This window comes from Lontra canadensis, unplaced genomic scaffold, assembly GCF_010015895.1.
Source record: "Lontra canadensis isolate GAN:19392208 unplaced genomic scaffold, GSC_riverotter_1.0 scaffold88, whole genome shotgun sequence".
NCBI lineage: Eukaryota > Metazoa > Chordata > Mammalia > Carnivora > Mustelidae > Lontra > Lontra canadensis.
This window is the reverse complement of record NW_022631082.1, coordinates 252,523-313,470: the sequence shown is the minus strand read 5'-3', so window position 1 is coordinate 313,470 and position 60,948 is coordinate 252,523. Positions and strand designations below refer to the sequence as shown.

Here is a 60,948-nt window from a genome sequence, read left to right as displayed (position 1 = left end):
AAGACTAAAAGATGCGGCTGTGGCCCAGTGGCCCACCGGGGATTAAGTGGCTCCTGGGTGAGTGGTTGGTGTCAGCATACACGTGGCTGTCCCCACCATTCAGAGCCCCGCCCAGCCAGACCCTGCTCAGGGGGCTAGTGTCTCCAGTCCCAGGTCTAATTTTTTTTTTTTTAAGAACTTCAAGGCCCCCTCATGAGCTGCACGCAGTGTCATTTTTTCAGCCACAGTCATGTCACCTCTCCAGTGTCACCTCCTTCAGGCCTCACCTCTTCGGGACACTGCTGGGTCCTCAGCTACTTCAGGTCCAATGGGGGACTCCGTCCCGCGTCACTAGCATGGGTGGGGGTGCAGAGAACGCGGTGGCTCCATCGGTAGCCCAGCAGCCCCGCCCCAGAAAACGCAGGCAGGTTCTCACACAAACACACCTGAGTAAAGTGGCGCGATTCGCAATGGCCAAAAGGTAGCGACATCCGAAATGTGTGGGGATGGATGAATGCTTACACAAAATGTGGTCCATGCCCCCCGCGCACGTCCCGCGGCCACGAACGGGGGTGAGGCCCCCACGCGATGCCCGGGGTTGCACCCCGAGCCCACGACGCGCAGGGAAGGAACCAGACACAGGAGGTCATGCGGGGTGTGAGTCCACGCGTGTGACACGTCCAGACCAGGCTCCTCCACGGACAGGAAGGGGCTCGTGGGGGCTGGGTGGGGGGAGGGGGAAGGTGACTGCTCATGGGGACGGGGTTGCTTTTGCGGGTCTGAATGTCCTGGAATTAAGCACACGTGGTGTCTGCACAACCTTGTAAATGTATTTAATGCCTCTGGATTGTACCTTTTAAAATGGTGATAATGGGGAATTTCGTGTTCCGTGAATTCTACCTCAAATTAACGAAAATGCATCTTTTAGTGTCTCTCTCCTCTGGGGGCCACCTCCGTGAGGACAGAGACGAGGGCCACCGGGGATGGGCACACAGGAGGTGGTGGGTGGGTGTCTGTGGAATGAACCTAGCGCCACAGGCACCTGCTCTCCTGGAGAAGGACAAGTCCCCTCGCCTCTGCTTCTGGACGACTCAGAGGGAGTCTCGGTGTAGAAATATTCCCAGAATATCTCCTCCTGCATCCCCTAACCTGAAATCTGGGTTTTTCTTTTGCCCAGGCAACTCAGTGGGGCCAGACGCGCTATATCGACAAGAGGTGGTGAATAAGGGAGGACCCAGTCCTTTAGCAAGTAAAACTTTTATTAAATAAACTTTCAGTTTCTCCAGACCAAAGAGAGGCATTTGGACATTGAAATGATGGTTGCAGCTTCTCACCTGAACAAGCCACAGTGACAAGGACCACTCCAGCCAGAAATCCAAACCAAGTCAACCCAAAGTTCCCTCTAAGTCCCTTTCTTGTCTTCCTTTTCTGTGTGTGTGTGTGTATGTGTATGTATGTGTGTGTGTGTGTGGCGGTTTGTCTCCAAAAGTCGGTTTGCAAGTTGAAACTTCATGAAATTACTCGTAGCAGAAATAAAGTACATCGTACAAATCACGCAGGTCTTCGATGTGGAGTATAAAAATGGTATTTACAGCCAGTAAACATGGGCCAGGGGGACACACGCCACTGCACACCCACACGCACTCCCAAGCAGGCCCGGCGGAGGGCTTGGCGGGTGCCGGGGACACGCACGAGGCCACCTCGTGGCCCCTGGGCACGCACACGCAGACGCACGGGACACAGGCACGCTAGAGTGTCTTGGAACAATTATCAAACTCTGGAATATCGAAACAAGTTGGTCATTAAGACCTTTTTTTTTTTTTTTTTGCAATGTGTTCTTTTTTGTTTTTTTTTTTGGTTTTTTGTTTTTTTTTTTTCTGGGTCAGTCAACACATTTTGGTAGAAACAAAAGGGAATGCTGTTTTTTTTTTTCTTTACAAATTTTTTTTTTTCTTGAGCTTATTAAGTTCTTCGGCGCCTCACTTGGCAAGAGGGCCCAATGACGTCCAACGAACTTGACTCTGTGCTTCAAAGTGGGTTTTCACGGTTTAAGTAGCTATACAGAGATGCCCCAAAAGGACTTCCCTCCCCGCCCCGACTAGGAAACAAAAATCCAGTCATCTGATTTTTTTCCCCATTTTGTTCTCTTTTCTTCTTTGTATCTTCTCAGAAAGACCAAAATAAAAAAAAAAATTATCTGTAGAGGTATTTCTGGTAAAGGGGTGCTGGGACGGTGCAGGTTGGCTTGTCCAACGCGCTTGGCAATCTTGGTCATGAGATCGTGAACTCCAGGCTGGTGATCCGAAGGCAGGGAGGGTGGCTGCCTGCCCTTGGGAGGGGGCAGGAGGGGTGGGGGCTCCCCAGCCCCTGTCTGCCCCTGACAGAAAGCTAAGGGCTATTGGTCACATGAGTAAGGCTATGACGGGGGGGGAGAAGGTGGGGGTCTCTTTTGTGCCTACGTCGGGGAAGGCAGGGCCCTGGGGTGAGGGAGGGGTTGGGGGTCCGGAAGCTGCAGCTAAGACCAGGGACACTCGAGCTGGCTGAGCCCAAAGGCCTGCGAGAGCCGTCGGCAGTGGGGCCCAGAGTCCTGGAGGTGTATCGCGTTGACAGCTGATTCCCAGTGCTTCTCGGCGCCCTGGTCTGACATGACAGCGGGAGATGGGGAGACACTGGGCGGCCCGGTCATCCTCAGCCCTTCTTATGTCCCTGCTGAGTGACCGGGCCAGGGTCACCTTCTCTTGGATGGAAGGAAGTCGGAAAAGTTTGGTCCCATGATCTATACTCAAAAAATATATATACTGTCTATAGCTCTATATATATATGCATATATATATATAGGAAAAGTCGTGATTTACTTTGGGGAGACACCAAGGAGGGGGCAGTGAACCTCCTGGCCCCCAACTCAGAAGCCCCCTCCCCCCAGCACTGGGGCAGATCACAAAGCTCCCTCCCCGCTCCATGTGGCCTTTGTAGTGTTTCACATTAAGGGGGGTGGGCAAGGGGAGACGGGAGAGGAGAGGGAGGGCTGGTGTCCAAACTCAGTTGTAATTTACGGAAAAGTCCGGGATCGGTTGGAAGCGGGAAGCCCTCCTGGGGTGGGAAGGCCCCTCACCTGGCGGAGAAGGGAGGGGCGTTAGGGTGCGGTGATGGGGGGCCTATGACATCACCTCCCACCTACACCCCCTTGCCCTGGCCAGGCTGGGTTCTGGGAACCCAAGGGCCCCTGTCCTTTCACAGAGAGTCCATTTCCAGATCCGGAGGCCAACAGACCGCCTGGGAAGGGACTTGGGGCCGCTGAGCCCATTTCCTCCCGCAACCTGGGGCCAAGAGTTGTGTTTATTCTTGTCTCCCCTTCCCCCTCGCTGCCACTGAAGCTCCACGGGGGCAGCTCTGCCTCCCAAGCCCCGCCCCGTGTCCGGTCATTCACCACTGGGGAGTGGCCCCAAGCGCGGGGAAGAGCGCCTAGCGCTTAGTAGATGCTCAGTAAGGACTTGCTGTCCCAGAGCATTCAGGTGCTTGGGGCATTAGTCGTCTGATCCCGGGACCAGATACCCACGAATCTGGGGGTGCTGATTTGACAGTCGGAAAAGCATGCCCAGCCCCTAACTGAGCACCTACTTGGCGCCAGACCCCAGGCACGGGGCTTTGATGACCACAGCGCTTGTGATGGAGAAAAGAAAACCAAAATAAATGATCAAGAGCTTTCCAGGTGGCGGGTCCTGGGCTTGGTGGGGAAAACACTGCATCCCCAAGCGGATCCTCCCTGTCTCGGGAGGCGACTTTCATGAACCCATTCCACAGATGAGGCTTGTCAAGGCTTGTGGTCAGTTACGTTTCCCCACTGGCCCCTTAGGCTCACTGTTCCTTCCCCAGAGAAGGTGTTCAGTTGTTGATAAAGTTGTTCTCTCTGATGGCAAAATCCACTCTTGGGGGTGTGTCTGGGGGTACCTTTTTTGGGGGGGGCAGACTGGTGAGCAGGGCAAACATTCCGCTTTCTCACCAGCCCACAGAGCAGGAATTACACCAGAGAAGAATTAGGACCCCGGCCCAGCTGGGAGATTCACAGGACAGGACAGAAGCCCCTCCCCACAGCCCACCCCACCCCAGACCAAACCTGGCCTCTCAGGCGAACTTCTATTCATCCTTCAAAGCCTTCTTCTGGAAGGATTCCCCAACCACCCCCGGACCCTATTTCCACCTTCCGTCCCAGCCCCAACCAAAGGGGGGATGGGGGTGCTCTAGTCTAGCTCTGTCCACAGCGACCCAAGCTGGGGACCCCTCATGGCCTCCAGCAGCATCCCCGGGGGGCTGGGGAGGGTTCGGAGAATGAGGGGGTGTTTGGCCAAAACGGGGTGGGGGGGTGGGTGGGGCCGCCTGGCGGCTCACCTGGGCCAGGCCCGCAGCCTCCGGGCGGCTGTGGGCGCGGTCAGTAGGGGTGTCCCGGGTCTTTGGGCCGCTTCAGCTGCACCTTGAGCCTCTTCATGCCGATCTGAAAGCCGTTCATGGCCTGGATGGCGGTCTGCGCGCTGGCCGGGTTGTCAAAGCTCACGAAGCCTGCGGAGACCGGGGCGGACCCGCCATGGTGGGCAACGCGGGTGTCCTCTGCTTCCTGCAGTGCTGCAGCCCCAGCATCCCGGCTTGCGGGGTCCTGGGGGCGGGGGGGTGCGCTCACAGAGGCAAGTGGGCCCGGGGAGGTAGGAGGGCGCGCCACAGCACGCACAGCAGCCCGGCGCCTGGCTCTGACACCCTCTGGACTTGCATGCCTCCGGGGACGGGGTGCTTGCTTCCTTACCTGGGGTCTGCTCTGCTGAAGACTTCCCACGGGTGGAGGGAACAGGTGAGGCCCACGGGGGTCCCATGAGGGCTACATTCTCCCTCCCTCCCCATCCTGGCTGCCTGCCTCCTTCCAGGCCTGGAGGCTAACCCTTTGCCCTTCCGACACTGCTGTCCATCTGGGTTCTTGACTATGGATAAGAGACTGTGTCTGCGTGAATGTGTCCTTGTGCTGCTTCTCTCTGTCCTTCTCGCCCTCTTCCTGTCTCTGCCTTTTTTTTTTTAAGATTTTATTTATTTATCTGACAGACAGAGAGCACAAGCAGGCATAGGGGCAGGCAGAGAGAGAGGGGGAAGCAGGCTCCCCGCTGAGCAGAGAGCCCGATGCGGGGCTCGATCCCAGGATCTTGAAATCGTGACCTGAGCTGAAGGCAGAGGCTTCACCCACTGAGCCCCCCAGGCGCCCCCTCTCTGCCTTTTATCTCTTTCTCTGTCTCCCTACCCCATATCCCCGCGACCCTGCCCCGCTTCCCCCAGGCCATCAGAAACATCCTACTCTGCCACTCCTCAACCTTCCACCAGCCCCGACTCCCTCCACCTGCCACCCCAGGCCACCCTGCCCTACTCCTGCCCTCACCTCTCGGTCTTTGCAGGCTTCCCGGGAGGGTGTGGAGGCCACAGGGGCCAGGAGCCCCCTGGGGTAAAGGACTGCATGCCCAAGCATTTGAGGTGGGGATCCCCGAGCTCTGGGTGAGAGGCTGGGTGGGGGGTCAGGTGGAGAGATAGTGGGGGCAGGGTTGAGCGGTCCTGCAGAGGCCCACTGGGGAGCCATGGGGGAATGTGGACCTGGGGGGATAAGGTCTTCACGTCTATCAGCTGCCCTAACACCTGCGCCCCCGCTACACTGATCTGGAAACCAAGGCTCAGGGAAGGCACAGGACTCCTCACTGTTAGGGATTGAGTGGGTTTTCCCCCACACGCCGCCTTCTTTGTCCCGCAAGTGGGATGCTGAGGAGGGGCCTGGGCACTGGCAGAGGACCCTGATCCGAGTGACCTCGAGTGCTGTTTGACCGCCCACCCGTAAGCTGGCCAGGGGTGGTCATTTAGATCTGGATTCCTTAAAACTAAAACTTTTATCTCTTTCTCTATCTCTGTCTCTCTACCCCATCTCCCCCTGCCCCATCCTGTCCCGCTCCCCCCCCAGGCCATCAGAAACATCCCGCCGGTTGAACTGCCCCTCTGGAGGTGCCTGGAGCCACACGGTGCTCATAGCTCAGACAGCAGAGGCGAGAACATCTCCGCCAGTGGAGAAAATTCTGTTGGGCAGTGCGGCAAGACTGCAAGCTTAATAAGTGCTTAATAAGTGCTCACTCTAACTTCTCAATGTGATTCTCTTGGACCACACCTGTCTCCTAGCTGACCACGCCAACCACGCCCTCCCACGTCCGTGTTCCTGGCAGCACGCGGGGTCAGGGGGACAGGGCTGGCCAGCAGGAAGGGCTGCCCGAAGCAGGTACTCACCAAAACATTTGCTCTGGTTGGTGGCCCGATCCATAAACACCTTGGAGGAGATGATATTGCCAAAGGGCAGGAACATCTGCGTCAGCTCCGTGTCTCCAAACTCCTGGGGGAGGTGGTAGATAAACAGGTTACAGCCTTCGGGACCTGCAGGTGGGGGAGAGAAAGACATAAAGCCCCCAAGGAGAGGAGGCGGACCCCCCCCCGGGGGGAGGGGTGCGGGGACCGGAGCCCACCTCTGGCATCTCCAGCTGTTGGGGGAGGGTGCCCCTGACACCAGGAAGCAGGGCGTGGAGATGGCGCGGGGGAGGGGAGGCGGGGCGTGCTTACCCTCGCCTTTCTAATCCCACACTTGGGTACCCTGAACCTCTGATTATCCTCAGGCCCCAGATAATTTACAAAACTCAGATGGTCCCTCCCCGCAAAACTGACAAAAATCCTTCAATACCAGACCCTGGGTAGTCCCCAAATCCCAGACAACAGGAAACCCCAGAAAAAATCCCTAAACCCGGAAAAGCCAGACCATTTACGACAGTAGGTGAATTGTACGTGGGGTATGCGGACACTCTGTATATCTCTGCACTAATTCTGTAAATCTACAACTGGTTTTAAAATAAGATGTTCATGTCTTACAAGTCCGATGATCACAGAATAAGACAAGTCATTCCCCGGTCCCAAACCCCAAATATTGAGATAGTCTTCAAAACCGCGGATAATCCTCCAAGCCTTGAATAATTTTCAAGACTCAGATGACACACACATAAAAAAAAAACCTCAATTAAGATAAAAAAAATTCTGTAGACCCCAAGCCACCTGGTAATTTTATTACATTTTAATTTATTTTTAAGTAGGCTCCACGCCCAGTGTAGGGCTTCAACTCAGGACTCCGAGATAGAGAGTTGTGTCCTCCACCGACTGAGCCGGCCAGGCACCCCTCCCTGCCTCCCCTCTATGTCCCCACCTGGGAATTTTTAAGTGATATACTATACCAACCAAGAATAACTTCTTAAAATCACGGCTAACTCTCAAAACCATCCCCTCCCCAAAGAATCCCCAATGGAGAGGTCATAACGGCTACAAATAACAACGAAATTTTAAAACCTTCATTATCTGAAGCCATGAACAGTCACCAAGCCTGCCCCTCATCCCAAACCAACAGATGACCTTCTCTCATGCCCCCCAAAACACGAACCCCCAAACCACCAAAAATCCCCCTAGGTCTGGAAGTCAGTATTCTCCATCCCAGGAAATAAAGATCCGGGATTACCCACTGACATCCAACCCTTATCTTCCTGGTTAGGACCACAGTTCTAAGAAAGCTTGTTTTTAAAATACAAGCGAGTTGCAACGTGATCGTTGCGATTGATGTGGATGGCGTGATCTTGACCGCGGCACAAACGTTACAGCCGCCAGAGCGCGATCCCATCTCCGAGAAACATGGGGTGAAGGCGGAAAGCCGCACCCAGCTGAGGGGACCCCATGAGAAGACATCGCATGCGCACACACTCCCCACAGCACACACACAGCGGGACCCGGCTGGCTCCCCGCGTGTGTCGTGAGCCACGCGCATCCCCGTCTGGGGTTACAACTCCCCCTCTGACTTCAGACACGTCTCTCTCCGCCGTGTGACAGCAGCCACACCCGCAACCCTTCCCATCAGTGCCACGTCCACGTGCAAGCTTGAGGTCTTTGCCAGGATAAAGGGCCACCCTGACCGTATTTTTTTAACCTGCTCGTGGGCATGACGCGGTCTACCATTTTTATCAGGGCTCTATCTTTTCTTTGGCTTTGACGTGTCGCGGACAAAGGTCTGGAATGGTGCAAGTGGGAGTCTTGTAGATTGTCCCTCGAGGTGGGGACTCTCCAAAATGCTCATGGCGAGTGACAGCAGGGATATCACCACTGCACTAGCTCTGACCGCCTCAGCCCTGGTGGAGGGAAGTTGGAGCAGGGACGGGGGAGGGAGACACCCAGGTCAGAGCCATCCACAAGATAGTGACCTGAGGCAGCAGGGCCCTCTCGGAAGCTCGTGCTGGCCCGCCCTGGGTGAGGGGTGCAGGGGGTGTTGGGAGGTCGCTGAAAGTCGCACAGGAGCTGCCAGCACCGTCAAATCCTCATGCCTGCCGTCTGTGACTTCACCCACTGAGCCCCCAGAGAAATAAAATCTGACGGAGGACGGAGTAGAGGCTGGTTGGCCCAGCTGGACACCCTTCAGCCTAGAGTTCGTCTCCAAAGCTCAGCTCGTTTCCTGGCAGTGGCCCCCTGCCAAGGGCCAAGGGCAAGGGCCAAGTGGGGCAGAGCCTCAAAGAACTCAGTCTGTAGGCCAGGACATCCACAGAGCTCCCCGGCCATGGGGCCAGTGGGTCACCTCTCCCCAACCCCCGCTAGCTGGATGGACAAGGGAAAGGGCCTCCCTGGTGCTGAGCCACACTGTGGGTCAGGAACGGCCTTGCCTCCTTCCCAGTAACGCCTCTTGACCCAGATGGTCGCTCCTGTTGCAGAGGAGGAAACTGAGGCACGGGCAGTGAGTGCTTTCCTTACCGTGCACAGCCAGAACTGGGTGGATCTGAATCCTGGTCTGTCCGACCCCAGAATCTAACTCCTTCCTCCTTCCACTTTACTGGGGAGCCTCAGTTTACCCGAGATATCCCACCACCACCCGCCGCCCGCGCCCGACCTCAAGATGAGCGTCCTTTCAAAAATTCAGAGGCTCGTCCGGTCCTGGGGAGGGCGGCTGGTGGTGGCAGGGTCACCCCTAGTCTCGCTAGTCCTATGGTTCCAACTTTCCAGAGGAGCCAGCCGAGGCTCCGAGAGGGTGATGCTGTTCCCCCAGAGCACCCAGGGGCCGCGTCAGAACTCGAACCCAGGTCTGTCTGGCCCGCAGGCCGTGCTCTTGGCTGCGGTTCCCCGAGGTCCCGCGCCAGGCCAGGCCAGGCCAGGGGTCCTGGAGGTCGAGGGGGCGGTAAGAGGGCGGGGCTGGCGCCCAGGGGAGGTCGCGGCCCCCTCACCTTCTCGCTGCTGCTGCTGCAGGAGGGGCGGCGGCTGGGGGACGCTGTGCGCGATGGGCGTGATGGCCGCGGTGGGGTACATGGCTGCGGAGACCGGGAGCGAGACAGGGCGGAGGCGGGTGTGAGGCCCGGGGACGGGGAGCGGGGCCACGGCGGTCTAGGGAGGGAGGCGGGGCGTGCCCGCGGCGGAGGGCGGGCCTAGGGGAGGGGCCAAGGCACAGGGAAGAGTGGGGCGGAGCCATGACTCGAGGGGGTGGGGCCAACGTCTGGAATCAAGGAGGGGGAGTGACCACAACCGAGGGCGGGCCTGAAGGAGGGGCCAAGGCCGCACAAGATCAGAGTGGGTGGGGCCAGAGTGTGAGGGGCAGGGCCAAGGCTGAGGGCAGGGCCCTGGAGGACTCGGGACAGGATAGGGGCGGGACCAGACGCTGCGAAGGCAGAAGAGGGGCGGGGCCAAAACCTGGGAAAGGGCAGGGCCAGAAGTAGAAGGCGTGGCTAAGTACAAGAGAGAAGGCCAAACGAAAGGGTGGCCCCTGGGAGGCGGGGCCAGAATAGGGGTGTTGCCAAGGGTGCGTGGCCAGACAGGAAGGAAGGCGGGGCCGAGGGGCGGGGCCACGCCCGAGAGTGGGCCGGACTGCCCGCGTACCTGTGTACTGCTGGACTCCGGAGAAGGCGGGATGGAGGGTCTCGGCTACGGTCGGGCTCTGAGCTGCGGGGCAGACGGAAGGGCTGAGTGGGACGGGGGCGGCAGATCTTCCATCCACCCCTGATCCTTAGCGCCCGGAAGGAGAGCAACAAACATCCGCCCAGCTTCACCTCTGCATAAACGTTTTACACGTATGGTCCCCATTTTACAGGTAGGAAAACTGAGGTTCACAGAGGTGAGGCAACCGGCTCAGGGCCACTCAGATAGGAAATGGTAGAAGTCGAACAGGGCTCCAGAGAGGTTTAACCTTCACCCCCATCTCTCTGTCCCCATCCGGACCCCCTCGCTCTTCCCCTTTATTCTCCAGGACTTCAGGCCTCTGCTCCTGACCACCCCCCACCCCCATCCATTTCCCTCTCTCCCACCCCAAGCCTCACTCATCAGACACCCCGTGGATCCTCCATGTGGCTCTGACCTCCTGACTGCTCTCAGGGCAGGAAGTAAGGGGAGGAGAGAGGTTGTCCAGACCACTAGAGCTGCTGCATCAGGGGGAAATTTCAGCCAAAAGATTCGGCTCGAACGGAGAGAGGTTACTACAGGATGGGTGTGTGTGTGTGTGTGGGGGGTGACCATAAAGGGGTCACATGAATGAATCACCCCACGGAGATGGAGCATTGTGGTGGTGGTTATGCAAATCTCTGCCTGTGATAACACGGCACAGACCCCCCACACACACGCACGAGTGCACACACAACGTGGTACAGTGTCCATAAGGTGTCCAGCTCCTGTCGAGGTCATTATACTGTACCAGGATCAGCCTCCTGGTTTCAATAATGTGCTTGGTTATGTAAGCTGTTAGCATGGGTGGCGGGCCGGGCTGGAGGGACCAGGACCTCTCCGTATTACTTTTGAAACTCTTTGTGAGTTCCAGTCATTTCAAAATAAAAACAAATTCTCCTCAATGGTGGATATGCAGATGACTTACTTCACCCAAGCAAGATGTTGGAGGAGGCTTGCCTGGGGATTGTGGTACAGGGTGGGGAGAGGTGGAACCTCGGCTCTGCAAAGGCAGGGCCCAGCCTAATTCGGTGCATGGCTAATACTGCATGGCTGGATGTAGGAGTGGATATGGGTCCTGATATCTTCCTCAATAGTGACGGTTAATAATTAAGATTGATGGTGCTGTTCTTGGTACAGACAGTGTGATAAGCATTCAACATGCTAATTTCATCAGTGCAACCTCATGAGATGACTGATGGCATCAGCCCCATTTCCCAGGTGAGGAAACTGAGGTCCAGGGACTCACAGAGACTACCCGGGACAACCAAACTGAAGCTTGACCCCAGATATATCTGGATATAAAGTTCCCGTGTTTTAACCACCCTGCTATAGTCTCTTTCTCTGTGCCCACAGCTCATGTCTGTTGAGCTGACACTCCCTCTGGATCCCAGGGACCATGGCATGGGAACGCCTGCTTGTCCCAGAGATACCCTCCCCACCTTCCCACCCCCGTAGGTCCCAGGGGACCACTCCAGTTACCTGGGTAGGGCACAAGGCCATTGGCATACACGGTCTCTAGGGCAGGGTGCCCCCCAGGGAAGGGCACAACCCCTGCGAAGCCATTGGTGATGGGAGCCACGAGCCCGGGCACGGCAGTGGTGCCAAGCAGCGGGGGTGAGTGCAGTCCTGCAGAACGGAGGAGCACCATGGGGAGCCTGAGCCTGGCCCTGGCCCTGGCCCTGCCCTGCCCACCCATCCTTAGGCCCCTGGCGGACTCTCACCAGAGGCAGGGGCGATGGGCGTGGCAGGCAGCCCGTTAAGGCTGACGGCGCCAATCTGCTGGATGTGGCAGGGTGAGAAGGCCACGCCAGGGCTCAGGTAGCTGCCCGACGTGGACAGGACCGTTGTCTGCTGCTGCATGAGCTGGGGGTGGAAAGGGAGTCAGTGTGCACAATGGGGGTGGCACCTGAGGCCTGGTCCTCAAGTGACTTGAGTAGGGGAGGGGGCCAGCCTGGCTCTCTTGGCTCAGGCTGGGGTCAGGGCTTAGCTAGGAATTGGGGCTCAGTGTGGGATCAAGGCTCTGTCTAGGATCAGGGCTGAGTCAGGAATTTGGACTCGGTCTGGGATTGGGGATCAGCCAACACTGAGCTCAGCCAGGGCTGGGTCTCAGTGTGAAGTCAGCCTCGATTTAGAGGCTCCTTTTGGCTTGAAGGCCCGCCTAGATTTAGGGCCTAAGCATGGAGTTGTGTCAGTCCAGAGTTGGGGTTCAGCCCAGGCCTCAGTTCATGGCTGGGGGCTCAGCTGGGGTGGGGGGGTGCTCAGGAATCAGCCTGGATCTGGGGACTCAACCATGACCAGGATAGGACCGAGAGTCAGAGAGTAGAAGAGACAGAAAGATGAGCAGAGAGGCAGAACCCCCAACAGAGCATGCATGGAGAGAGAGAGAGACTGAGCCAGACCCCCCCGGGTGGTGTGGGGAGCCCCGCTGGAGACGGAAGTGCAGCAGCTGGGGTCACTCACAGCCTGGGCGTAGGCACTGTAGGGGCTGAAGGGCAGGGTGAGGGACGGCGTCAGGATGCCCAGCTGCCCCACCATCTGCTGCATTCGCCGCAGGGTCCGCTCCTTGTCCGTGTCAGCGAACTTGACAACCAGGCTGGAGGAGGCACCCTGCAGGGGCAGCGGCAAGCAAGGAGGGAAAGAAGGAGGGAGGTAGCCAGGACTTTGGGGTTCGTGGAACCATGCCAGCTCTGGCCCTTGGGGGAGCACAGTGGCCAGTCCTGCCCGTGGGCCCCGAACTGCAGGACGGGGACGTCACAGCGAGAACAGCTCGGAGATCAGCATCCTGGGTCTCCCACTTGACTGTGTACAGCTGCCTGTGGGCACAGGTGGGGCCTCCCCACCCAGGGGGGCCGTGTCTAGGGCCCAGTAGAGGACCCTGACTATCAGCCATACTCTCAAAAATGGAGAGTCCAACTGGTGGGACCCGGGTGGAGGACCCTAGAGCTGTCACTCACACCTGAGGACAGGTGAGACCCCAACCAGAGAGGGGACATGCTCCCTTTGCTGGAGAGCTCGCTCCCCGATGCGCCCCATCACTGGGAGAAAGCCTGACTTCCTGGTGAGCCCGAATCCTGCCTCCAGGGTCTACGACTGAGGCCCGAGTGCCGAGCGTGTGAGGCCTGGAGGCTCTGACGCTGCCCTGCTCCTCACACCCATTTGAGAGCAGCTGAGAGGGGAGATGGTTCTCTAAGGCCTGTGCCCCTTGCGGCAGATTCCGCCTCTTCTGTACCGCGACTGTGGCTCCTGGCCCCTCCCCCAGGAGGCGGGGCTGCTCCCAGTGCTGAGCCTGTCCTCCGCCTCTCCCCACCTCTCCCCGCTGCAGGCCTGCCCCCTACCCATCCCCACTCTGGCCCAGGGGACATTTCCAACCGACCTGGCCCCTTCCCTGCGCTGTCAAAACCTTCCAGGGCTCCTCATGACCCCGAGAACCCCGTGCTCCTCGGCCGAGGGCTGCAGCCCCCTCCCGCCCTCTCCCCTGCTCCTCTGCACGCCCCACCCCCATCCTTGTCACGGCCCCCGCCCCACGTTCCCCTGCTGGCCTTCACAAAGCCACACACACCCCTCAGGTCCCGCCCCTCCAGGACACCCTCTTGTGCACTCATACACACATGCACACACACTCACACAAACTCACTCAGACACGAATAGTCAGATATGTGTGCACACATTTGCACGCACCATGCACGTCACACAGAGTTGCACACATGCATACACACGGTACGTTCAGAGGCCCATATCACACGTGTACACATGCAATCACATACACGCATATTCACACACACCCTCGCCCATCCACACACACTCACATACGTGCCCTCACAGATGCCCACAGAAGCGTGCTGCACTCATTAACCCCACATCAGCCAGGCAGACCCACACACTCACGTGCACTCAGTACACACATGCATAAATACACATGTGCACACACCTACATGCACGCTGCACAAGCCACTCAAACTTACCCGTTCGACACACTTACACGTGCAGCAGCACACACGTATCCATATTCTCACATACACCTCATTTGCACATTAAGTCACCTACTAACAACCACATACACTCACATATCCTCTCTTACACACACACACGCAGCCACACACTGGCAGTACCTCCAGCACACTCCCACACGTACTTGCATGCTCACACACGCGTACGCTCCACACATGCACAATCGCACACTCACCTGCATACCTGTGCCCACACCACCATCAGGGACTCCGCCTCTCTCTCCGCCTGTGCCTTACTGATGAACAGCAAGTGGCTACGGGATGGCGGGAATGGTAGGGAGAGGTTTTGTCCCTGTCCCCTCCCCCCTTCCGCACGCCCAGCTCCGTGGCCCAGGGCGGTCCCTACTCACCGGCATGGTCTGGCTGCCGTGCAGGGCATGGATGGCTGCCTGGGCCTCGGTGTGGGAGGAGAACTTCACAAAGGCACAGCCTGCCCCAAGAGAAGGAGAACTCGTGAGGGGTAATAGGGTCTTTCTGGGTGGGGAGGGGCCACAGGTTAGGGGACTGGGAGCCCCGGGTGGCGGGTCAGACGGTCAGAACAGACAGCCAGCCAGTCATGTGTTCAGACAGACAGCTGGACAATAAAGGATCAGGCAATAAGAAGAGCAAACAGAGTATGATGTCAGCCCGGTGGCCTCTCATTTGCTCAGAAAGCCACCAGCTACACAGGTGTTGGTGGCTCGCATGGTCAGACAGGCACCGTGAAGCAGTGTGCAGTCCGGGGGAGGGGCAGGTCCTGCCCACTGGAACAAGTGAAGGGCACGGGCTTAGGGAACACCCACCAGCCACCAGCCGCTGACACCGTGAGATCGAGTTGTAATCAGATATGCAGAGAGAAGGTGACAAACGTTCAGACAGAGGCACTGAGATACAGTCCTGTGGGCACACTCAGGCACAGATACATTCAGACCTAGACACATAGGCCCATGTGACCAGAGTTGGAAAGATGGGGACAGAAAATAAATAAATAAATACCAGACAGGTCAGACCCAGCCAGCTGGCCACACAGGAAGAAATCAGAAATCAGGCAGCCAAGGCAGCCAGGGACCACGAGACACAAGCAAATTCGGACACAGAGTCATAGAGAAACTACTAGACGTAGTTCCAGACGGGCATATTGTGGAAGAGCCAGGCAGACTGGGGGTGTGGTAGGACAATGGAATGTTCTAGAATTAGAGAGTGGCAATGGTTGCACAATTTCTTGAACATACTGGAAAGCACTTAACTGTACACTTTCAAAAGGTGGGTTTTACAGTATGTAAATATCAATTAAAAAAGAAAAGAGGGGTTCCTGGTTGGCTCAGTCAGTAGAGTATGCTACTCTTGATCTTGGAGTCATGAGTTTGAGCCCCACATTTGGTGTAGAGATGATTAAATAAACTTTAAAAAACATTTAGAAATAAAAATAATTAAAGAGAGAGAGAGAGACAAGCAACTAGGGAACAAGGGATACATTCTGTCCTAGAAGATTAAAAAGTTTCCAGGGCCAGAGACAGGCAGGGCAACAGTGGGTGCCTGACAGGTGAACCCCAAAAGGTAGAACAGGTAGACAGACAAAGACCTCCAGACACACGAAGAGCTAGGCAGAAATAGTCATTGAGACGCTAAGGCAGAAAAAGTCAGAGACTAAAGACGCAGGTGGAGTGATGCCCTTCGCAGGCACAGTCACGTGGGCAGACAGGGAAACAGGTCTCTGCGGACCATGAAAGTCTTTGCCAGATGCTCAGCCAGGAGCATGCAGACGGTCCACAGGAAACTGTCCCACAGTTAGGTGGGCACAGGCGGCGCGAGGGTAGGACCAGGCGGGAAAGGACAGTCTCCGCCCACACAGCCCACGCCTCCAGGAGCCAACCCCGCCTTCTCAAGTGCCCCGGCCCGCCCCCAGAAGCCAAACCCCGCCCCCTACATGCCCCGCCCCTCCCCAGAAGCTAGTCCCGCCTTTCAAGCGCCTGGCCCCGCCCCCATTCCTGCCCCGTCCCAGAAGCAAACCCCACCTCTCAAGGGCCCTGCCGGGTCCCCAGGAGCCAAACCCGCTTGCTTGCTAGCTTGCTTTTTAAAAAAAAATTTTTTTTATTTATTTATTGAGAGAGAGAGACAGAGTGAGAAAGACCATGAGAGGGGAGGTCAGAGGGAGAAGCAGACTCCCCATGGAGCTGGAAGCCCGATGCGGGACTAGATTCCAGGACTCCGGCATCATGACCTGAGCCAAGGCAGGCGGCCAACCGAGCCACCCAGGTGCCCCCCAAACCCACTTTCTAAAGTGCTCGGCCCCACGCCCAGGAGCCAAACCCACCTTCCCACGTACCCTGCCCCGCCCCAGAAGCCAGCTTCACCTTCTAAAGTGTCTGGCCCCACCCCCAGGAGCCAGCCCCGCCCACACACGTGCCAGGCCCCTCCCCCAGGAGCCAAGCCCGCCCGCCCACGTGCCCCGCCCCGCCCCAGAAGCCCACCTGGTTTTCTCAAGAGCCAAACCCGCCCTCCCACATCCCCAGGCCGCCCCAGAAGCCAACCCCACCTTCTCGAGGGCCCGGCCCCGCCCCCAGAAGCTGAACCCCCCACCCCCGTCCCACGTGCCCCGCTCCGCCCCGGAAAGCAACCCGGCCTTCTCAAGGGTCTGGCCCCACCCCAGGAGGCAATCCCGCCTTCTCAAGCGCCGGGCCTCGCCCCGGGAACCAAGCCCGCCCCGCCCCGTGCCAGGCCTCCCCCCGAGGAGCCAAACCCCTCCCCCCGCGCGCCGAGCCCCGCCCCCGGGCCAGCCCCGCCCCCGGCCGGTCACCTTTGCTGCTGCCGTCAGGCCCGCGCAGCACGGTGCACTCGTCGATGACCCCAAAGGGCTGGAACAGCCGCAGCACGTCCTCCTCCGACTGCTGCTTGTTCAGCATCCCCACGAACAGCTTCCGGTCTCCTGTGGGCGGAGACACCCCCTCAGCCGCGTCCTGGCCTCCGGGAATTTCTCGGTCCCTCCAGCAGAATGGAGGCAGCAGGGCGTGGGGGAGCACGGCTGGCCCCTGCACTGCCTGCGTGTGGGAGGACACAGGCGCGCGCTTCCCTGCTCTGGGCCTCTCCATCCTCCCACGTGCCATGCTCGGCTCATCTCCAAGCCTTGGCTCACGCGGCACCCCCCTCCTGGACGCCCTCCCTTCAACCCGCCAGGGCCTCCGACCGCTTCCCTGCTCCCACCCTCCGGGCGGAGATGTCTCTCTCCTTGCTCGCGGAGAGCCCACGCAGTACTAGTGTAAGAACTGCCTTGCCTGGCCTGGGTCCCTGTCTGTCTGTCTGCCTCTAGATTTCCCAGTGGGGGTGAGCGCTGATGGCCCCTTTGCCCTCAGCAGGGGCCAGGCAGTCAATGTCTGTTGAATGAGTGAAGGCACCTGTGCGCACAGGACCAGGTGCGGGAAGCCTGGAGCCCCCATCTGCTGGGGTGGGGTGGGGGTCTGGCTGGAGGCCTGGCTGGCCAGCCTCTCCCGCATGAGGCCCGAGAGTCCTGCTCCCTCTGGTAACTGGGCTGCTCCCCTGTAATCAGGAACATGGCAGCTTCATCTCCCAGGGATGGTGAGCTGGGTTACTATGGAAACCTGTTCTCTGGCAGCTGTCACTCATGGGGATGGAAGAGAGAGGCATAGACCAGAGAGACTGAGAGTCAGGGAAAGAGACAGATGAGAGAGAGAGAGAGAGTCAGGGAAAGAGACAGATGAGAGAGAGAGAGAGAGACAGGGAGAAACACAGAGACAGCGACAGTCAGTGAGAGAGACAGTAAGAGACAAAGAGAGACACACAAAGAGTAGAGAGAGAACCGGAGAGACAGAAAGAGAAAAGATGGGAGAGAAAGAGGTATGGAGAGGGAGAAAGAGAAGTTGAGACAGAGAGAGAGAGACAGAAAGACAGACAGAAGGAGGAGGAGGAGAAGAAGAAGAAGAAGAGGAGGAATTATTAAGAGTGAGAGAGAGAATAGAAGAGACGGAGACATGCAGACCTCCCCCCCACCCCCACCCCGTCCCAATCCCTGACCTACACTAGCAGCCTGCTTGGAGACTGTGAAAACAGGTCCCAGCCCAGATGGGCTGTACCAGGCTCCTACACATACACAGGAGTCCTAACAGCCCTGCCCCACACACCACCCCGAAGGCTGGTTGCTCCCCCTCAGCCCCCAATCCACCTAAAGTGGGGAGGGTGTAGGAAAATCTCCAAGAACGGCTAGACTTGGGTGCCACTGGGGACAGCCAAGCATACTCCTATGGTCACATCCCCAACACAGTCCAGACCTACGCAGACGCCAGGCCTCCAGCCCACATACCCACACGCCCAGCCCGGAACAGTCAGGCACTCACAATCCTACACACACGCCCACACCCAGGCCAGGCATGCACACGTGCACACAGGCCAGCAGGAAGCCCCACCACATAAGCCACAGAAACACACGTGCACATGCGCACTGCTCACACACATCTGCATACAGGCATGCCAAGGTACGCATGCTCACATATACACAAACCCGCACGTGCACACACACACAGTAATCCCCCTGAGGGGTCCCTTCAGGGATCCCAGCCCCTCTGCCTCAGAAGACCCCCCAGTATTGCACCCCATGGGCAGTGGGGCATTTTAAGATCTAGGGACAAGCAACTGGACCTAGCCAGCTGCCCCCCAACTCCTTCACTCCTAGGCCTGTGGCACTGTGGTTTGGAAGAGGGGACACACACCCCTGCTCTCCTGCACCTACCCTAGCCAGGAGACTCTGCCTCTCCCACCACCATGAGGTATGTGAGAATAGAGGGGACAGCTACAGCCTTCTGATCAGGGATCCCCCCCCTTCCCCCATTCTTCTGCCACCCCCCAGCCTGGAGGCCACGGAGAGATGACAACTACCTCCGCGGCTTTCGCTGTCCGCCGGCTTCACCTGGATTGGCCGCGCCATCTGTGGAGAGAGAGGGGAGGAGGAGGTCGAGGCTGACAGTGGGGACATCAGGGGTGAGGGCTTCACCTGAGCTCTGCCAGGCACCCTGCCCACCTCCCCGAGGCACAGCATCCCACCAACTTCCAGCAGCAAACCAGTCAAACAAGTGACACATGGTCCCACCGACGGGGCTTTGCTCATTGCTGTCTGGAAAACTCTTACTTTACCTTCAAAACCCGTTCACAATATTTCTTGCTGTAGGAAGCCTCCTTGCCTTCCCAGTAGTAGGCTCTTTGCAAAGATGCCCAACACCTCTAGTCTCTGCATATGATGTGACTTTGCAGTTTTTCCATCAAAAACTGGAGCCTGTTTCCCCAACTTTCTGTATCTGGACTTGGCTTTGTGATTTGCTCTGACCAGTGGAAGGTCATGGAAGGGAAGTGGTGGGAGTTCCAGGCTCTGGTCTTGAGAAACTTTGCAGCTTCCTCTTTTGGAAACCTGACATTGGGACAAGCCCAGGTGACAAGCCCAAGCAGAACAGGAAGACAGACCTCATGCCCTGAGAGGCCCCACTGCCAAACAGCACATGGGAGTGAGGCTGGCCTGTCCCAGCTCATCCCAGCAAGCCCTGTCCACCACTGCATGAATGACCCCAGGAGAAACCAGCAGAAGAACCACCCAGCTGAGCCCAGGCTGAGCGTACTAACCTACGGAATCAACAAATAAAATGGTTGTGGTGTTTGTCACCCAGCAGTAACTGATACAAGGGCAGGTACTTTCAGTCAGCAATCTGAGCCTTGGGTGCGAGGACTGTCATACCTGAGTGGACCAGCTTTCAATCTGGACTCCTTGTTCTGGACACTTCTGTTCTCCAACCCCCTGCCCCCCCAGCACTGAAAATGATGTTTAATGGACGAAATCCTCCTCTAATCCCCACCCCCAAACTGACCCGGCCATAGGGGTGAGCTAACGTGGGTATTTGAGAAAAACTCAAAGGATGTGGGAAATGGGTGACATTGCTTCTCCACTGGTTTGAGAACAGAATCTCTCTCCAAGCCTCGTGGCTCCTGGTGAACTCCTATTCATCCTTCAAAACCCAGCTCAAATGTCCCCAAGCAGGCCATCTTTCCACCCCGCTGGGCTCCTTCCTCCCTCTGCCTCAGGGCAGGAAGTGTCTACGTCTTGCTTTCGCAGAGAAGGCAGTTCTCCCCACACCAGGCAGGGAGAATCTGAGAGGCTTGCCAAATTGAATTGACCAGAAAGAAGTGGCCGGCACACGCCAGCATGGAAGGGTGGCTGGGACGTCTGTGCCCGACCTGGGGTTGGAACGAGTGCCCGCCCCAGACCCCCTCCCAGGTCAGACCATCCCCATGGCCATTCAGAAAAGGTGCTTGAGGGATGTCAGCTTTCTAGACGCTGTGCAGACACCCAGCAAGCTCCGGAGAGAGGCTCAGTTTTCACCGGGCTTTACAGATGTCAACATCAAGGCCCAGACTCTTTGTCCAAGGTCATGGTGGGCGAGTCAAGGCGCTAAGCCTTCCTAGACTTAAAATTTAAGGATCTTTCTACCCAGTCCTATGAGTAGAGACCCCTCTCCAACTCTGAACCCCCAAATCTCCTTCTCCTTGTCTTAGACCCTATCTCAGTTCTGAGCCTCCCCACGCCATCGGAGGCCCCTCCCTCACTCTGCGCCCTCTTTCCCTGAGCCCCCGCCCCCTCTCCCTCTCCAGCTTCCCTACCCCATCTGTGCCCCTCCCATTCTGAGTGTTTGTTCCCCAGCTCCTAATGGGCTGCCTCAATTTGAACTCAGCCTTGGGAGCCCCAGAACCAGAGAGGCCTTCCAGCGTCCCCGATTCCTGCCACCCAGCCACATCTTCAGAGGGACCCAGACCACCTGGGAAAGACCAAACCACGTCTCCCTTCCCCCACCACGTGTGCGCGCGAGCGCGCGCGCGCGCGCGCACACACACACACACACACACACACACACACACACCCTCTCCACCTGGGTACCACACCCAGCTAGCTGGAGGCAGGAGCAGGGATTATTTTAACCAGATGGGACCGGTTTCTGGGCTGGGGGCAGACTGAGGTTGTGAAGGGAGGTGGGAGGAGTGGGGGCACCTGAGCTCCGGCCTCCTGCTCGCCCCCACCCCTCCCACCCCGCCTCCGCTGGCCCTCACCTCCTCCCTCCTCCCAGCACCTTGGGCAGATGAGGATGGGGTTGCCATGGCAACGCTGATTCACCACACGGAAGCTGGCAATTGTTGTTGCCATGGAAACCGCCTCTTAGGGGCGAGCCCAGCTCCTGCCTTGCACAAAAGAGATATTTAAATATAATCTTCTGGAGATGGATGAGCTGAGGGAGGGAGCGAGGGAGGGGGCCACGGGGAGGGAACCTGTCCCCATCACCGCACCCTCCACCCCCGCCCCATTCTCGAGGCCTGGGTACCTGCGCCCCATCTCCCCCGCCCGCTGCCGAGCCTGGGACCTTCCGCCGCCTCCTGGGAGACCCCTTCCCCCTCCCGGGTCAGCTCGGGCCCGGGCCAAGAGTCCCGGTGCGGTCCCGAGAAGCCAGGCGGGCAGTCCCCTCCTCCCCAGTCTCCCGCTCCAAAGCCGAGGCTCGGAGGCCTGGCCATCCGCACCCCGCGGCCCGCCTTACCCACCGGCCTGGAGACGCGCGCCAGGCTGGCCTCCACGTGCCGCCGCCCGCCCGGCCGGCCCTGGGCGCACAGGCGCGCACACGCCGCACGCACGCACCGGCCCCGCGCCTCGCTCCCCGAGCCCGAGCCCGACGCCCAGGCGGGCGCAGTCGATCCGCCCGCCAGAGGCCGGGAGGAGGCGTGCGGCTCGGCGCGGCGCGGCGCGGGGCGGGGGGGGGCTAGTGGGGGGGGAAGCTGGGTCTCCCCACACCCACCCCTCCTGTCGCCCCTGCCCGCCCATCTGGCTCTGCCCACCTCCTTCCGGCTCCCTCTCTCCATCTGTCCCACCGAGGTCTCTGCCTAGTGCCCTCCCTCCCTCCTCCACCTTCTCTGGCTCCCCATGGTTGCGTCCCTTCCCTGCCCCCTCCCTTCCTCCTTTCATTTATTCAAGAACATTCCTGGTGTGCCCCATGCTGAGTAATGTTGCAGCCCCAAGGAGGACCCTTTCATCTGGCATGAGGGGAAACAGAGGCAGATACAGACACTCCCAGACCTAAGCAGTCAGGATTGAGGCAGAGGTGGGGACAACCCCCTGGGAAACCCTAGAGCATAGAGCAGTGGAGAGCCAAAGGCTATCCTGGGACTTCAGTGAAGATGGAAAGTCTGTAGGGGGTTTTGAAGTATGAGTAAGAGTTTGGTGGGGGGGCAGTTTCTCACCTTGGAGGAATACCTACCTCCACCGACTCATTTAATCTCTAAACAACTTCATGAGATGGAAGCCTTCTTACTCTACAGATGGGCAAATCAGAAAGGGAACCGAGAAAATCAAAGCAGAGGCCCAATCTCCTGGTTTCCTCCGGGTCCAGCCGATCCTCCCGCCAAGGGGCCTGTGGGCCGGGGCTCTGGGGGAGCGTCTGTGTCTTTGGGGTGGGCATGCTTTAGGTAGATGAGACCCAGTCCTTGCTCTGCCCCCCAACCTTTGCTGGGTGACTTCAACCAAGCCACAAACCATCAAGAAACCAGGGTCCCTCGTGTCTGAACTGTGTCTATTACAGATGGGGAAACCGAGGCCACTGGGGGATGGATGGCAGGAGGTGTCTCCGGCGGTCAGGCTGGAGTCCCGAAGATGGTCCTTTAGAAGATGCAAAGTTGTGCCTTTAGAGGACGTGGGGGCCCAGCAGAGGCCCCCGCTAGGTCATTTCCGGGTGGAAGGGAGGAGGAGAAAGCAAGGTGATGCCCGGGCCACTACTGCAGCCTCCCCTTCGCCCTGCAGCCCCAGTGCCTAACACCCAGCCTCTCTGCCAAACAGACCACGCCGCTGTCCGGCTCTAGGCGCTGCTGTGGCTCCTTCTGGCCTGGAGGTGGCATCCCGGCCTTCCTCCCCACTGGCCCCGAGTCCTGCAGGCTCCACGCTCCAGGACAGTTCCTTCATTCACTCATTCCTTCATTCGTTCAGCATGGATCTGCCAAGCTCCCACTGCGAGCTCGGCAACGCGCCTTGTCCCCACAGGAGCCTCAAAGCCCTTCTGCAATCCCATTTCACAGACGAAGAAACAGAGGCCCGGGAGGGTCAGAGCCCTGGACATTTGGCACCAGAGTCAGGTCATGGGATGTGGGAGGGGGTCTTGCAAGGGGGCCACTTTAGAAATCCCTGTGCGCATAGAAAGGGTTTTCAGGAAGGGTCTGTGGGGGGACCCCCAGCCAGCCAGACAAACTTAGCCCTTTCTGGGGTGCAGGGCAGATGCCAGATCCAGGATGTCCTTTGCCCCTCAAGACCCTCCCGAAGAAAGAGACAGTACCTGCGCTAATGGCACAGCCTCTCAGAGACAGGGCTGGACAGGCCACCTGCCCCCTGCCTCACTGTCCCCACGGGCCTGTGCCATCTCCAGGAACCTCATCCTGGGGTTTGACAGCCCCACAAAAAGCCTCTGCTGCAATCTGAGTCCTCTGCCCAGCGTGGATTCCAGGGGCCTGCGGTCCGTTCTGGGTTCTATTCTGGGATTCTGTTATTCAATTTAGGATCCTATTCCAGAATGCCGAGATTTGATTAAACCACATCCCCCACGGACGCCGCTGTCACACTCAGACATGGGAGCTGGAACTCGCTTCAGAGGCAGCATTTGTGGAGGGGGCTTGCCTGTTCCCTGCACTAGGCGGGGCACGGAGCCAGCCGATGACCCAGCTCACCCTCCCCTCCGGGTTTAGAAAGAGATAAAAAGACGCAAGTGTCCATTCCACCCTGTCCCCCCCCAACACACACGCACGCACGTGGGTTTTTGAGGGGAGGCAGGGGACAGGTAGGATGGTGGCTGCCTTGGTCTCTCGCATGACCCCACTGTGGCCCCCTAACTCCCCAGGGTCCCTGTGCGGGTGTGTGGGGGCATGTGAGCCGCCCGGGGGGGGTGCTCTTCCCACACGGGGCGCACCTCATGCGGCTGCTGCTCCGTCTTCTGGCGGAGACACCTGGGGGGGTGCACTCAGACATCCCTGCTTGGATGTGGCTGACATGCACGGGGGGCTCCCCCCCAGCAGCCCCCCCCCCCGGCACTCTTGCCGCAAGCCGCGAACAAGGCTCTGAGTGTGCAGATGGCAGATCTGTGGGTCCCCTTGGGGTCGGGGGGGAAGGAGGCTCCCCTGTGAGTCCGACCCCTTCACTAGGCAGGGGGGCGTCAGCTCCAGAAGCCAAAGGCACGCGTACTCGAGGTGGGAGCTCCCGGCTGCGCCCAGAGGAAGCATGGCACGTGCCCACCAGACACTAAGCGCAGACGAGGGTCTCTATCTGTCACGGCAAAAGCTGGAAAGGACCCGGGTGTCCACCAATGGGAGGATGGACAAGTCAACTGCAGCTTCGTGCGGTGAAATGCCAGCCAGCCATGAAAAGGCACCCGCGGCTGGGGCGCGTGGCACGACAGGGGATGCCGACCCTCTTCAGCGTCGTGCTAAGTGAAAGAAAAATGCAGACGGTAAAGACTCCATGTGCTAAGGATCCATCCACCGTGGGGAAAGAGCAAGTGGGGAAAAGCAGCCCAGGGTTTCAGAGATGTGGTCGTAAGTGCAGAGAACGTGAAAATCAGGGGTCAGTTACCACAGAGGTCAGGATGGTGACAGCACAGGCTTGGGGACGTGGCAGGGACGGTTTCTGGATATTGTTGATAATTCCTCCCCCTCCGCCTCTCCAACCATGAGCTGGTATCAAACTGAGCCCCACAATCTAGACATAATAAGATGACACTGAATCATGTTCCTGGGTCTAGAACATTCTAGGTCTGCACCAAGATGGTAGTGGATCCTTGGTCTAGAACATTCTACATCTGTGCTATCCAAGACAGTGGCTGACTCCTAGTTTAAGACATTCTAGGTCTGAACTCACCAATACAGTAGGTGACCCCCCCAGTCTAGAACATTCAATATCTGCCATCTAACACAGTAGCTGACCCCTGATCTAGAACGTTCTAGATTTGAGGTGTCCAGTGTGGTAGCCATGAGCCACATGTGGCGGTTTAAGTTTAAATTTAAATCAAACAGCATTAGAAATTGTTCCTGAGGGTACACCTGGTGGGGCTCAGTCCATTAAGTGCTTGCCCTCAGCTCAGGTCATGATCCTGAGGTCCTGAGATTGAGCCCCATGTCTGGCTCCCTGCTCAGTGGGGAGTCTGCTTGTCCCTCTGCCCCTCCCCTGCTCATGCTCTCTCTGTCTCTGTCTCTGTCTCTGTCTCTCTCTCTCTCAAATAAATAAATAAAATCCTTTTTAAAACAAGAAGTTTTCCCGAATCACACTTGCCACATTTCAAAGGCTCAGTAGCCACACCAACCTAGCGGCCACCAAATTGGACAGCAGAGACAGAACATTCCATCACTCTGGAAAATTCTATCGGACAGCAATGGCCTAGAATGGGGATCTGCCTACTCCATTCTGGGCCTCTGTCTGTTTTTGTAAATAAAGTTTTATTGACACACAACCACACCTATCCATTTCTGCATTGTCTGTGGTTTCTTTTATGTGATGTCACAGAGGGCCTACAGCCCGTGAGGTCAAAAATAGTCCCTCTCTGACCCTTTACAGAAGAAGTTTGCCGACTCTCGGCCTCGAATGTTTTTGTGGGATACTGTCCAACATGGTAGCCACCAGCGCATGTGGCCATAAAACCCTTGAAATGTGGCTTGTGTGACCGAGGAACAGAATTTTAAATTTTGTTTAGGGGTGCCTGGGTGGCTCAATGGGTTAGAGCCTCTGCCTTCGGCTCGGGTCATGATCCCAGGGTGTTGGGATCGAGCCCCGCATCGGGGTCTCTGCTCAGCGGGGAGCCTGCTTCCCTCTCTCTCTCTGCCTGCCTCTCTGCCTACTTGTGATCTCTGTCTATCAAATAAATAAATAAAATCTTTAAAAAATTTTTTTTGTTTAATTATAATTAATGTAAATATAAACTTACATGTAAAGACTGATTTCTGACTCCATTCTTAGAAAATCTCTTAAGTATTTTAGAGCAAGCAGGTGTGTGAACCTGCTTCTGTAACTCTCCGTTTTATAGAACGTAAACAGCAAAGGCAGATCGAGCATTTCTGATCACAACTGACCAAATTGAGATGGACCGAGGGGCGGGACCACTTCCGAGGGACAAAGGGACGTGAGCTCTCCTTAACTATGCCGACTGCCTGCTGAACTCATAATATCTTGGAGAAGTGTTGGGTTAAGAGGAAATCTAGCATGAAAATTAATTTCACCTGTTTCTTTTTAATTTTTAGCTGTTGCTCCTAGAAAAATGGGAGTGCCGTTTGTGGCTTGCGTTATTTGTCCGTTAGCATTCACTCTAGAACATTTACCAGCTCCTTATTCTCCTGATCACTGGATGCCAGTCATCTCTCCCAGTTATGACAATTGCAAATGTCCCCAGATGTCGCCCAGGGTCCTGTGGGGGCAGAATTGCCCCCCGGGGAGTGGGACCCCCTTGTGACCTGATGTGAACTCCTCCATGAGACAATGGAGGCTCTCGTGCGTTCCTGCACTCAAAAATGTGCCTGGCACGTTCTTGCCTCCCAGTCTCGGCACACGTGGTCCCCACGCTACCCCCACCTCCATCTGCCACAGCCTTCCCCATCTCTCCAGACATGGTGCAAACGCCCTGTCCTGCGAGAAGGTGCCTTGTTTGCCCGCCACCAAGTCCTCGGCGGTGGGCCAGGCCCCCTGCTTCCCCCTGTGTCCCCTCCCCAAGATGTTCCCCCCAGCTGCCTCATACCCACTGTTCATTCTGTGGCTTGAATGGGGAGCCCCCCTAAAACATGTCCAAGTCCTAACGCCCCAGAACCTGTGAATGGGACTATATTTGGAACAGATGTCTTTACAGATGTCAGCAAGTCATGGATCTCGAGATGGGGTCATCCTGGATTTCGGGTGAGCCCTAAACCCAGGGACAGGTGTCCTTATAGGAGAAAGGCAGAGGAAGAGCGGAGACGTGTAGACACGGAGGGCAGCCACGTGATGACAGAGGCTGATGCCTCTACAAGCTGAAGAACATCAAGGATTACAGGCGCTCCTGGAAGCTGGAGAGACGCGAAGCAGAGTCCCCCCCCAGAAACTCTGGAGGGAGCACGGTCCTGCTGACACCTTGATTTCAGACCTCGGGTCCCGGAATTGAGAGAGAGTAAGTCTCCATCGCGCTAAGCTCCCTAGTGCGCAGCCCCCCATTCACTCCTGCCCAGGAACCCTTGCTCCCAAGGCATCGTAAACCCCGACTTCTACCTCTACCATCCCTGCCCCAGTCGCTTCCTGGGCAACCACATCTCCCTGCTGCCCCTCTGAGCCCCGTTCCCTGCGCAGAGCGGTGTCCCCAAGCACGCTGTCTGAACGGAACCCGCATCCAGAGTCTGAAAATCCCTCTGAGCGTCCCCCTGCTCCTCCGTTCCCTGTTGCTCCCATCACCGGATGCCCTCTCGCTGGGTTCCGCGCCGGCCACAGAGCAGGTGCTCTGTACATGTCTGCTGGATGCACCACTGGGTGCTGAGGACTCAGCCCAGCGTCTGAGCCCCTGGAGGGGGCTGATGGAGCCCAGAGCCCATCTTTGTCCCCAACACGGAGGGAGCCGGGGCTCAGGTCACAGCAAAGGAGTCTGGCTTTGGGTCTCAAAGACTCCTTCAGGAAAATCATGTTAGAGCTGTTAGCAGATCTCCGTGAGGGTACAGATTGTTCCAGACAGAAGGGTCAGAGCTTCCAGCCCGAATCTGATCACACACACACATACACACGCGCACACGCACGCACACACAGGTCCAGTGGACGCAGAAGGACTGGGTGCCCACGCAGGGTCTGTGGTCAGATCCCCGCTCCGCTGTTTGCTGGCCGCCAACCTGGGACAGCACCCACTGCAGCACTGGTTTGTTCCTCTAAGTGCCTGACGCCCCCGGGGCCCTGGCGCCTGGAGACCCAGGCCCGCTGAGCATCCTCCTTGGGTCCTGGGGGGACCCGGCTGATCCTGTCAGGAGAGACTCTGAGCCAGGACAGTGCGGCAAACTCACTCCCTAATTCCTGCCCCGGGGCCCTGAGATAACTCATGCCGGATGTGGGATAATTGTTCGGCAGCAGGAGATAACTAAGAAGATCCACAGAACTCCACTGTCCCCCCCACCCCCCCAACCTGCCCCCCAGTTCCAGCTTGGTGTGGGGAGATGCTGGCACCACGTCCATGGGAGGGAGAACTGTGAATTCTCAGATGTCACCTCCTCAGTGAAGACTTCCTTGACCACCTTCTCTACAGTTGCCTCTCTCCACTCCCCCCTGTTATACTCTTCCAGTGCCGAAGATCAGAGAGGTTAAGTCACTGGCTCATGGACACACAGCAAGGATTGCTGGGGACTAAGCAAGGAGTCCACGGATGTGGCTGCCACAGCACTCTACTGCTCTTGTCTCCACTCCACGCTCCCCTCCCCCAAAGAGGGGCACCTTATTCTTCACTATGAGGCTGAGGCCAACCCCAGGACCATTTTCGGTGCTTTCAGCATCAAGCCAGCCCCTGCCATGACCTCATGCTGCCAGCAGGTGCACCCCGATTACCCAGCCAACCATGCTGCACATGTATTCTCAGCATTTTTGGCTGCAGATGCCACCCAAGCTGCCCCCAAAAGCCTTTGATGCTGAAGAGTCCCCGAGAATCCCAGAGGTCATGGGGTGCCAAGGATCTCACTGTGGTTCCTTCAATTTCGATCTCGAGGCACTGCCTGGGCTCAGTTGGCTCAGGAGGACCACCTTCCCTTCACCGGGGACAGGGACCTCCTGCCCTCCCCAGGAAGGCAGGGCTGACAAGGACAACCAGCAGGGACAGAGCCTGGGCCAGCCCTGTATGACCTGCCCGGTCCCCTCCTACACTCCCCTCCTCTCTTGCTCCCTCTTGCTCCCTCTGCTCCAGCCACACAGGCCTCCTTGCTGCTCCTCCAACACTCCAGGCACAGTCCTGCCTCAGGGACTTTGCACGGCTATTCCATTTGCCTGCTAATGCCTCTTCATCCTTCAGGTCTCAGCACAACAACACTAACGTGCAGGGCCAGGTGCCCTTGTGCCGTGTGCAACCTACACGACCACACACAACCACTCTGGTGGGGAGTACAGAGCATAGCATACAGTAGGCACTCAGTAAACGTTCTCTCTGATGATCGCTTCTGTCTGTCTGCACCTTGTACCTCTTTCTGAGTCCAGAGGCAAGTGGGCTCCGCCGCTGATCCCAGGAAGGGCCTCAGCCTTCCCCAGGCTGACAGCAGCCCCCTCCCAGACAGCACCCCGGACTCACCCCGGGCAAGGTCTTCTGTTCGTGCAGGGCAGTCTGAGCTTTGATGGCGGAGTCCCTGGCACAATAGGTGAGAAAGGCACAGCCTGGAAAGGAAAGAAACGGGGGTGTTACGAGAGGGGATGTGTAGACCTGTGTTCACGGTCACATTGATCCCAAAGGCCAGAAGGTGGAAACACCCCAAATGTCCTTCAGTGGAGGAAGGATAAACACAACCTGTCCTTCCGTCCCCGCGCGGGACGTGGTCCAGCCTCAGGAAGGGAGGGACTCTTGGCCCCTGCCACAACACAGAGGACCCTGAGGACATGGGGCTCTGCAAGAGCAGCCAGACCCAGAAGGACCTGTCCCGCAGGTCCCCACTCCAGGGAGGGCCCCAGAGGAGTCCCATCCACACAGACAAACAGGAGGGGGTGGGAGCCGGGGCTGGGGCAGGGGTGGGGAGTCCGTGCTTCATGGGGACAGAGTCTCCGTGTGGGGACATGGAAAGTTCTGGAGAGGGAAGGTGTCAGTGGCCGTAGGACAGTGTGAGTGTGCTTCATGCCACCGAGCTATGGGACACCTGGGTGGCTCAGTGGGTTAAGCATTTGCCTTCAGCTCAGGTCATGGTCTCAGGGTCCGAGGATGGAGCCCCGCATAGGGCTCTCTGCTCAGCGGGGAGCCTGCTTCCCCCTCTCCCTCTCCCCTCCACCCCCAGCCCCTACTCACACTCTCTGTCGCAAATAAATAAATAAATAAATAAAATCTTTTAAAAATCTAAAAAAAAAATGCCACTGAGCTGTGCAGAGATGGTTAAGATGGTAAATTTAATGTTATGTGTATCTCACCACAATAAAAAAAAATTGGAAAAGAAGGAAAAATTGGTTAAGATGGTGGATTTTATGTTCTTTTTACTACAAGTTAAAAATAAAGACAGCAGCCTACTTTTTTGGGGGACCGACAGCAGACGTGCAGTCTCCCACCCCCCCCACACCGGTGAGATAGGGAAGGGGAGAGAGGAGTCCCAGCTGTTAATTAAATCCGTGGCTGAGGCTAAATGAAGAGATACTGGGAAGGCTGGGTGAGGTGTGGTGGGGGGAGTGGGTGTGGAGAGCACCAGCCGCCCCAAAGCTACAGACGAGGGGCACCGTGGCTCTGCCAAGACCTGTTTTGTGGCCTTGGACGGGGCGCCTCTCTTCTCTGGGCCTTAGTTGCCCCCATCAGTGAGGATGGTCCGAGTGCAGGGTGGGGGCCACGGGGCGGTGGGGGGAGCCAGTGGGAGTGTGGCACAGTGGCCAAGGGCAGAGCCAATCAGGAGAGAGAGGGGAGGGTCAGCCTTGAAATGGTCCAGAGCCAGGGTGTGACTGACTGGACGACGTCTTGGGGTAGGGGGGGGGGGGGGGGGGGGGGAGTTGGGGGGTGGATTGCAAAGCGTGAGGACTGCAGAGATGAGAGACATTGAGAGAGACAGAAGCAAGGAGAGAGAAGTCTCGAGAGGCAGGCCGATGAGATCAAAGGTGTTGGAAAGACGTTTGCCAGAGGCCAGTGGGGGGGGTTGAGGGGGGGATGTGCATGGGATGCAGGCGGGAGTCAGGTCCCCTTGGATGGACGCAGGGGAGCAGGCCTCAGCCCTGGGCTTTGCCTCTAACCTCTGGGGGCCTCATTTTCACTGCGTGTGAAATGAGACCATCGTTGGCCATTCTCATGCTGTTGGACCCTGTGTCCACCCCGCCCCCCACCTCCCTCCCTCTGCCTCATCCGCCCCCTGCAGACCCCCTGCGGACCCCCTGCAGCAGAAGCCCTGGGAACAGCTTTGTGGTGCCCATTCTCGCTCCAGACAGGAGCTAATTAAGGCTGTTTCCTTCCTTCTGGGATGCGCTCCCACAGGCCGGCTGGTTGCTGGGGAGGGGTCTGCCGCAGGCCTGACAGGCTCCCTGGGAGCCCTGGGGAGGAGGGCACCAGGCAGAGCGGAGGATGGTTTCTAGCATTTAAAAAACATTTGTTGTGAGAATGTAAAATGGTGCAGCCCCTGTGGGAAACAGTTTGGCGGCTCCTCAAAAAAAGTTAAACATAGAATTACCATAGGATCCAGTAATTCCACTTCCGGGTCTGTCCCTGAAAGGATTGAAACCAGGGACTCAAAGAGATATTTTGAACAGATAGTACACACAGTCACAGCGGCGTTGTTCACAACAGCTAGACGTGGAACAACGCAGTGTCCACCGATGGATGCACCGACAGACGAGATATGGTCCATTCATACACTGGAATATTATTCTGCCATAAAAAGGGGGAATTCTAACCCGTGTCACCACGTGGATGAACCTTGAGGGTGTTGTGATCGGTGTAATAAGCCAGACCCAGAAGGACACATCCCGCAGGACCCCACTCCCAGGAGGTCCTCCAGAGGAATCCTGTCCACACAGACACAGAGGAGATGGTGGAACCCGGGGCTGGGGTTAGGGGGTGGGGAGTCCATGATTTGTGGGGACAGAGTGTCCGTCCGGGGAGATGAAAAGTTCTGGAGACAGAGGGTGGGGGTGGCTGCAGGACGGGGGAGTGTGTTTAATGTCACTGAGGTGTGCACCTTAAAAATAGTTTGGATGGGGGGAGGGCGGAAGGTGCCTGGGTGGCTCAGTCAGTTAAATGTCCAACTTGTCTTGGCTCAGGTCATGATCTCAGGGTCGCAAGATAGAGCCGCCCCCCATACAGGGCTCCAGGCTCAGCGGGGAGTCTGCTTGAGATTCTCTCTCCCTCGGTCCCGACCCCACCCTACCCCACTCACTCTCTCTCTCTAAAAATCAATAAATCTTTAAAAAATGGTTAAGATGGTGAGTTTAGTGTTATGTGTGTTTTACCACAATAAAAAATCATCATTGGGATATATTAAAAACATACCACTCCCCCAAAAAATCACAGAACACATTAAGTGTACAGTGTAGCAAATAATTATAAAATCATGTAACCATCTCCCAGGTCAAGGAATAGAACATGGCAGCCACCAGAAACCCCAGTGTCTCACATCCCGTGACAAACCCCTGCATCCCCTAGAGGTGACTGCTAGACTGGCTTTCGTAATAACCACGCCATTGCTTTTCATTACGGCTCCCGCCCCGTGTGGGTCACAACTCAGTGGAGCTGAGTACTTCCTGCTTTTGAACTTATGTAAAGGGAATCAGAGCGTATGTACACTTAGTGCCTGGCTTCTGCTACTCCCCAACAGGTGGTTGCGGGTATCAGAGGTTAATCCCTTTTCGTAGCTGTGTAATATTTTCTCCTGTGAATATACTGCAAGTTGGCCATCTGTACTCTTGTGGGCGGGCATCTGGGCTGTCCGCTGTTAGAGGCTATCATGAACAAAGCTGCTTTGGGACACTCTTGTACGGGTGCTTTGGTGCACAAAGGCATACCCGGGAACGGGACTGCAGGTTATAAGGCAGGCCTATGTTTAGCTCTAAAGGATTCCTTCGAACAGTTCTCCAAAGTGGGTTGTACCAAAGAATTCTCCAATCAACGGGTCTGACAATATTAGCGCTCATTTTCACCAGCGCTTTTAAACGTTAGTCATTATGGTGGGCGTATCACTGTATTTCATTGAGACTTAACATACATTGCCATAGTTATTAACAAAGCCGGGCACCTTGGTGCACTGTAGGAATTCTTTACGTGCTGTGTAAATCAAGAATACTTTGTATTCTTTTATGGTTCTATCTGATGCACACATCTTCCCCCAATCTATGGCTAGTCTGTCTACTCTTTTTTTTTTTTCTTTTTTAGTGTTTCTATTTTCTGAATTTAGTCCCCCAGGGTCTTCAGGGAAAGCAGAGGTGCTAAGACAACTAGTCTAGGGCCGGAAAGAAATCAAGCAGAGCCAAGAAAGTGGACTGCAGGGAGATGTGAGATAGAGACAAAACCCTTCTACTTGGGCCCATTCTTGCCCGCGAGGCCTCATTTGCAGAACATGGAGTGTGCTGGTCCCGGGAGGCTAGGACAGGACCCCCGAGCCACCTTCTAGGCCATCTGCCTCTGGGTCCAGAGAATGTTTTCAGCCAGAGGGACGCTGTCCCCGGTGCTGAAACTCTCGCTTGTTTTCCTGACCCACTCTCTTCCTGATATCTCAGTTTCTCTTTTTTAATTGGGTAAAATGTGTGATGTTCACCACTTTCTGGGTAAACACAGCCTTGATTTTCAGTTTCTGTTAGGGATGATTGGATCTCCCTCCCCAAAATTCATCTGTTGCTCTCCTAACCCCTCAGGACCTCAGAATGGGACCTTATTTGGAAAACGAGCCATTGCAGATGTAATGAGTTAAGGTGAGGTCATAGGTTAGGACCAGCCCCAGTGCCATAGGACTAGTGTCCTTAAAAAAGGAGGACATCGGGGCGCCTGGGTGGCTCAGTGGGTTAGAGCCTCTGCCTTCAGCTCAGGTCATGATCTCAGGGTCCTGGGATCGAGTCCAGCATCGGGCTCTCTGCGCGGCAGGGAGCCTGCTTCCCTCTCTCTCTGCCTGCTTCTCTGCCTACTTGTGATCTCTGTCTGTCAAATAAATAAATAAAATCTTTAAAAAAAAAAAAGAGGACATCTGGGCACCGAGACACACATTCTGGGGGAAGCCCATGGGATTATGAAGGCAGAAATCGGGGTGAAGTATTCACAAGCCCAGGGACAGTAAGGACCTCCAGGGACAGTGAGGACTTCCAACAAACCACTAGAGGATGGGAGAGACTGGAACCAGGTTCTCCGTCCATCTCAGAAGGAAACAGCTCAAGCCACACTTTCATCTCAGACTTCTGGCTCCCTGGACGGTGAGCAAACATGGTTCTGTTTTTGAAGCCCGCTGGTTTGTGGTACATTTTCTCAGCAGCCCTAGCCAACGAATACCGTCCCCAACCAGTACAGACTTTTACTGGTATTAATTAAGTTCCCGGGCTTCTAATACTAATAAACTTGTACTCAGTAATGATTCACTCAGTCCTTATAGCAACCCCACAAAGTAGCTGCTAGTATTGTCTTCATTTTACAGATGAGGGTCTGGGGCACGGAGTGGGCAAGTGACTTGCCCAGGGTCACACAGGTGGTAAGCGTGTGCTCATTCAGGCTCCACTCTGGGGCACACTGCCTGGAGCTTGCATCTTTTAAAAAATTTACCCAGGGCCTAGGGGAGGATCTCAGGTCCCTGACTCACCCCTCCCTAAAAGGAGTTTTAAAATAGTGCCAGGATCAAATGCTGGGTCGAGGGCCATGGACGCCATTTTAATTTTTCAAGGTCTGTTTGCGGCATCCTAGTCCCAGAGAGACCTTTTGAGGGAAGCCACAACCCACCCAAAGCTTACACTGGGTAAACCTCTCATCTCAGTTTCAGTCCTGGCCACACCTACCCACACATCAGCCTCCCCAATGACAAGGCGGCCAGGCCTGGTGTCCAGCAGCCCCTGCCCCTGCTGGCCAAGCCCTGGGGTCCTTCCCAGTATGCTCAGCACCTGACCATCCCTTCACACCCACACCCATTTTCAAAGCCTGGACCAGGACGGACCTGGGGTGGTGGGCTGTCAATGCCCACAGATCTCTCTAGGCCCAAAGACAGAGCAGGGACCAAGATGGGGGAATCATTGGGGAACAAGAGTATGTATGTATGAAAGTTTCCTGATAACTAGATCTGTGTCATCACAGCTCCCTTGGGAGGCAGGGAGCTCCCCATCTCTAGAGGTAAGCAGCAGGGGCTCCCCAGAGAGGAAACTTCTTTGCCAGAGAATCCTGAGAGACCTTCCTCATGCTAAGATCCTCTGCTCTCTGGTCTGAGATCTGAGCTTTTGGGATTTCATGACTCAAAGTTGGAATGACAATAATAATAGTGTCCACTGAGCACCATACATCCTGCGGGGCGCGTCACCGCTATCAACCCTCAGTCCTCAGACTAGCCCAAGAGAACTGCATTGTTGTGTTTATTATTATTATTATTATTATTATTATTATTATTATTTTAAAGGTTTATTTATTTAGAGAGAGTGAGCACGGGGTGGGGGAGGGGCAGAGGGAGAAAGAATCCCAAGCAGACTTCCTGCTGAGCATGGAGCCGGACTTGGGGCTCGATCCCACGACCCTGAGATCACGACCTGAGCTGAAACCAAGAGTCAGACGCTCAACCGACTGAGCCACCCAGGGGACCCGGTATTTTATTTATGATTATTTCCATTTTACAGGTAAGGAAACTCAGACAGCAGCCACCAGGTTAACACAGTGATGGGGCCAGAGGCCAGATCAGAAACCCAGAGGACTAACTCCTGTCTGTTCCTCCTCGACCTCTATCTTCTCCCTCTTATAAAGACAGTAGTAGTGGTGACAATGGCTCCTTCACAGAGCACCAGGACAGGGTGGCCCACTCTCTTGGGGCTGGGCTCCACCCCCCTCGCCTCCTCCCCTCCTTGCAGGAACCCGGCAGGGCGGGTTACACACAGTAGTGTGGGGGGGGGCGGGTGGGGAGGCTTGCCTAAGACACACAGCAGGAAAGGGCAGAGCTGGAGTTGGAGCCCGGGGCATCTGACATCACGGGTTTCACTCCCATCCACTGCACGGAGAGGCTTTGATCTCCAGGGTGTGTATGTGGAGTGGCAGGGGCTCCCAATTCTGCCATCTTCCCTGAAATTCACTCAAAACCTTGGATACGTTAAGACAAACGTGGCCTGAAGAGCATCTATGAAAAGATAACATCCGTATCTGCATGACCCCATTGCCCAGGGCTCTCCCCACAGCCCACAAGGACACTTCTCTATCCAGCCCGGGAGATACTGCCTCTGGGGGGCGGGGGACAAAGGTGGCCATGGTCCCTCTGTAGCACCCGTCTCTGTTCACCCTGGGCTCTGGGGACAATGTCCTCATTAAAAGGGAATCCTAAGACTCGGAGGTTGGGAAGAGGCATGTGTGGTCAGCCTGGGGCAGCAGAGGGTGGGACAAAGGGCTAGGGGAAGCCCAGAGGACTGGGGATGGCTCTGTCTGGCATTAAGGGTGTAGGGAGCAGGCTGGGGAGTGTGGCAGGTGTCGAGAGACGCTGCTGGGGGGCAGGGAGAATAAACGGGGCCCCAAGGACTTTGAGCAGCAGGTGAGGAGAATGAACTGAGTTGAAGGCAGTGGGGAGCCCCAGAAGATGTGCGGGCAGGGGAGGGCACAGGGGTGTGTGCTGGGAAGATCTGGGACCAGCCTGGAGGAGGGACTGGAGCACAGGCCAGAGGCTAAAGGTCAGGGGAGGCGAAGACTGAGCTGGGGCCTTGGAGGCAGAGAGGAAAGATGGGTGGGACACTCCGAGGGGGTCTCTGGGGGGCAAGGGGCTGGGGGTGGAGGTAAGGCGGAAGGCCAGGGCCATCCCTGGGAGGGTGCAGCAGATTGTATGGTGGCCCTCCAGGAAAGATAGCGTACGCCCCAGACCCTGTGCGTGGGACCTCATTTGGAAAAAGGGACTGTGTCCATGTAATTAGAGATCCTGAGATGAGATCCATCCTGGATAACAAGGTGGACCCCAGATCCGATGACAAATGTCCTTGTAAGAGACAAGAGGAGACACAGAGAGAGGAGACACCGTGTGAAGACGGAGGCACAGATGAAGGGATGCGGCCAAAAGCTAAGGGGAACCTGGAGACCCTGGAAGCTGAAGGAGGCAGGAAAAGCTGTCCCCCTGAGCCTCAGGAGGGAGCACAGCCTCTTGATCTCGGACCCTGGCCTCGAGGACTGGGCGAGAAATCTGCTGTTTCAAGCCAAGTTTGTGGTCATTTGTGACCGACGTCCCAGGAGGCTCACAGAGATGGAGACCCAGTAGGAAGAGCAGTTTGGAAGAAAGATGCAGAATCTGGTTTGGGTCCTCAGACCCAACTGGGGGTTTGGGGGACATCAGGGGAAGGACCGGCCCCCCCAGGACTGGCTAAAAGTCCCCCAAATGGCCCAGCAAGGCAGTACCCACTGAGCAGAGCCAAGCCCTGGGTCAGACGCCACGGCCTCAGGTGGAACCCTCCTTCTAAACTGGCGGGTATCTGTATCCCATGTTACAGATGCATTAAACCCAGATCAGAGAGGCTTAGCAATTTTCCTGAGGTCACACAGCAAGTCACAAACAAGGCCTAGAACTGAATCCAACCTAGGGGTAGGCAAAGGGCTTCTGAAGTTTCAGAAAATCCCAGAGTGAGGGGGACTACTTGAGTGGTCTAAACAAAAACTGTTTTTAAAGCTTTTTCTCTTCTTAGGAGTCATGGTGGATATTTTCATGCCTAAGTGTAGGATTTCAGTCACTTCTGGGGAGCCGGGCAGGTCTGGGAACTGGCCGCGTCCCCTGGCACCCCGCGCTCGGGCTCTCAGCCACCACCCTGGAGCTTGCCACGCCCTGGTCCGCACACCCCCACCTTCATCTCTGTCCCCATTCTTCCTCCTCCACCCCTGCAGCCCAGCCCCAGTGTCCCTTCCAGAGGTGGGGGTCAGGCACCCCTGCAGCTCTCTCCAGCCTGTGTGGGTCTCTAACTGCCCATCAGGAGTTACTGACCCACTGGATTGGGAGTCCCTAAGCTGAGCGTGGGAACCAGGTGAGCTGGCCACGGACATGTCCCCAGGGCCCAGCCCTGGGCCCAGCATGCTGCGTGCTCAGCAGAATTTGGCCGCAGCTCACGGCCTCCATGCTGATCGAGCACCCATCCACGCCCTCCTGGACCTGCGGCGGGGCCCCTCCGCCTGGTCTCCCTGAGGGCACCGCTGCCGCCCTCCGCCCCACAACTGGCCCTCCTCCAGGGGGCCACCAGAGGGCGCCTGTGAGCACCTCCTCAGCCCACAGCCCTCCAGGGCTCTTACCTTCCTGGGGTACAAGCCCAAGTACTCCCCACGCAGTCCCTAAGACCCCACATGACCTGTTTTGTCCCATCCCTGTCCTCCCCTCCTCCCTCTCTCCCCCTAGCCCGCTCTGACCCAGACACACACACCTCCTCTGCTCCTCTGACACGCCAGGCCCTCCTGCCCCAGGACCTTTGCACGGGCTATTCCAGAATGCACTCTGCCAGATCTCTGCACAGTTCATTCCCTTCCTTCAGATCGTGCCTCAAATGTCACCTCCTTAGGGAGGCCTCCTTTGAGCACCATGTGTAAGGTTACGGCCCCCCATCGCCCCCTCCCCCAGCTCTATTTTTCCGGTGCCCTCATCACCCTCTGCATGACGCACACAGGTTTCCCTCGCTATCCAGAAGTTGAGCGCTCCTGCGAAACCTTCCGACAGCCCGAATGGCATACAGCAAGGAAGCAACCACCATTAATTTACATGGAAAACTTCTTGAACATTCCCAGACTCAAAAAACAACCTCTTAGGCTTTTCAGATACTTCAGGACACGTCTCGCTAATGGATGCACGAATGAACCAAGATAACGCGCAGATGCTCACACAATTTGGAGCCCTGGACCCTGATGCGTGGATGTCCAGCGTGGTCCTGGGGAAGGAGCCCGGTGGGGCGGCGCTCGCTGCCGGGGTGGGGGAGGGGGGAGCATGGCCTCTGGGACAGCTCCCTGCAAAACCAGGGCATAAAAACAAAAATCCCCTTCAGGTTTCCTTCGGTTACCAAAAAGAGGTACTCACAGAGGCCTTTTGTAGGTTTTTACATGTTTGACTCGGGGGCTGCGGGGGGACTTAGATATCACCCGGCACACAGCAGGTGCTCAATGGACACTTGTTGGCTGAATGCTTGCATTTTCAAGCTGACCTGCTGATATCAAGGCAACTCTTTGAGGGCAGGGACATTTGATCGTTTGCATCCCTCCCCTTTCTTAACATGCGTGGCACGGACTTATTCAGCATTTCCTGAGCACCTATTATGCACCAGCTATACGGCAGAAACAGACGACAGAAAGTCTCCCGTGTTCACTGCTGATCACCAGCATCTCCTGTTTCCCTCACCAGCAAGGACGCGACCACAGCTAGTTGTGCGAACCCTCCTCCCAAATCCCTTGGGCCCCCACGCCCCTGCCCCCCAGGTGCCCCATGTTCTTGGTCTTTAACCTTGGCTCTGTGATCTAGCCTGGCCCAGGGCCGCTCACCGCTGTGTGATCTTGGGTCACTTAACTTCTCTGAGGCTCCACTAAGAATTACAGAAGACACTCCCCTGTGCTGTGGGGCCACCCTCCACCAGCCACCTGCCCCTGGACGCCCTCTCTGCTCCCCTCCATCCTCTCAGCCCCAAGCTGTCCCCACTTGCTGACAAGAGCGGGGCTGACAGGCTCCCTCCCGTATCCATCACCCCTCCCCTCACTCACAAACTCATTGGCTCACGCTCCTGGACCCCTCTGGCCAGTGCACCAGCTCAGGGGGCACCTCCCCCCTCCCTGCCTTGACTCCTTAGCTGCCACTGCTGACTTCTCCTGTGCCCCAGACTTACGCAGTGGGGCTTCCCAGGCCTCGACAGGACACGCACCCCCAGTCTCCTGCCCGCAGCTGTCTTGATTTCTCTCACAGACTGTCCCCACTGCTACGCCACTGGTCCCTCCATCCGTACACCCACCCACCCACCTGTCCATCCATCCGTCCACCCAGCCATCCATTTTCCCACCTGCTATGTTCCAGGCACAATTCTAGGCCCGGGGGACATAGCAGTGAACACAAAAGGCAAAAATCTCCGTCCTAATGGAGTTTGCAGTCTCAGGGCGGGGTGGTGGAGAAAGGCAAAATCATGTAAGAAGCAAAATCTATGATCTGCGTTATGTCAGAAGTCTTCATTTTCACAGGAAAAAGAGCAAAGCAGGGAGCCAGGGTTTGGGGTGCTGGAGGGTGGCTGTGCTTATATCACGTCTGCGGGGAGGCGGCCCCAAGAAGGTGAGGGTTGAAAGGCAAGAGGAAGGCGGATGCTAGTATCTGGGGGGAGGAGCCTTCGCCAAGGAGGTGACCTCTGAGCAGGACCTGGAGGAAGAGATAGAGGAGCCCTGCAGAGCTTTGGGAGAACAGCATCTCGGGTAACAGGGATGGCTCATGCAAAGGCCCTGGGGCAGGACTGGCTTGGTGCATTGGACAAAAGGCAAGGAGGCCTGTGTGTCTGGAGCAGAGTGGGTGAGGGGGAGAGAGGGAGGCAGGGAGGGCAGGGAGGGGCAGGGCAGGTCATACAGGGTCTTGGCTGCAGAGAGGACTCTGGTCACTCCGGAACAGGGCCATCCCAGACACTATGGGGGCGCTGGGCAGCATCCCTGGTCCCCACCCACTGGACGCCAGGAACACCACCAGTTGTGACAACCACAGACATCCTGAGCATCACCCGGTGTCCCCTGGGGGCACCACTGTCTCAGGGGAGAACCACTTTGCTAGATCCCTTCCTCTTCCTCACCTCCCCCACCGAGAGCTGATGATTTGACCCTTTAACTATGTCTCCCCGGGACCTTCAGGCCAAAGCCAAGATTGCCTGCCTTTGCAGCCCTTCCCGCCTTACCGCTGCTGCCTTCCGGACTCTTTTCTTATTCCCTCCGCTGCCCTTCCCCCGCCCCCCCCATCCACTTGTAACTCCCCAGACACACAGCCTCCAGGCCTCGGGTGCCGACCCTGGAATTCCAGCCCCTCCCCCATAGCCCTGCTCTCCTCTATGCTGTTTCCCCCCAAATCACTGTAGAATACACATAGCATAACTTTACCGTCTTAACCATGTCTAAGCGCACACTCACCCGGTCCTGCGACCACCCCCACCCTCCAGCTCCAGAGCCTTCCATCTCCCCACATGGAGACTCTGTCCCCACAAAGCACGACACACCACCCCTGCCCCAGCCCCGGCCCCCACCCCCTCCTCTCTGTCCTTGTGGACGGGACTCCTCTGGGGCTCTCCTGGGAGTGGGGTCCTACGGGACGGGCCTTCTGGGTCTGGTTCCCTTCGTTGAGTCCCGTGTCCTCGGGGTCCCTCCATGTGGTGGCAGGGGTGAGGGTCCCCTCTTTCCTGAGGCTGGACCGTGTTCCCGCGTGGCGACGACCGCGCCGCGTGTATTGGTCCATCCGTCAGCGGACACGGGCTGTTTTGCACGTCTGGCCGCCGTGAGCTGTGCTGGGAACACCCGTGTGCAAACAGCTCTCGGAGACCTTCAGTCCTTCCGGGTCCGTGTGAGCTGTTGGCTCATACGGCAACGGGTGTCAGTGTTTTGAGGAACTGCCAGACCATCTTCCCCAGCACCGCCCCAGCACGCATCCCCCAGCCGTGCGTGAGGGCTCCGGTCTCTCCACATCCTCGCGGTCACTCCCGTCTGCTCTGTTTTCAAACAGCTGTCCCGGGGCGCGCGGGCTGGTGCCTCCTTGTGCTGCTGGCACGCGTTCCCGCAGCACCTTCAACCCCAGCTCGTCCGCTCCGCTCGCCCCCAGCACACACCACCACCCCATAGGGCCCGCACAGACGTCTGTCCAACTCCCAGAGCCGTGGGCTCCCCGTGGACACAGGTGGGGGGGTAGGGGGTGAAGAGATGAGCCCTCAGCCCCGACCGTGTGTGGGTCCTCAGGGAGGTCTCCTCCCCTGCCTGGGCCTCCATCTCCCCCTGTGGTGAGGTTTCTCTGGGCCCCCCCCAGCCGCAGTGGGGGTCCCTCACCTGCTCCTTCCCCCAAGCAGAGGGCCAGGGACAAGGACGCCCTCTCCCAGCTTTCCCATGTTTATCCTGACCGCGCCGCCGGGCAATCCGCCATCCTCAGGAGGCCCTCGGAGGGGCTGGGGCAACGACAATGTTGGCAGAAAGCTCTATCTGCTCTCCAAGACCCTCTGTGCCTTAGTTACCCCATCTGGAAAACGCAGATTCTGAGCTCCCTAAGGGACCCTGTCTTTTCCCTGCTCACCGCCTTCAAGGGCTCCCACCTCACTCAGGGTAAAACCCACCATCCCAGCGTCCACAGGCCCACAGTCCATCCCAGCACAACTGGCCCTGACCCCTCCTCCCTCCCTCCCCTCACTCTCTCTGCCCCAGCCACGTAGGCCTTCTCGCTTCTCCTCTGACAGGTCAAACTCATTCTGACCTCAGGGCCTTTGCGTGTGCTGTTTCTGGTCCTGGAATGCCTTTCCCTTGGCTTCAGAACCACAGCTTCCTCATCTGTCATTCAGATGAGAGGCAAGGGAGGCAAGGTGCGTTGTCACCTCCAACACACATCCTCCTTTAGCTCCTTCGTGGCAGCTCATTGCATTCTAAATCTTACTGATTTGTTTCCCCATTTGTTATCAGTCCCTCCTCTGCCTGGGATTGCTTTGCATCCCCAGAGCCCACCTCAGTGCCTGACACATACTAGAGACTTGACAGACAATTGTTGACCATACGACCGCCTGGCCCTGTATCGAGGACCGCTACAATATGAAGGACATCACTCAGAGTCATTATACTAATCACATGATACAAGTGAACTCTAATTTCTATAATCTAGTCTGTAAGACAGCTGTCAATATTCCTTCTCTTTTACAAACGAGGAAGCTACAGCTCAGAAAAAGTGAGGTGGCTTGTCTAAGATCCCCCAGAAGCAACAAAGCAGAGACAGGAACAGAAACCAAGCCTGTCCGACTGCAAACCTGACGGGTCATCCCCACCCATCATGTGAGGAAGAAGGTGGTAAATGCTGGGGAGGTATCCATCGTCCACACACGCATCCACCCGTCCATCCATCCACCCACCCATCATCTGTCTACCCATCCGTCCTTCCATCTACCACCTACCCATCTACTCATCCATCCATCCATCCACCCACACATCCATCCGTCCATCCATCCATCCATCCATCCATCATCTGTCCGTCCATCTATCCATCCACCCACACACCCATCCATCAGTCCATTCAGGCTTCCACTCACCTACCTGTTCTTTCATCTACCAATCCACTCATACATCCGCCAACAAATTGTCATCCATCCATCCACCCATCCATCCATCCATGCCTGGGCCAATCTACTCACTGACCCGTCCATCTATCCGTATCGCAGCCAGCCTACCCGCCTGGACCCGCCCACTCCCCACCTTCCCATCCTCTCACTCCCCCATGCCCTCATCTATCCACATGTTTACTTCCAAACAGCGAATAAGACACTGTCCTTGCCCTCCTAGAGCACATGTATCAGTGGCGACCCCCAGGACCCCAGGCCAACAGGACATTGCTAGGTCAGTGTCTTCCAAACCTAGTAGCCCCTTCCTCTGTCACTGGTTGTCTTTGGCCCAAGGACCGCCAGCCTCCCTCGATGACCTTTACCCTGAGTCTTCATCTCCACACTCACACCTCTGTCTCTGCTGCCTTCCCTCCTCTTCCAAAGTGGGTCAAGCCTCAGTCCTGGAGGTTGCGAGGCCTCAATACATTGCTGTGTGACTTGGGGCTGAGTGCTGAGCCCCAGGTCCTCATGTGACCCGTGTGGGGGAGGGGAGCTTGATTTTTCTGAGGACACGAGTCTGCTTCTTTGCACTCCTCTTCCCCCACAGTGCGGGTCCACCCCACGGGGAACCTTCCTCTCTTTTCATCCAGGTGTGTAGGAAGTAAGCATATCCTGAATGAGGCTGTGAGGCCAGAAAGAGGCCAGCGACGGCAGGTAAAGACACATGAGGTGCCCTTTCCACGCAAGTCCGACTTCCTCCCCTGCTCTACACTTGTCCATGGCTCCCCAGTGCCCTCCATCTGGGATCACAGGCCCTGCAGGCCCTTGCTGACTCTCTGGCCTCATCTCCCACGTCTCACCTAATGCTTTCTATGCTCCACGCACCCAGGCCTCTGTAAACCCGGCTGCCTCTGCCCACGGGCATGAGGGCAGGGACGGCTGCCCAGCGCACTCTCTGCTGTGTCTCACGCGCATCGCTGGGCCTGGGACACAGTAAGCGCTTCTGTGAATGAACAAATGAGATGTTTCCCCACCGCACCAACTCCTATTCGTCTTTCAAAGACCCTAAAGCCCTCCTCTGTGCAGCCGGAGACCACAGGCAGAGCCCCCGATTCCCTGTCCCGTTCCCCCCGCGCTGCTTCCCTGTCTCTGCCCTGGCCCTGACCATCGGCTCTAGACGCTCATGGCCAGCTCTGTCCTGGCATCAGAGGGCCTTCATCCTGCCTCACCCAGGACGAGACAAGGCCCCGGAGGTTTTCGGGAAGTGTTGGCCGGATGAATGAATGAATGAATGAATGAACAAACGAACGGGCACCTGAGTGAGTGCGGCCTTCCTGAGCGTCCCTGACGGCCAGGTTCTCATCTGCCAGGGTCAGGGGTGAGAGAGAGAGACATGAGCCCACACCAGACATAGCTCCTGGGCCCACCCCCAATGCCAGAGCCTCTCGGAAGAGCCCTGCTAGATAAGTCCCATGTCAGAAGGGGACACTGGGACTCCAAGGACCCCTTCCTGCTTTACCCACCAGGGCAAAACCTCCGCCCCTCTCCCACCAGAAGTTTCCAGAGTTAACACTGCTCTGGGCCTTTGCACATGCTGTTCTCTGTGCCAGGAACACCTGTCCCCTTCAACAGATCCTTCTCACATGATGTCAGCTTGGTCACATGATGAGCCCAGCCCGGTGCCAAAAGGCTTAACTGCCTACCATTCTGGTCCTCACCATCCCCGCCCTCTGAGATGGAAAGCCCCGCAGCAATCCCATTCCTGTAGGTGGCAACACGGTCAGCTGGTAAGAAGCACAGAAACCAGACTCATCTCAAGGCCAAGTTTGGAATGGCTCTTTCACACTGACCACCTCCTCCAGGAAGCCCTCCTGGTCTCCATACCTGCAGGAACCAGGGCTCCTCTGGGTTGTCCCTGGAGGCGTGTGTTTCCACCATCACAACCCTAACAGCAATGCCTTTGACCTCCTCGTTCCTCACTGTGTCCTCCTGCCAGGCTGGGATTTGAAGGCAGGTCAGGTCTTGGGGGACATTTCTATCTGTGTTGTTCGACATCGTATCCTGGGTCTAGAACGGGGCCTGGTGCTCAGTAAATGTTGGTTATATGGGTCGATGGAGACATGGGTCTCATTCACTCCATCGTGAATCCCGGACCGATTCCCATTCCCGCAGCTTCCCACGTCCCCACAAACGCGGCACACAGTTGGTGCTCAGTCAAGGCTCTCTGCCTGAAGGAGGGCAGAAGTGATGCCACAGTCACAGCCTGAAAGGCCCCGAGGGCCTCCTAAAAGCCTGTTAAATCAGGGAAGAATGGGCGGCTGGGGAAACTGAGGCACAGAGGCGGGGCATGCCTAGCTCTGACTCCGGCCCCCAGCACCCCCATGCGGCCATTCTCACCTCACCATCTCCTCCCTCCGCGTCCCCGCCAGGCAGCCCTCCGTCTCCTGGGGCTGGGCTCTCACGCCTCAGAGCTCAGTGTGCTCCAGCCGCCCCTCCTGCCACCATCCCAGCAGCTGGTGCTCCCATGGAAACCACAGGCCTCCACCCGGCCCCCCCACCTGCAGCAGCCCCCCTCGCAACCTCCGCTTTAAGACAAATATTGTCATTAACATGCAAATGCATATACGATTACCATAAATGGGGGGCCTGCGGCCGGCCGAGCCCTATGGCGGGGGCCCCCAGGCAGGGTGGGCATTGATGCTTGGCCCCCCTCGGGAGTGAGGGACCGCTTGGCCACACCAGGCACCTCCGTGAGCCCCCTCTGAGGGCGCCGTCCCCTGGCTGGGACCTGGTGGAGGGACATGGGGACACTGGCCAGTGGGAGCACGACCCCCCCACCCCCGGCCTGAGCTCTTGGTGAGGCACAGGTCTGAGTGGAGAAGCGGCCTTGCTCCCCCCATGCTGCCCCTTCTCCTTGGTTCTCCCTGCCTCCCCCGCCTCTCCCTGGCTGTGTGTGTGTGTGTGGAGGGTCCTCCCCTGCCCCTGTTCCTCTCAGTCTCTGTGTCTCCTTCTCTCCTTCTGCTCTGAGTCTCTCTCTGTCTCTCCTTCTGTCTCTTCTGTCTCTGAATCTGTTTTTCTGTCTCTCTGTCTCCATCCCTTTCTCTCTTAAAAACAAAACAAGCCAGCGCCCAAGGGCCTGCCCTCCTTCTGAGGACTGTGTCCTTCCCATCCTCCCCCTCCCCTGCCACATTCCCAGAGCCCCAGGCCTGGCTGGACCATCCCTTGGTCTCAGCAGGGTACCCAGCACACCATCCCTGAGGCATCCTGCCTCCCGTCACAGCCCCTTCCCTCCCCAACACCATCTTGGAGGGCCCTGACTTGGCTGGGGGGAACCTGTCACCTCTCCATCACACAGACAGACTTTTGTATTCCCTGGGCTGGAGGGAGACAGGTGGGGGACAGCGGGGGATCCAGCTCCGCTTGGTCCTCGAGACCCAGTCCCGGACCCTCCGAGCCTCAGTTTCCCTTCCACGTGAAAGGCGCTAAAGCTCACAGCCCACCTCAGGGGTGACCCCTTCAGCGGGCACTGAACCCGCCCCAGGTATGACAGTTAAGGATGAGATGACCCTTAGAACGAGGGTGACGAGGACGACGCTGGGTGGCCCTTGCTGCATGGGGAGCCGGTGGCACGGTGACCCACTTCACCCTCTCTGGCCCTCCAGCACCCCTGCTGCCCCTAGTCATGGGATCCCCTAGCATTCAGGAGCCCAGAAGGCTCTGGGCAGGGGGGTGGGGAGGATTCCCCTCCCTTCTACCCCCCCCAGGACCACACCCCCAACCCCACTACTCTCAGCACCGACAGCAGGTGTCCTGTACCCTGTTGTCTCCCCAGGAACTAAACCAGATCACCCCCATTTCCCATTCATCACTCCCTTTGGCTGAGACCCAGAGAGGGGCAGCCACGGGCCACAGGTCCCACAGCAGAGCCCCAAACACTGTGGGTCCTCGAGACCCCCTCATCTCCAGCTTGCCCCCCCCAGCCCCTTCCCACAGGCGAGGCCCAGCCAGGCCCAGCACAGGTGGGATCAGGAAAGAGATCCATCCTTGACCTGCAGGCATCGGGGAGTGGATGTGAGGACAGGCCCCCTGCCCTAGCCACAGGCCCTCCATCCAGGACCCCTGGGACGTGGAGGGTGACAGGCAGGTGTCTGTCAGGTGACACACTGTTTCCTAATTTTCCCCCACCTGAGAAAGCCCCTGAGGTGTCCCTAATCCAAGAATTTCCAGCCAGAAAAACATAACCGCACATTCAAGGGGTCTTGCTCTGTGACAGTGGGGGAAACTGAGGCTCCGGCCACAGTCGCTCTTTTCTTCCTGGCCAAGGGGGCGGGGAGGGGGGCGCCAGGGGAGACTTAAAAAATGAGAAAAGGGGAAAGAAAGGAAGGATCACCCCGCTTGGCCATCTCCAGCTCCCTGTAGGCTTCCTCGATCCAGAGCTCACTGACAGCCTCTCAGCCCAACATTCGGGGGCCGTGCAGACACCCCCTCCAGCCTCCAACAGAATCTTTCTAGAAATGGGCCCTCCAGGCATACTCAGGGTAGGGGCTTGAGGAAAGAGCCCTCACGCAGCCGTGGACCCCTGAGCGTGATTCATGGATGAATGGAAACCCCCCACCCTCCTAGTTCACATAGAAGAATTGGATTTTCCAAGCCTGATTTTTTTTCTTTTCTTTTCTTTTTTTTTTGGTGATGGTTGGATTTGAAAAAAGGTGGGGGATGGGAGGGGCTTCTTTTCTCCCCTAAGATACCAGCTGGAGGGTCTAGCTACAGTGACAGGCCCTTGCTCCATCCCACCAGACTCTCCCCATGGCCTGCCCGGTCTGATCCATCCATCCATCCATCCATCCATCCATCCATCCTTCCTTCCATCCATCCAACAAACATGTATTCATGCTTCCCATGCCTGCAACAGAGAGGAGGACAGAGACAAGCAGGGTCTGAAATAGGTCATGGGCCCTGGTCCGTCCCCCAGGCACCTCCAGGGTCTTGTCAGGGCTGCGCAGCACAAAGCCTACACCATCCCCACCCTCGGTCGCCAACATCTTTACAGGAGAGCCGTCAAGGCTACCGTAATTCAGACAGCGGCCCACGATTGGAGCCCAGGGCTGGGGCCACAGTCCCCCGGCACCTCCTCCCAGCATCCCATCGGAGAGAGAATCAGGTGGGAGGGAGGTGGGCAGGCCTTCCCACCCCTCCTGCCTCCCCCACTGGGCTCCCAGGTCGCCCACGCCTCCCTGTCCACCCTGGGATCTGGGCTCTGCCAGATGGACAGTCCAGGCTCATCGTCTTTGGCCTCAGACCTCAACACATTGCTAACAGGCTAGGCCAGTTTTAACTTGAGCCAAAGGTGGAGGCAGGGAGGGGGAGGGCAGAGAAATGGAGGGGGGACACTGATCCAAACAGAGAGGATGGGCAGAGGGGAGGGCACGCCATAGCATTTTAACCACCCAAGGCTGGGGAAGCTGGCGCCACCACCACCACCACCCCTGCCTCGCTCAGCTCCCTGATACCCCCACGCCGCTTTCTTTGTAGTTACCGATTAGCCCGGGGTCCTGGGCATCCGTATTCCCTGCGGCTGGCCGGACCTGCCCCACTGGCCTGGCTTTGTGAAAATGACCAAAGCAATGGAGTCCAGAGATGCAAACTTTCCCGACGGGGCCTGGGGAGGCCGAATGAATGGGGGGGCGGGGAGGGGGGGCGATGTTCAGGCAGCTCCCCCAGCAAAGGGGCAGGAAAGAGTGGGTGAGGGGGGGAGGAAGGGGTGGGGGTCCAGGGGGAATGGGAGGGAGAGGCAGAGAGAGAGAGAAGGATGCTGGGGGGGGAGAGGATGGGAGGTAGAGGGAGATGGGAGAGGAGAGAAAAGGAAAGAGAGAGGGAGAGGGAGAGAGAGGATGCCGGAAGGTGGGGAGGGAGGGAGAGGGGGCGGAGGAGGGGAGGGGGCCAGCTCGAATCTGTCAGCTGCACCCCCAGAGGGGGGAGGAGGGGTGGGTGGAAAAGGGGGGGGAGAAATGATGCCGTGGCAGAGGCGAGCAGAGGGAGGAGGTGAGGAGAGGAGGGCTGGGGGAGAGAAGATGCCGGAAGGTGGGGTGGGGAGGCCGACGGAGGGGAGGGGGAGGGAGGGGAGGGGAGGGAGGGGGCCGGGACGCCCACCTTTGTGCATGCCCGTGTAGGGGTCTTTGAGCACCGTGAGCTCGTAGATGCGGCCGAACTGCTCGAAGAGCGGCTTGAGGTCCTTCTCGTCCAGGTTGCGCGGGATCTGGCCCACGAAGAGCTTGATGGCGTCCAGGTCCTTCATGCCGTCGGGCTGCCCCCCGGGGGGCTCGGGCCCGCTGCTGCCCACGGGCGAGGGCCGCGTCTGCAGGAGCTGCTGCTGCTGCCGGCGCGCCTCGCTCTCGGTCAGGCGGGCCATGGCGGGCGCAGGCGGGCGGCGGGCGCGGGACCGAGCCGGCGGCGGCGGCGGCGGCGGCGGCGGCGGGCGGCGGGCGGCGGGCGGACTCGCAGCTGGAGCGACGGACGCCGCCTCCCGCCTCTCTCCCGCCCCGTCCCCGCGCCCTCCTCCCTCCTCCGCGCGCCCGCTCGCTCCAGCATCAGGACCACAAAAGGGCGGCTCCGCAGCGGCCCCTGGCGGCCGGAGCGCGCCTCGCCGCGGCGGCGCCCCCCGCCCCCCGCCCCCCGCCCCCCGCGTGCCGGGCGCCCGGCGCGGGCGGGGAAACCGAAGGCAGGGCGGACCTGCCTTCCAGGGCGCCGCTCCTCCCGCGGCCAAGGACAGGAAAAACCACTAAGCGTGGCGCGCAGCTCTCCAGGGTGCCTGCCTGGCCTTGACCGGGCCGTCCTTCGCCCTTCTGAGCCTGTAGCAGTATAGGAGGTACTGATAGCATCAGGGACAAAACCCAGAAAAAACCCTCTGCTCACGCCGTGTGCGGAGCTCTGTGCTCAGTACCTTCAGGTTTACAAGTCACTGGATAGAAACAGCCATCCCCGTCCAGGGTTTCGCGGCAAAACCCGTGCGGGCACAAACACTCAACACAAAAACAGAAAACAAACAAACAAAAAGAGACTGCAACCCTGTTTCCCCACCAACAGCAACCAGAACTAACATTTTTTCTCACACCTGCTCTGTGCACATACCATTCAAAATATATCAAAGGATATTGACACATTGGGTCCAACTGCTCGGAGACAATCCCGTCATCCTACCTTAAAACTCTCCAAAGATGTCCCCAAATTAAAGCCCGAATCCTCCCCAAAGCCCCTGTAGGGCCTGACCCCTCCACTCCCTGCTCTCCCACCTCCCTCTCTTTCCCTCGTTTACTCTGCCCCAGTCACATGGGTCTCCTCTCTTCCTCCAGCACACCATGTACGGTCTGCCCCAGGGCCTTTGCATGGGCTATGCCATTTTCTTGGAATGCCATCTCCCATGGCATGGTGCATGGCGGGCTCACTCGTTGGATCCTCACCACTTTCTCTCTCTCCGTCTTATCTAAAATCATTCAGCCATCATCATCTCCTTTCTCTGGCTTGCTTTTTCCTCCATGGCATGCATACCCTTTTAACTTAATTCTAATATGCTACATACTTATTTACTAATTAACCATATAGCTCTTTCCAGGTGTCAGGCTTTATGCTAGGTGCCCAACACGTAGGAACTCATCTAATCCACACAACCCTCTGGGTGGGTGCAAATAAACAGATGCTTACCGACGTGTTTGGTCGGTGAAACATGGGATGCTTGATCTTGGGATCATGAGTTTAAGTCCCGTGTTGGGGGTAGAGATTACTTTAAAAAAAAAATCTTTAAAAAACACTTAATGCAGGGGCTCCTGGGTGGCTCAGTTGGTTAAGCATCTGACTCTTGGTCTCAGCTCAGGTCGTGCTCTTAGGGTCCTGGGATAGCGACCCACATCGGGCTCTGTACCCTGCTTGAAATTCTCACTCCCTCTGCCCCTCCCCCTGCTTGTGAGCTCTCTCTCTCTCTAGAGTGAATACATAAATCTTTTTTAAAAGCCTTTCTTAAAAAATAAATAAAAAGCACTTAATGTGCTATTTTAAAAGTCAAAATGCAATGAACAGGATACCATAATTTTAAATAAACACAGAATTAGTATTACTGAGTTTTCCCATTGCTCAGCACGGCACTGTTACTGGTCCTGGTTTTAATTTTTAATTTGTTTTATTTTTATTTTAAATAAAAAATTCTGTTTTAAAACAAAGACAGGACCCGTCACAATGCCATGCTGAGCCAAAAGGGAAACTCGGGAACACTGGTTCTATTTAAAGTGTTGACATTTTGTTCAATTATGGATTTGCTGGTCATCAGTGTAGACTTTTTAAAATTGCATTGAAATCATCTTTATCTTGATGACTGGGTTTTTTGGAGCCCCCCCCACCCCCACGCTTAAGCTTTCTCCCCACGTGAGCTCACCCTGGTCCCTCCCAGCACAATCCTCAAAGCAAACAAACGTAAGAGGGTAGTACTGTTTCTATACCCACTCTACAGAGGGGAAAACTGAGGCTCGGAAAGTTCCAGTCACACAGAGAGGGTTGGGATTTGAGCGCAGCCAGCTGACTCTGGAGCCCACCCACTTCCCATGATCCCACACCATCTCCCTCACACTACGGGTGGCTAAGCCTTGGTTTCCTTATTTGCCAAGTGACACCAAGGAGTGAACAGGGGGCTGTCCCTGGCATGGACTCAGTGAGCTAACTGGTGAGGCTTCGTGTAGTGCCTGGGACATTCTTAGCACTCAGGGAACAGCTGTTTTCATAATCATCACCAGTAGCCCCCTGTCCAACCGCAGACAGAAGCAGGACATCAGGGACAAGGGCAGGACATCAGGGTTGGCTGAGAGGCAGAGGTGGGGTGGGGTGGGGTGGCGGTAAGTCAGGGGCCCTCCTACGGCATCCCACCCCTCAGCCCTGCCCAGTCCCTGGTTCTGGGCTCAGCCCCAGGACCGGCTGGTGGAGCGGGGCTGGAGACAGGTTCCGTCTCCATGGAGACTAGAGCACGGTGCCCGAAGCCCTGTGGGCCTCTGATGTGCCAGGAGAGTTGGTAAAAAGGACAAAAATTAAACCCAGCGGGCACCCTGTGAGCTAAAGATGCATTTTCCTCTTGCTTCTACCCAAAATGAACTGGTGTGGGGAGGGAAGGGGCTGGAGAGAGCCCAGTTCAGCTCCCGGCCGGCCCTGGGGGGCTTAAACTCAGCCACCCACCTTCTGAGCACGCTTGCCCCCGGAGTTCAGACGCAGCTCAGCCCAGGGCAGGGCGGGAAGAGCAGCTGGTGCGTCTGCAGTCCCCACGGTCGCTTCTCTGACTTGCTTCCAGCCGCGGTGCAGGGGGAACGTGGTCGCCATCGGCATCATGGCAGGGGTCCCAAACCCGCCAGCTGGGACATCACTGGAGAAGCAGAGGGTGGGAGCACAGCCTGCCGGAGGGGGCAGGGAGGGGGCTCCAGGCAAATCACTCTGCTCGTGTGTCTTCAGGGCCCGTCCACGCTGCGGCCGCTGTCTTTTCCACCATGAGGATGGACACATTGTGGACGCTTGGGCTGCTGGGAGCATGGGTATCTGTTCAAGTCCCTGCAATCAGCTTTTTAAAAAGATTTTATTTGTTTGTTTGTTTGCTCAGAGAGAGAGCAAGCGCAGGAGTGAGAGTGAGCACGGGGAGGGCAGGGGGAGGGAGGGAGAGCATCTCAAGCAGATGCTCCGCAGAGCGTGGAGCCCGATGCCGGGCGCAATCTCGCGACCCTGAGATCGTAATCTGAATCAAAACCAAGCGCTGGACAGCCCAACTGAATGAGCCACCCAGGTGTCCCTCACCAGCTCTTTAAATACAAAACAAAACAAAGCAAACTTACATAAATTGATCTTAAAGGCTGGGGCGCCTGGGGGGCTCAGCAGGTGAAGCCCCTGCCTTCGGCTCAGGTCATGATCTCAGGGTGCTGGGTTCGAGCCCCGCAGCGGGCTCCCTGTGCAGCGGGGAACCTGCTTCTCCCTCTGTCCTTCCCCCTGCTTGTGCTCGCTCTCTCTTCCGACAAATAAAGCTTTACAAAATTCATCTTAAAGGCAAAACTACGTTGCCGCCTTAAAAGGGAATGAGGTTGATTAGATCTATGAGATATTAGAAAACCATACTCGTTCGTGGGTTTAAACAGGATGCGGACGCTCTCGCTCCCGGTTCAGAAGGGCAACCAGCAGGCCTCAGAGGCGCGAAAGACCCACTGGCTCCTGAGAGACTTTCTCCTGACTTCAGCGGAACAGCCATGAGCCAGAGGAAGTGAGCCGTTCTCACGCTAGGGTCTTTCCATCCGCCCCCCACCCCCAAATCACGGTGGGAGTCCCATCTTTTGGGAAACCCCGGTTGAGGGGACAGTGCTCTAAGCCTAGCAAAAGGTGGTTTGTGCTGTGTGGCCTTGGGCAAATGCCCTGCACTCTCTGGGCCCCGCTGCGTTATCAGTATGCTGTGGGGAGGGGCAGGGACGGTCCTGCCAAACAGAGCTGTGAGGCTCCCATGATACCGTGGATGGGCAGCGGGCTGAGTCCCAGCCCCAAAATGACACTCAAGCTCGAAATAACCAAGAAACACCGAGTTTTTAGACTCTCTACAAATTCACTTAAATCCCGGTTCTTGCCCCCAGTCCTTTCCCTGGCTGGCGGGAAACCCTGGGGACGGATATTCTTGTGTCAAAACCTCCTCGTCGGGACGCCTGGGTGGCTCAGTCAGTTAGGCCACAGCCTTCGGCTTGGGTCATGATCCCAGGGTCCTGGGATTGAGCCCCGCATCGGGCTCTCTGCTCAGCAGGGAGCCTGCTTCCTCCTCTCTCTCTGCCTGCCTCTCTGCCTACTTGTGATCTCTCTCTCTCTGTCAAATAAATAAATAAAATCTTAAAAAAAAAAACACCTCCTCATCCCCAAACATGCAGGAGGTGGCCCCGAGCACTGCCTCCGGCCCCTGCGTGGACCCTGAGAACTCCCCCACATCTGATTCGGGACCCATCCCTCAAGCACCCAGCAGCGTGCACTTTGCAAACCGTAAGGAGACGTCAAGAGGGGGCTGGAAGGCACTGCAGTAGCTTTCTTTTTTTTTTTTTTAATTTTTTTTTAAGATTTTTATTTATTTGACAGAGATCACAAGTAGGCAGAGAGGCAGGCAGAGAGAGAGGGAGGGAAGCAGGGTCCCAGCTGAGCAGAGAGCCTGACGCGGGGCCTGATCCCAGGACCCTGGGATCATGACCTGAGCCGAAGGCAGAGGCTTAACCCACTGAGCCACCCAGGCGCCCTGCAGTAGCTTTCTAAGGGGCGGAGAGCAAAGCTCACAGGAAAACCCCGGTGCCAGGCATGAGAAGGACACCCGCTCACCTGGCATCAGCTGGCCAGGGCCGCGTGACCACTACGGCAGACTCAGTGGCCGGAAACACGTTCACAGTCGCGTGGCTTCCCTGGGCCAGTCCCTGGAGCGCAGCGAGCCCCTGGGCTCTCTTCTGAGTCTCATGAAGCTGCAGTCGAGCGGGTCGGCCGGGCAGCGTTAGGAACGCGAGACCCTCGTCCGAGCTCCGGGGCTGTCGTTCCCACTGAGTCACCCAGCTGCGTCCTCACCACGTGGCACCCTCTCCGGGCAGCTCCAAGGCCAGCAGGCGACGCGCCGAGAATGTCCATGTGCCCATCTGGGCATCCTGCTGGTGATGTGGAGCCCGAGCCTGCGGAGGCCTGGGACTCTGCATTCCCAACGAGCGTCCGGGGAGGGGCCACAGGCGATGTCTGCGCTGTTCCCGACTGGACTTTTCACCGGATGTGGGCATGAGGAGGGCTGAGACCCAGGAGGAGGAATGAGAAATGGCTCCTTGTCCTTTCTGGGTACCTGCCCACCCCCGTCCCCCTTCCCCTGCTGTCAACATCCTGGCTTTCTGCTGGTGGGGCAATGGCCAGTCCGCAGGCAGGGGCACGGCGTGTGGGTGACGGTCAGCCTCACCTCGTCCGGTTGGATCCCAAAGCCCTTCGGTCCCGCCCCCTCCACACCCCCAGCACCCCCATCCCCCCAGCGGGCCACAGACCCTGGGTCCAGGGGTGGCCACTTGCCCCACGGGGCCGCTGAATTCTCCGGCTGGGAATCTGAGTGTGAGAGCAAGAGGAACCCTTTACGGGGCTGGGTGTGCGCCGGGCTGAACCTGGGAGTCATCTTTTTTTTTTTTGCCAAGTAAGAATGAGAAAGATGGATAATAAATTCTCTTTTCTGAATGAGCCAGCCCCAGTGTGTTCCTGGACTTGTCATCGGAACCACGTGGGCTCGGAACCGTAGGATCCTGTGCTTGGAAGTGTCCGCGACGGCAAATCCGACACAGAAGGGGAACCTGTGGCTGCTGGGGGGTGGGGGTGGGGGTGGGGCGTTCCTTGGGGTGATGGAAGATTCTGGAATTAGGGCCGATGGAGGCGTGACTCTGTGAGTATACTACACACCACTGCAATGTACCCTTGACATGGGTGAATTTTCTGGTCAGTGAATCGGTCTCTATGACGCAGTTTTGTTTTGAATTAAAAAAAATCTAAAAGCCAGCCCTGTCTCCCATTTGCCGTTTGACCTCAGGGCAAGACACTTCCTGGGCTTGAAATTCTCTTTTGTCCTCTGTAAACTGGAAACACAAGTGGGCATTTAATCCAGCAGGTAAATGTAGGAGGGACGGAGCGAGAAGCGCCCCGGCTTGTCGGCCATCAGAGGATCTCAGTTTTGGGCGGGCATCCCCAGCAGCTGGGTCCTTGGAGGGGCATGGCACCCCCCCATTGCCTGGCCACAAAGGGGACGACGGTTACTCCCCAGTGGGGAAACCTCAGACGCCACATCATCCCTGCCGTCAGGGTTCATGCCCCGGGAAGGACACGGCATCTGGGCTGCGGACGCCCCCCCCAACACAGAAGCTAACCCCGATTGTGTGGGCACACCGGGACACTCAGCCTGTGGGCCACTGTACAGATACTCGGCCAGGACCCCTAAAAGGGTCCCGATCGTAAGACACAAAGACGGGGGAACATTCCAGGGTAGAGGAGGCTAAAGAGACAGGACCCAGAATGCAGACGTGATATGGAATGTTCTTTCCCACGGAGGACGCTGTTGGGGACAACGACCAGCGCTTGTCTGTCATTAATCTGTGTCCACTTCTTGAGCTGGGCGGGTGCTCTGTGAGGAGGGAGGGGCGCCCTGCAGTTTAGGAAACGCCCCGGGACAAATTTAGGAGTGAACGGGGTGGGGACAGACAGGGAGAGGGAGAAAGGGACGACATAGATGTGACACGTTCGCGTTCCCAGAGCACACAAAGAGGTTAAAGAGTTCTTCGTGGCATTCCTGGAACGTTTCCTGAATCTGAAATTATGGCCAAATAACAAGTTAGGAAACAGGGTTTTTTCTTAAAGCCCTGGGTGGCATCCCCATCTGTCCCTCGAGAGCCCGCCTGGTTTGAGCCCCTCTCCCTGCTCCTCCCGGAGGTCTCTGGTCTGGGGGTAGGTGCCAGGCGTGGACGCAGGATGCCCCCTGTGTCCTGGGCCACCACTGGAGACATTTCTGTGGCCCCTTGGAGCCACGAGTCCTTAAGCGACCCCTGCCACCCCTCCTGGAGGGATCAGAGCGGCTCTCGGAAGCCAGGAGTGTGTGTTCTTGCCAAAGGACCAGAGGTCCACTCTGCTCTCCGGTAGTGGATGGTTCCTCCACAATGAAAGAGAGGAAAACCAGAGCACAGATGGGGGATCACAGGCTGTTCCTGGAAAGAGCTGGGTGGCAAACATTTTGGGTTTGGCAGGGCACAGGGTCCCTACTGCTCAGCTCACCAGCAGCTGCAGGGGAGACATAACCAGGTGGGCGGGCCACGTGCCAATAAAACTTTATTTAGAACCACAAGCAGCAGGCTGGACCAGGCCCGGGGCCCTCCCGGTGCTCCGAAAGGCCCCTGTGAAGGACTGCGTGGCGGAAGTTGGGGAAAGCTGTGTGTCCGTCAGCAGGAAATTGGGTGAGTAACTCCAGGCACCTTCTGGGGACAGAACACCATTCACTGGCGGAAAGGGTCGTGTATATAAGGAAAACTATAAAAGCCAAGTTAATACAAACCGAGGACAGTACGATGTTTATGCAAAACGTTTAAGCTGTACACAGAACACTCCTGAATACGGTCCGTGTGTTCCTAAGGATGTATGTAAAAACGGTCTTTCAAATTTTTATTTTTTAAAAATACGACAAGTCCTCTCTACCCGCAACGTGGCCTCAAGCTCACAACCCCTAGATCAAGAGCCCCACGCCCCACCAGCTGAGCCAGGCAGACGCCCCTAAAAGTGTTTTTAAAGAACAAAAAAGGGGCACCTGGGGGGCTCAGTCTGTTCAGTGTCTGACTCTTGATCTCAGCTCAGGTCTTGATCTCAGGGTCGTGAGTTCAAGCCCCACACTGGAGCGTATGGGGGGGGAAAAAGGAACAGAAAAGACAGAGACGGAGAACAGTGTCACTGGGGAGAGACGGGGGGGTCTGGAAGGAAGCTCACTTTGTTTTATCGCCTTAAAACACAGACCACTGGGGAGAGGTCAAAGCCACCCCCTCGGGGTCCTCATGGAGGCCACGGGGCCCTCCTGGAGCACACCTCGGCCCAAGTCATTTGCTGCCGCTGCCCAGGGCTGAGGACATTGAAGTTGAAGGTCACCGGCCCTCATCTTCCTAACCGTCCACTGACCTTTCCAAATGCAAGTCAGGCCACATGGCTCCTCCCCTTGGCCTACCTCCTCCCCACGGTTCCCCATCACATTGGGTGAGATGCAAACGCCCTGCCAGTTCCCGCCAGCCCCTGCGTGGCCCTCCCCTCTCCCCTACTCCCTCTCCCCCCATGGCTCACTTGGCTCCAGCTACACCCACGAGGAAAGGTCCTGCCCTGGGGCCTTTGCACAGGCTATGCCCAATGCCTAGACCGCTATCCCTAATTTCCACATAGCTTAATCCCTGTCATTCCAATTTCACTCAAAAGCCTCCTGAAGGAGTCTCACTGTCCACACCCCATCTGTTTTCACTTGTTCCCCGTCTTCCCCAGTGGACAGTGTGGCCCCCCACATAACCCCAGGCCCAGCATGGCCCTGGCATGGGGCAGGGGAGGCAAAGGGCAGCGAGGCAACAACTGTTAGAGTGTGACTGGGCCGTTCCCCGCCCCGAGGTGTTGACGGGATCGCGTGTGCTCGCAGGACACGACACCCTCACACGCATGCCTCTCGCTACACGCCCGCCTCGCCTGCAAAACGCCATCTCGGTCGAAACATGGGTTTGGACGGCGTGGGGCCACCTGTCCCGGACCTTTTACAAGATGGCCCGGGGATGGTTTCCTCCTCCTGAGTGGTTTGGTCACTCCCTCTAGCTCGCTTCAGGGACCTGGCAGGTAACACACGGGCCGACCAATGGCTCGTGCCATGGCGAAGGCGGACTGTGGCTCTCGACAGCCTGTGCTAAGGCTCAACCGTACCCAGAACCCACATGGGAACCCTATTCTCAACATGAGAGATCCTGCACACCCACCGGCACCGAGCAGCCACACGGAAAAACCCCAGCCGGGGTCACCGGTGGCTTGTTTTCCTGGTGTTTGTCAGTCAGGGGAACTTTCCGGGTATAAAGGAAACCTCTGTGTACCTTAACACGAGCAGATCTCGGCTGGTTTTCCTCCGCAACTTGAGGAGTTCGATGCAGGGGGCTGGGGCAGGGGCCGAAGCCACCTTCCAGCCCAGGGGGTCAGAAGGGAGATGGCCTGAGAAGAGGTGGCTGTGACCCTGGGGACGGGGGATCCCAAGCCGCCCCGCTCCAGGCCCCCAGCCCGTGCTCCTTGGTCACCCAGCACTGGGAATGCAGAGCCTGCCCACCTCCCCCCAGCGGCCAGCCTGTCCCTCAGCCTGCAGCGCTGTCACCCACGTCCTCCCTGCGGCGGCCACCGGAGGGCGTCTGTGAGCACCCCACAGGGGGAGCATCACACAGCTCACCTCCGGGATCTCCCCACCGCCCTCAGAAACCCCAGCAAACCCCAAGACCACACGTGGTCTGTCCTCCCCCGCACCCAGAACGTAAGCACCGAGGACAGACCTTTCTTTGTTCTGAGTGTCACAGAGCTGGACACACGGACACTGTCGAAGGACTGACAGATCAGGGTGACCCCGAGAGGGGTAAGCCCCAGATGGGGTCCTCCTGTGCAGCGGGGAGGCAATGGGGGCTCCCAGGCCTGGAGCAGAGACCCGGGGCCAGACACCCCCTCCACCAACCTCGAGTGACTGTGCCCTGGCCACGACCTCCCTGGAGCCTGGTTTGGGGCTGGGGCGGGCCTTTGCACAGCCTGCTGACCCCCTCCTGGGTGGAAAGTGTTCCCCCAAGTCCACGTCCGCCGGAACATCAGCGCGTGACCTGACCAGGAAGGAGGGTCTGCAGGTGCAATGAGTCGAGAGGACTCGGTGCTGCCCACAGGTGGGCCCCGACACCATGCCTGGGGTCCCTAACAGCAAGACAGAGAGAGCCTGCCTCGCAGAACGTGCGAGTGCGCCCCGAGCAGAAACCCCCCATGGCCTCGGGAGAAAGCAGGCCTGCCCGCTCCCTGACCCCCCCCCCGACTTCTGGCCTCTCGCACTGGGAGCAGCACCCTGTCTGTGGCCCGGCGCGGTCCCAGGGGACGACGAGCTGGTCTGCACCCCCATCTGGCAGCTGGGGGGCAGGAGGGGGTGGGAACAGCCAAGTCCTGAGCACCAGCCCCCGGACAGGACACGTGAGGCTCATCGTTCGATATGGCTTTATTTTCTGATCGTCCAAGTGCATCCCACAACCAGCCGGAGCCGACGACCCGCCCTGGGAGGAAGGACACCCACTCGCCAGCGGCCCGCCTGCACGGGGGACGAGTCTACACCAGTCCCCGCGTCCTGCCCCCCAGAGGTGGCCGGGCTGGCTGGGCACTCAGTAAACAGTCTGGGGGAAGACAGGCCACCCAGCAGGGCAAAGTGGCACAGGCAGGAAAGGCTGTGGCTCCCATGCCCGCCGCTCTCCTGGCCTGGGGGGCCTGGAGGGCTGGGATGCAGCCCTACCAGTGAGGATGGGGCTTGCCGAAGGCAGGAGGCTCAGGACGGAGGCGGAGACGCAGCCCCCTGGAGCCTGTCTCCTGCAGCGAGCTGGCTTCTGGGGGCTGGCCGGGGACACACGGGGGGATCTAGTCCCCCTGCTCCTCCACAGCCTCCATGAAGGCCTCCCTGGAGGCTCAGGCAGGGGCCCAACCCCCTTCTCCCTCACCCTGAACCCCCCGGCAGAGAACACCTAATTGATTATATTGCTAATGAATCCGTTCGCCTGGGTCTCCCTGAGATCAGTCTCAGCAGCGCTCAACACCCCCTCCGCACCCTTTCCCTTCCAAGGAGCCTGACTTGTGGGGTTCAGGCCTGGACCTTCCTCCCCAGGTCCCAGGCCCCGGGAAGGGCAGCCCTGTGGGGCCCGCAGCTGCACCTTCTCCAGCACAGGGTCTCCCTTGACCCCCAGTCTGGACACCCTCCTGGGGGCCCAGAACACACCCTCCTTTCTGTGGATGAGGTGGCGGAGGCCCAGCGAGCCCGAGGTAAGGGGCAGAGAGGGAGAGGCCTTCTCTCTCCTCCACGGCCGCCTCCTGCCCCAGGGGCTCCGAAGGTACCCAGGTTCCTGGGGGACAGGCCCCAGCCCTCTGGGGCCTGGCGGGGCGGGGGCAGCAGGCGGCAAGAAGCACACGCAAAGGCGAACGGCGCGGGAGCCGGACCGGGGAGGCCGCGGGTCTTCAGGGCACCAGCGTCCACTGGGGCTCAAGGGAGTCACGTTCCAAGGCCGCACCCTGAGGCGGCTACCCTCGGCCCAGGCCAGTGTGGGG

General features: G+C 57.6%; 1 protein-coding gene across 11 annotated transcripts; it reads right to left on the bottom strand.

Moving 5' to 3' along the window:
* Positions 1 to 1,217: 1,217 nt before the first annotated feature.
* On the bottom strand, positions 1,218 to 49,521 carry CELF5 (CUGBP Elav-like family member 5). 11 transcript variants are annotated; one of them, XM_032883524.1, is made up of 13 exons: positions 49,234 to 49,521; positions 29,303 to 29,385; positions 18,855 to 18,906; positions 16,768 to 16,896; positions 14,342 to 14,421; positions 12,445 to 12,591; positions 11,706 to 11,847; positions 11,464 to 11,610; positions 9,925 to 9,987; positions 9,279 to 9,362; positions 6,274 to 6,417; positions 4,366 to 4,533; positions 1,218 to 3,639 (listed from the first exon to the last, which is right to left on the bottom strand). In XM_032883524.1, the coding sequence occupies exons 1-12, from the start codon at positions 49,490 to 49,492 to the stop codon at positions 4,406 to 4,408; spliced, it is 1,458 nt and encodes a 485-aa protein (XP_032739415.1). In that variant the 5' UTR covers positions 49,493 to 49,521; the 3' UTR covers positions 1,218 to 3,639; positions 4,366 to 4,405. The 11 variants fall into 11 exon arrangements, with proteins under 11 accessions (XP_032739415.1, XP_032739414.1, XP_032739416.1 ...); XM_032883523.1 differs by having other exon boundaries at positions 1,218 to 3,091; XM_032883525.1 differs by having other exon boundaries at positions 1,218 to 2,688.
* Between the last annotated feature and the right edge of the window lie 11,427 nt (positions 49,522 to 60,948).

What these genes read in the sequence shown, in the direction of transcription:
- CELF5 (XM_032883524.1), bottom strand. Translation starts at nt 49,492, where the DNA reads ATGGCCCGCCTGACCGAGAGCGAGGCGCGCCGGCAGCAGCAGCAGCTC. An exon ending in ACGGCAGCCAGACCATGCCG is followed by an intron (nt 12,592 to 14,341) that starts GTGAGTAGGGAC and finishes CTGCCCCTGCAG; the next exon opens with GGTGCCTCCTCCAGCCTGGT. An exon ending in ACAGTGCCTACGCCCAGGCT is followed by an intron (nt 11,848 to 12,444) that starts GTGAGTGACCCC and finishes TTCCACCCCCAG; the next exon opens with CTCATGCAGCAGCAGACAAC.